General features: G+C 36.9%; 8 protein-coding genes across 12 annotated transcripts; 7 read left to right on the top strand and 1 right to left on the bottom strand.

The window, feature by feature from the left end:
• Positions 1–644: 644 nt before the first annotated feature.
• Positions 645–10,336, top strand: LOC122012748 (protein PHYLLO, chloroplastic-like). 2 transcript variants are annotated; one of them, XM_042569389.1, is made up of 14 exons: positions 645–774; positions 1,614–1,772; positions 1,876–2,001; positions 2,126–2,242; positions 2,361–2,478; positions 2,738–2,890; positions 2,985–3,248; positions 4,633–4,800; positions 6,171–6,314; positions 6,391–6,852; positions 7,929–8,228; positions 8,296–8,453; positions 8,849–8,956; positions 9,865–10,336. In XM_042569389.1, the coding sequence occupies exons 3-14, from the start codon at positions 1,901–1,903 to the stop codon at positions 10,118–10,120; spliced, it is 2,349 nt and encodes a 782-aa protein (XP_042425323.1). In that variant the 5' UTR covers positions 645–774; positions 1,614–1,772; positions 1,876–1,900; the 3' UTR covers positions 10,121–10,336. The 2 variants fall into 2 exon arrangements, with proteins under 2 accessions (XP_042425323.1, XP_042425324.1); XM_042569390.1 differs by having other exon boundaries at positions 1,860–2,001.
• Positions 10,337–14,405: 4,069 nt separating this feature from the next.
• On the top strand, positions 14,406–20,140 carry LOC122010555. Its single transcript, XM_042567077.1, has 4 exons — positions 14,406–14,417; positions 17,483–17,718; positions 17,813–17,930; positions 19,843–20,140. Exons 1-4 carry the CDS (start codon positions 14,406–14,408, stop codon positions 20,107–20,109), a joined length of 633 nt encoding a protein of 210 aa, XP_042423011.1. The 3' UTR covers positions 20,110–20,140.
• An 8,764-nt stretch (positions 20,141–28,904) lies between these two features.
• Positions 28,905–30,692, top strand: LOC122012746 (ATP-dependent 6-phosphofructokinase 2-like). The gene is made up of 2 exons (XM_042569387.1): positions 28,905–29,568; positions 29,784–30,692. Exons 1-2 carry the CDS (start codon positions 29,011–29,013, stop codon positions 30,600–30,602), a joined length of 1,377 nt encoding a protein of 458 aa, XP_042425321.1. The 5' UTR covers positions 28,905–29,010; the 3' UTR covers positions 30,603–30,692.
• Positions 30,569–34,585, bottom strand: LOC122012747. The gene is made up of 4 exons (XM_042569388.1): positions 34,161–34,585; positions 33,873–33,953; positions 31,933–32,072; positions 30,569–31,017 (listed from the first exon to the last, which is right to left on the bottom strand). The coding sequence occupies exons 1-4, from the start codon at positions 34,473–34,475 to the stop codon at positions 30,762–30,764; spliced, it is 792 nt and encodes a 263-aa protein (XP_042425322.1). The 5' UTR covers positions 34,476–34,585; the 3' UTR covers positions 30,569–30,761.
• Positions 34,586–52,594: 18,009 nt separating this feature from the next.
• LOC122012743 (protein FAR1-RELATED SEQUENCE 5-like) lies at positions 52,595–57,020 on the top strand. 4 transcript variants are annotated; one of them, XM_042569383.1, is made up of 6 exons: positions 52,595–52,997; positions 53,620–53,722; positions 54,252–56,117; positions 56,188–56,247; positions 56,395–56,484; positions 56,718–57,020. In XM_042569383.1, exons 1-5 carry the CDS (start codon positions 52,924–52,926, stop codon positions 56,440–56,442), a joined length of 2,151 nt encoding a protein of 716 aa, XP_042425317.1. In that variant the 5' UTR covers positions 52,595–52,923; the 3' UTR covers positions 56,443–56,484; positions 56,718–57,020. The 4 variants fall into 4 exon arrangements, with proteins under 4 accessions (XP_042425317.1, XP_042425316.1, XP_042425318.1 ...); XM_042569382.1 differs by having other exon boundaries at positions 56,344–56,484; XM_042569384.1 differs by lacking the exon at positions 56,718–57,020 and having other exon boundaries at positions 56,181–56,247; positions 56,395–56,700.
• An 8,427-nt stretch (positions 57,021–65,447) lies between these two features.
• Positions 65,448–66,234, top strand: LOC122010554. Its single transcript, XM_042567076.1, has 2 exons — positions 65,448–66,027; positions 66,155–66,234. The coding sequence occupies exons 1-2, from the start codon at positions 65,448–65,450 to the stop codon at positions 66,232–66,234; spliced, it is 660 nt and encodes a 219-aa protein (XP_042423010.1).
• A 3,033-nt stretch (positions 66,235–69,267) lies between these two features.
• LOC122012740 (cytochrome c oxidase copper chaperone 2) lies at positions 69,268–69,710 on the top strand. Its single transcript, XM_042569380.1, has one exon. The coding sequence runs from the start codon at positions 69,286–69,288 to the stop codon at positions 69,505–69,507; it is 222 nt and encodes a 73-aa protein (XP_042425314.1). The 5' UTR covers positions 69,268–69,285; the 3' UTR covers positions 69,508–69,710.
• Positions 69,711–70,020: 310 nt separating this feature from the next.
• On the top strand, positions 70,021–70,488 carry LOC122010553. Its single transcript, XM_042567075.1, has one exon. The coding sequence runs from the start codon at positions 70,021–70,023 to the stop codon at positions 70,486–70,488; it is 468 nt and encodes a 155-aa protein (XP_042423009.1).
• The last annotated feature ends 308 nt before the right edge of the window (positions 70,489–70,796 follow it).

Raw genomic sequence — 70,796 nt, 5'->3', positions numbered from 1 at the left:
ATTGTCTCCCCTAATAACTTCCCTCAATGAACTGGTTTGTATTTATGCTCATCATAGGAAGAACTAATTATGATTTCCAATTTACTCACTTTGACTTGAATTCCTTTTGGCATGGGAAAATGGTGCAAATAAAAACAAACCAATTTAAAATAAACTGATCCCATAATACATGCTGATTTAAGATATTTGTTTTCATCCTATTTTATTTCTACTTGGTTTAAAATATTATTTTGTTTGTTTCTGTTTTTTTTTTTATTTCAAGCACAGCTAGTTTATTTTTGCCTGAATATTATTAGAGGCACTTCATCTCATTGTTCTATTCATTCGAGTAAAATTACAACTTTTGGTTTGTATCTCTCACAATATCACCCACCAAATGCTTGTAAATTGTATTCCAATGAAATCACTAATTGAAGAACACAAATTTATCCTATCCTATGCCGCAAATACTTAAGATGCAATTGGCCCATCCACTACAATTGATTCTCTGCTTGAGGTGTACTTTTCAATTGTCACAAATCTAAACTTAATAGCTTCTTAGGGATTTAAGCTCAACTTGCTCAAATCCGACCTAGATTTGCTTATTTAATCTAATGGAAGCCCTAGTTGCTTTAATAGATAACTAATGAAGATGCTACCATTAAAAGTTAGTGAAATAAGCAATCTCCTCTTAGATTGATATGCTGTTTATATTGCTCTTGTTCAGGTACTTTGCTTGATTGGTGATGTATCTTTTCTTCATGATACAAATGGCTTGGCAATTCTTAATGAAAGGTGTTGACCTATCTATTCAAGAATAACAACTGATAGGCAATATTGTTTGAATATCATGAAAATCTCATTTAGTTCTGAAACCTTCCATTAAGTAGTTTCTATTCTTTAGGGTGACATGAATCCCATGAAACATGTTCTTTATTCCAAGTAGTAACTTAGACAATGATGCCTAAACAAAAATTATATTGAATGGCTTAGAAGTATTCCACAGATAGTTGGGAGATACATAGCTTGATGATGAAGATATTTAATGGCCTAGGAGTGGCACTGGCAATATGTAGCTTCACCTGCATATCTCCCCACCATAGACTATATATCCAAGGTAGTTACACTGCCATGGGTTGTATTTATCTAGCAGCGTAGTGTGTTGCCATGAAGATCAAATATCTTCAGTGCTATAAAATAAATTAAGGGTAGAGGTGGACGGAGTATGAAAGGCAACCTCGATGAGGTGGGAGAGGTATTATAGGCTGAAATCAACATATGATACCTAAAAATATCTGTATAGTCATTGGACAACATTTATATTTATACCATTGCAATTATCCCGAGGTGGAGATGGAGGCAGTAATGTGGTGGGATCAAACCATCATATAATAACCAGAAATATCTTTATAGTAATTACAAATCCATTATCCATATTTGATTATTTCTAACAATTGGATTTGGGTACCACTTAGTCACCTTTAGTCCTGAAATTGGGCAATCCATGTCTCTCAATCCACAATTGAACCAGCATTTTAAGCTCCGCTTGGAAATTTGATAGAATACTGATTCTCCCTTTTTTTCTTATTAGCCACCCCAATCAAAAATTTTCTTAATTGTATTTCTTCTTATAGGGTGAAGCGGAAACCCTTAACTGTTGTTGTAATAAACAATCATGGTGGTGGAATTTTCAGTCTTTTACCAGTTGCAGAAAGAGCTAATCCTGATGTACTGAACAAGTTCTTCTACACATGTCATAATATCTCAATAAAAAGACTCTGTACTGCCCATAGGTAATGCTTTGTATATTCTTTCTCAAAGTAACATCTAGTCTCTTACTCTGTTTCATCATTTAGTTGCTTACTTGTTCAGCTTATCAGTTGTTTGGTTTTGTAGTGTGAAACATTTTTTAGTGCGGACGATGTCTGAACTTCAAAATGCTTTATCCAAATCTCAGCAGGAGCAGTATGATTGCGTGATTGAAGTCGAGAGTAGTATTGTGGAAAATGCCAATTTTCACAGGTTTTTTCCTGCCAAGATAGTCTCTTTTTTTAAAAAATAATATAATTATTTCCATTTTCAAAGGACTGAGATTTTGTGATTGTTTTCCCTTCAGAATAATAAATTTTTGTTAATGTTGTTGTAGAATAATAAACAAATTTTCTTCTGAAGCTGCAAATAAGACACTGAACTTCTTATTAACAAACATGGAAAATCGCCTCTTTACCCACAAAATCCACAAGGTGGAATACTCATTGTATAGGCAAGTCTGTTATGCATTTTCTTTTGTGCTTGCCCTTTATTATATTGATCTTATATGTCTCTGATCATAGAATTAGATTGAGATCCTATGTTATGAATATTTTTTATGTTTGTGACAGAATCCAACTTTGTGCTCCACTGACTTCAAGTTTATTAAATGGTGAAATGGAGAGTTTCTTCCATGAAGGCTTTATCCTAAGAATATATTTGGACAATAATATTGTAGGATTGGGCGAGGTTTGTTATTAATTCCGAAGTTATTCTTATTTAAATATACTGACTCAAAAAATTAATTTCAATCAAACTATTGTCATGAGATTTTTGGGTGCTTCATACATACTCTCCCTTCACTGATAAACAATATTTTGTCATATCTTTCTACTTTTCATGTATATATGTTAGTCATCTTTCGCAATTAAAAGAAGAAAATAGGTTTTGTAAGGATATTTTTCTTAGACTAATGTTGTAATTATTTTACTTTTAATAATTTCAACAGGTTGCCCCAATTGAAATCCATGCAGAGGATCTTTTAGATGTCGAGGAGCAGTTAAGGTTCTTGGTGCATAAGTTGGTAGGATCAAACATAAGTTTTATTCCATTGCTCAGAGGCTCATTTTCTGAATGGATTTGGAGATCCTTAGCAATACCAGTTGTGTATACAAATATCTATATACCACATTTTTTTAGTACTATCTTGTTCTTGTTTTGTAAATACTCTTGTATTAATAATATTTTTATCCCAGGCCTCATCCATTTTTCCAAGTGTTAAGTGTGGATTGGAGATGGCTATCCTCAATACCCTGGCAATGAATGAAGCATCCAGTTTCTTTGATGTGATCTCTGGTTATGGGAGCTCCTCAGTTGAACCTCTGTTGGATGCAGATGGTAATGATGGTCCAAAACAGATAGAGATTTGTGCTCTCATTGATCATAGTGGTTCACCAAAAGAGATAGCTGATGTTGTGTACCAATTAGTTGACGAGGGTTTCAACACAATAAAACTGAAGGTACTATAAATTGATATCCAAATTTGAATAATAATAGTTGTGATCTTTAGCAAGAGATAATTTTACATTAGCAGTGTTTCCTATTGGTTTGAACAAAGTAATATATGAGACTGTTGTCTCAGCTAGTTGATGAGGTTTCTACCAGGTTTAATATCCTGTGTCATAAGGTAGTTTCAATCTTGACTGGAACAATATAATGTTGATGTTGTGTCATGTCATCACTCGACATGCATTGGCACATCCCTATAATGCCAAGATGAATTCAAATAACTTAAAATATAATTCAAATAACTTCAAATATAAGTCTATACCAATTAACAAAGTCTTTTATAGTAAAATTTCAGAACGAGAAGCTATAAAATATTTTAACTTTTGAAAATAAAACTATTACTAATCACACTATCTCAATTAGAAAATTGTTTTTACTAAAACAATTTTACTTCAATCATCAATGTGTGTCAAAATAAGTTCACATAAAATTTTACTTATATAATTTTTTTCTACTTGTTACTTCGTAACAAAAAAAAGAATATAGTAATTAGATAATCAATTAAATAATTTTGGAGAAACAAGGTTAAAAAAAATAACAAACACATTACTTGATCTTTCTGCATAGAGATGTGTGTCATAGAGTCACTCGGGATGATATGATTGGAAGGTTGACATTGGATTGACCACTCGTGCCGATCAATTAGGGGTTTGGATAATTTACTGAAATAATATATTTTAATTATGTAAGGTAGCATCGTGTTACGTAGCATTGCACAAGATTTCAACCCATGGTTTCTAAAGAAAAAAACTTACTGAAATGGTATGTTTTACCAACTGAGATTTTGCATCAGCATTTTAATTCCTATTGGTCTTAATTTTTAGGTACACAATAGTTTGCTTATTTTATAGTATAAATGTCAAGCTATTCAATTTTGGTTTCCTTGTGAAAGACTGCCAACAGAATTAGCAGCCAGTCTATACTCCAAAATAATCTCAGATCAGGATAGTATGCCAGCACCTACCGTGTTCGAGGATTAATTGGAGAAATTGAACTCACAAAGAACATGGTGTGCCCATATTACATCAGAGCCTCACAAGGTTAGCTCTCAGCTCCTTGTCATCAAGGTTCACAAGAGAGGCCATGTAGAGGGGCGCAATTGCGAATCCAAGTCTATTGGAGTCAGTACATACCTATGTGGCACCATGGAAGAGGCAATTGAAGAGAAAGAACCATATCATTTTTGCATACTTACTAGCTGAAATAGCATAATACTACTTGGCCTGATTGTACCAATAATAGCCTCTCTGCAATATTTACTGATTTGTTTTTCACGCCTAGCAAATTTGAATGTTTTACTATTGTTAGATGTCAAGAATGTGTGAAGTTCTACAGGTAGCACGAAGAAAAAATCCTCTTGAAGATGTAGAAGTCATCAGAGCCATCAGGCAAGTGGTTGGTTACAAAATCAACATCCGTGTTGATGCAAACCGGAAGTGGACATATGAGGAGGCATTGCAATTTGGATCTTGTGTAAAACATTTCCACTTGCAATTCATTGAGGTATGACATTGTCACAAACCCAAATTATAAAAAATGACAAAATTCCTGAGTATCAAAAGTGGTGTTCCTTTTGGAATTTGTTGGAGGTCCGATATAACAGTTTACTTTTACACAAAGGATAGATACCAATTAGGATTGGCCATCTTTTCAATCATCACTGCTCTTAGCAAGAATCAACATGACCAGAATGTGCGATGCTTCCTGTCTTATGTATAACCTAAGTCAAACTATCAGAATGCTGAAAGGGTATTTCTTCAATACTTTGTTAAATGTTGTTGCCTTACCATATGCCTTTTTGAGAGTCCATTATTCAGGAAGGAATTTGTTTTAATTATGGCTGCAATGTGGAAGATTAAGGAATGTTGCATGGGGTATACCATGAAATGTGGAAGATAACAAACATGCAAATCAGATGAATAAGTCATTGATCCATATACTGGATCAACGCCTGTGATTAAAAAATAATGAATTATAAGATTGCTAAAAGAGCGATTAATGTTCTTTATGAAATATCGCTTAATGATACTTCTCATTAGACCTATGAATACAACCCAACAACAGAAAACAAGAAGTATTTCTCATTCTTGATTTATCACAGTATTGCCTCCAAATAATAATTTGAGCATTCTATCTTTGTTCTGTCATTAATGTTGATAGCATGGACATGACCTTATAATTTTCCACCAACGGTGTAGTATATATACAACATGCATCAGCTTTGTTAAGAAGTCGGATCAAGTTTACTTATCTATAAACATAGAAGAAGAAGTAATAAGGTATGCATTGCCTCTGATGACTGCACGTGGTCTTTTACCACTGACAAAGCAAACATTATTTTGGTACAGACATAATAATATGGAAGCAAGCATACCCTATTTTTCTTTTTGAAGATTCTTAGAGAAATATCCAATTGATGCTAATGTAACAGAAATGTGTCTGTCATTCCCAGGCAATTAGATGAATCTTCTGATATGTTTGTCTTTTACCATAGACAAAGCAAACATAGCATTATTTTAGCACAGCATTGCAAAATGAAGGATAACAGAAGCAATAACCCTCTATTTTTTTTTTTTTGGAAATTGTTAGAAATGTTCAACTAATGTAACAGAAAAAGTGTGCCAATCTGCCATTCCCAGACAAGATGTATCTTTCTTCGACTACCATCCATTCTCTGATTTTTTTTATATGCCAATACTACATTTGGGGTGTATCTCTTTCTTCATTTTCTTCAGATAAAAACATACAATGTGGGATTGCAATGGCATTGCAAATTTTTCAATGTGGTTTTTTTTGTTATCAGGGAGGAATATTTGTAACTGTGCTTTGAGTATTCTTTTATATCTTCCAATCAATCACCTTCATTGTTTCAGGAACCTGTTAATAGGGAAATGGATATTCTCAAATTTTGCGATGAAAGCAGTTTGCCAGTAGCACTAGATGAGACAATTGACAATCTTAAGGGAGATCTCTTTCATGGACTTAAAAAGTTCGCTCATCCAGGAATTGTTGCTATTGTGAGTAAAACTTGGGGTAAAATGGAATTGTCTAATTGCATTAGTTGCATTATAATAGTCCATTTTGATTTCTCAGGTTATCAAACCGAGTGTTCTTGGAGGATTTGAAAATGCAGCTACAGTAGCAAAGTGGGCTCAGTTGCATAAGAAGATAGCCATTGTCAGTAGCGCATTTGAAAGCAGTGTGAGTTTGTCGGTGTATATACAGTTTGCATATTATCTGGAGAGGCAGAATGCTGCAGTTTGCAAAATAGAGGGAAGGGAATTAAATGCAGCAATAGCCCATGGCCTTGGAACATATCGTTGGCTGAAGGAAGATGTAACTTCCAGTGGCATAGATATTTGCATGTCATCGGATAGGTACAGACTGGTAGCATCTGTCGAGAAAGCTGAGAATTTTTTAAAGCTTGTGCAAATCAATAAAGCAAATATTCAGAAAAGCTACTCCGAAGAACAAACTAGTGCTTATCAAACTGAAGTTGATGGAGAGTTTTTTAGCTGTTCATTCAAGTTTCTGAAAGTTGGTCAAAACCTAAACGTAAGAATATATGCACTATTATTTTTCAATAGATGAGCTGGTTTTTCATTAGAATAAGTATTTCCCTAATTATAGACAGAAAGAAAAGGTAAAGTGGGTAAAAATGTAGATTGTTTATATATCTAGTACCAAGATTTCTTGCTTCTAGTCATTTGTAACCCCATTTCCATTACTTGCCTCCTAAAGGTGTAATGGTAGTGGACACCTAGTATAATAACTTGCTTCAATGTTTTTTTAGTTATAATTATAATTTTTGTATCTCTTTCCCCTTTTCACTTATATCCCCCTTCCTCATTTCAGTTCTTTGACATGAGAATGTGACGTTTACTATGCTGGTCAAATGGAAAGTGTCTTTGGAATATCAACAAAAATAATCTAATGTACCTACCTTTGTGGAGGGGAACAGTTTGGTACAGGAAACTAGTATAATGTATACAATGAAACCATGCTGCATTTTATAAAATATTGAAAAATGAATACCCCATTTTTTGATGTACTTGGACATGACACGGTATACTAATATGTGCTGCATTTTATAAAATAATGACTACTTCATTTTTTGAAGTACTTGGACATGACACAGTATACCAATATTTGCTGCATTTTATAAAATAATGAATACTTCATTTTTTGAAGTGCTTGGACATGACCCAGTATCCTAGTATGAACAAAATCATACCCCGTCTTATAGCTATAAGCCTAGTACACCATGAATGTCTTAACTTCTTGTCTTTATTAGAGTCGAGGTAAAAGCACACTTCTTCTATTGCCGTTGGTTCATTTAAGTTATTTCACTCCTTAGCGCCTTAAAGTCATGAAAAATTAGGTGAATAATGCTGGCAAGTCAGACTTCTACTCTTTGAGAGTATTTTAGTTGGATCTGCAGCTTCTATGCTTTTACAGTCCCATTTTTCTACTTTCATTCTTGACTTGGCATTGTACTTCATGTTTTCAGTTGGCAAATATTGTTGTTTTGTAATATTTAGTTAACACCACCAGATTTCCAGTTGTGACAATATTAATTGAAGTTCTTCCCCCAACATAATTACAGCTAAATGGTGTGTGCATTGATGCAGAATAGAACGGTTGTCTTTCTTCATGGCTTCTTGGGTACAAGTGAAGAGTGGATCCCAATTATAAGGAGTATATCAGCTAGCGTGCATTGCATTTCCATTGACCTACCTGGCCATGGGGAGTCAAAGTTACAATCACTAGTGGATAAGAGTTCTAAACAAAGATTGGATTTATCTGTTGAATCTGTTGCAAATATATTGCTAAAGTTGATCTCTGGTATCACTAGTGGAAAGGTCATTCTTGTTGGCTATTCAATGGGTGCCAGGATTGCATTAAACATGGCAGTCAAGTACAAAGAAAAGGTATTCTAAGTATTTATTCTTCTTTCCGTTCCAAGCCTTGAGGACTGAAGTTAATGAAATCGTGAAGGTCATTGGAGCTGTCATAATCTCGGGAAGCCCAGGATTAAGAAATGAAACAACCAAAAGAATCCGTGTTGCCCAAGATGAAGCAAAGGCAAACTTTCTAGTGGAACATGGTTTGGAGTGCTTTCTGGATTTATGGTACTCTGGCATCCTATGGAGAAGGTTATTTCTTAGTAATGTATCACAGTAGAACAGTTAGATGATCACTTTATTTTGTCAGTATTTTAGTTTTGCTATTTCATGCTTCAGGTCAGTGTATAAAAAATGTGTATTATTCATACAGATCTGATCATACTATCAAAATTTATATAATCATTATAAAATTTTCTTTCCTCTCTTTCAAATATTTTAAATTTTTTGTTCGGACAGCAAAATGCATCATTCTATTGTGGCCAAATCTGAAATTTGTAGCAGCCATATTATTGTGCCCATTGCTCATTGAAAATGTATCATTATTGTTACATTTATAATGGATTTTGTTGAAATATGAGGAAAGACTTGTATGCTTATCTTAATTTTGTAAGCATATAATTAACAAATATTTCCTTCATTTTCAGCTTAAGGGGCCATCCTAACTTCAGCCATATTAAGAGCTCTCGCAGCAGGCATAAAGACATACAGGGTCTTGCAAATGTTCTATCGAGCTTAAGCGTTGGGAAGCAATTGTAAGCTTATCTTTTTCTAACTACCTAGAATTTTTTTCTAGTAAATATGATCCTACTTATTAACACTTAAATCTATGATGAAGAAATTAAATTAGATTTCTTATTTAACTCTATATATATCTCTACTCTCTTTAATGTATAAACTTAGTGAAGCATTGTACTGAAATTTACCCTTGTTGATTGGAGAATTGTCAAAAGAATGCCCCATGTCTTTTATAACCGATCATACCCATATATCTGATTTGGGTAGGGTTTAATGCAAAAAAAAAAAAAAAGACACATCAGAGTCTGGTGTGGTTGGTTTAGGGTTTTTGGCTCAAAGCTCACAGTAGTGCAAATCCATAAAAATCCTGCTGTAATCTTTGCAAAACAGTCATTCTATGCCAATTCTCATAGCATAATGTCAATCAGCTTGCACTCTTAAATTTTCTTTTTTATTTCTATACCATTCTGAGCGCCATTGTCAAATGACTTGCTGTAAGATTACCCATAGACCTTTCATGTTTTCATTAATGTTCTGTTTTGTCTCCAAATCCTATTGTAAGCCAATATGTAAATCGACCTGCAGTAAGATTTTCATAAATTTACACCATTAGTAACTTTGAAATACCCCACCCAAGCCTACCATAGTAAGCTTCAACGTGTCCAAAAATTATTATTTTTAGCCTTGAATACTTCTGCAAGCTGATTTACAAACAAACTTTCAATCATGCAATAACAAATTTAAGGTTATTATGGAGATAAAAAAAAAAAAAAAAAAAAAACTGGGATACTTTGTGCTAAAAAATCATTAATTATGGTTTGGTCATTTCCAATTACAAGGGTGTTCTCTGGTTAATTATGGTTTGGCCACGGATTAATTGCTAGCTTGGAAATGATATCAGCTACAATTTGCTAATTCTTGATAGGTCTTTGTGGGATGACTTAAAACACTTGCAAACGCCACTGCTCTTCATCGTGGGAGAAAAGGATACAAAGTTCCGGGAGATTGCACAGCAGATGTGCAGTGAAATCGAGAGAGGTTCCATAGCTGACCAACACCGGCAACGAAAGCTATTTGACACAATTGTCGTACCAGATTGTGGTCATGCTGTACATCTAGAGAATCCTCTTTGTGTGATCAATGCAGTGAGCAAATTTGTGGAAAGATGGGGGCAGAAATGATGCAGTTATGGGCTTATGGCACATTTATCGGCTATTTTTTCCCGTTCTCGGATCTCATTATTCCGATAATAATCACAAAGATCAGTGTGACCCATTTATGGCTAAAGAAATCGTGTAAGATAAGACATTAATTAATATGTTAGGGAGGGGAAAAAAAATGTACTGTGTATTTTTGTGAATGAAGCCGAAGTATAATGCTTTTGCTTTTCAGAGCCCTTTGTTAAAAATTCAAAATTTGTCCTAAACAAATTCATTTTTGAATTGCTTACGACGCGCGAATTCAACCAAGAGCCCGTTTGTATTGAATGTGCATCTCAGGTGAATTGTACTCTGGACTTTTGGGCGAAACCACATTTAACTTGGTTGAACTCAATTAGCCCATTCTACATGGATCCAATTTAATCTTGTCAGTACTTAAGGAACTCGGACCTAATTCCTGTTCAAATTAACATAATCTGTAGACTTGGACATGTTCATTAACTTTAAAAAAACTTGTAATAAAATTTAAAGAAAAATTATGTGAACAATTTTATATTAAAAATTATTAATATAATATATTAAAATAATTAAGAATAATGACGAGTAAAGATTTGAACCGGTACCTACGAGGGCAAGTCCACGTAGCGGCACGTATTAACTTTAAACTTATATGTTTTTTTGGTTGATGAAACAACCTAAAGAAGTAAATCGGCAGCTGTACTATTACTAGTTCCTTTACAACCAAGTGGAATTGTTTCAAGCCTCCCGGCTTATGGTGCAGGGCAATGGTGTTTCATTTTTAAATATTTACCATTTGATACTTAATTACGACTTCTTTAATGGGGTAAGGGGAAGGGAGGTAAAGAGAGGGAATATAAAATTTATATTCTGGTATATGGGAGAGGGATGAATGATTAACGTAATATTATTTAAATATATAAAGTTATGAAAATACTTTTACTTTTAAAATTAGATATTGATTTAATTTTTAAACCAAGATAAAGATTAAAATAAAAAATATTTTAAGTTTCCTTTAAGTGTGAGAAAATCTTTCGTCAATTCATAGTGTTTATAGAAGATTTTTCGTTAGTAATATTGTCAATATTAAGATGTACGATTAAAAAGAATAATGACAATATATATTTTTATATAAAATAATTAAAAAATATTAATATACCTTAAATTTATTTTTTTGAAAAAAAAATATTAATATAATTTAATTTTATTAAAGATTGATATTCTTCATTACATAGTAAAATAAATTTTGTGAATGTTCACATTCCCTTATTTATCCTTTCCTTCCTAAGAATAGGTAAGCTTTCTTTTCCTCCCAATTGGAGTATAAAGAAATGAAAAATAATATGTTTAAAGAAAGAATCTTAAAAAAAAAATTAAGATAAACACGTTTATCAGTCAAATAAATAAAATGATGAACTATAAATTTATATGTCTATCTTTAAATATTTTTAATTGGATTTATCATTGCTTGGAAATGAAGGATAAAAAATGTCACCCCTTTTGGCCTCCTTCCAAAATTTACTTTCTATTAACTTTGGCTTTTTACTGAACCCAATAGGTAACTATGGGAAATAACGAATGTAGGTAAGTTGAAAAATGAAAAAATCATGTATATTGTACTAATTTTACCCATGTTTCTGTTTTTAGTAAAATTGATTCTTTTATCAGTTTCATCAACCGATTTCGATTAAAATCGGTTGATCAGCTGATTTCGGAAATTTGAGATCTCAGAATTATATGAAATCAGCTGATTTCGTCTAGTTCTTATGATTATATTCATGCCCTCAAACATCAATTTGACCAAATATATTGAGAGCAATGATTTTTTTAATATGAAAAATTAATTCATGTTCAAAAAATTATTGCTCTCAATATATTTTATCAAATTGATGTTTGGGCGCATAAATATAATCATAAGAACTAGACAAATATATAGAAAATAATTTCATATCAATCATAGATCATTTGTCCATCAAACGATTTTTTCCAAAATAGGGTTTTTTAAAAATCCATCATAAATAGTATTATTTTGAAAAAAGAATTAATTCGTGTTCAAATGAATGTTGTGCTTAATATATGTAACGACCACCCTTCTTACTACTACTCTCTAAGGGCGACCGTTACCTAACTCCTACTCTACTTACTAGTTTCACTTATGCTATTCTTAGCGACACTTAGATTTATCACGGTTCAGAGAAATTCCTACCAAAAATTTCGGCAGAGTCTCCCCTGTACCGGTGACCAAATCCATAATACATAAGATATATACGCAGCCACAGGCGGCTGGAACACATTTTATTCACAACCACGCAGTAATAAATCAACAGGAAGAAAGAAACTACTCTAGCAATAGCAACAACTATACTACTCCAACTCATAATAAAAGAAAACTAATTACCAATGCGGAATAAACTTATTTACAGTCTCAACCCATAATAACACTTAAAAGAGAACTAAAAGAACTAAACAGAAAAGTCTTGGCAATTTGCCAGCTCATTCTGGATCTCTCCATAGTCCAGCCACCACACACATCCATCATCACCACCACCCTATCGCCTCCCTTCATATCTTAGCTTTTCCTTTATCTGCAATAGGAGGAAAAAGAGAAGTATCTATAAGCGAAAACGCTTAGTAAGTACTAATCTATCTCACAAAACTCGAAATGCATAAATGAAATGCATAAGTGCTGAAACTGAAATAATAATAAAGCTATCTGCATGTGCTCATGGTATACAGAAAATGAACAGAATACAAATCATACTCAGTATTAGCGGGATAACAAGAAACTAACAATTTAACCTTAGAACCAAAAAAACTACCATTCTTATTTATTCTAAGCTTGGAACTTATTTCATTTCTTGTATCCTTGTGTTAGAAATTAATCTTTTAATTTCTATCCTTTACTTTCTTCTTCTTTCTTTCTTTCTTCTTACTTAACTTTTCTTTTCTTTCTTCCTTCTTTACTTAACTTTTCTTTTCTTGGGTTTTCTTTTCTTGGGTTTTCTTTTCTTGGGCCCAGGCCTAGTACCAACTCATGCGCGTTCCCTAATAGGTTGGGGTTGCGAGCCACCAATCCTAAAAGAGCAGACCTCGGTCTACCAGGGCCAAGACCTCGGAAATGGTCACCTGGATTTGTTTAACAACAAGCTCTTGGATGTCGGGTACTAGCCTCTTACTTTAATTTACTTGTTATCTCTTTTTAATTAGACCTTGGTCTTTTTCTTTACTCATACTTCTCATAATCCTTTATTAGAGCTTATTAGAATCCTTTAGATATATTTCTAACAAGTATAGGATTACAATTAACTAAGCATGCTATATAAAACAATACAAGGGAAACAAATCTAAACTCTCTCTAAGCATGTTATAAAACAAAGCAACAGAAAGGCAAATCTGAACTTTCTAAACATGCTGTAAAACAAAGGAAAAGAAGCAAATCTGAACTTACTAATCATGCTATAAAATAGAGCAAAAGAAAGCAACTTTAAGCTTACTAATCATGCTATAATATAGAGCAAAGAAAGCAACTTTAAGCTTACTAATCATGCTGTAAAATAGAGCAAAAGAAAGTAACTTTAAGCTTACTAATCATGCTGTAAAATAGAGCAAAGAATGCTACTTAGTGCTTTCAATCAGGCTGTAAAAACATGGCATAAATGCTACTTTAGGGATTCTAATCATGTTATAAAACATAGACAAAGAACACTACTTTAGGGCTTCTTAAGCATACTGTAAAATAGACAAAGGATGCTACTTTAATACTTCTAAACATGCTGTAAAAACATGGCATAGAATGCTAACCTGGACTTACTAAACATGTTGTAAGATAGAGCAAAGGAAAGCAAATCTGAACACTGAAAGTATATCTATCAGGTAGGGAGTTGAATTGCAACTAACTGAGCATGCTGAGAAAAATAAGTCTGCATACTAACTAATCAAGCTTTTGTTTACTAATCATGAAAGGTTTCAAGCTTGGTATCGTAACAATGCTTTAACAGATCTACACCGCAGTGTTGAAATCAATCCAACCTACAGTGCTTAAACAATTTTAAAACTAAAATGTTGGAATAAAATCCAAAACCAAGCCGTAACTAACTAAGAAAACATGACCACAGAAATTCTACCCTAAAAGTTAACAATTGAAGCAAGCATATATATATATATATATATATATATATATATATAGGTGATCCATGCTAAATCTGATTCCTAAGTCAAGAATCACGATGTAACAGAAAATCACAAGTATGGAAAACTGCCATGGCAAATCATAAATCCCAATGAGTTCATGACACCCAAGGTAATACTATACTTCCCACAACAGAACCACAATTTTGTACATCACAATCCGAAACAAAGGAAGAATTAAAACTCCAACTTGAGCTTAACATCTGTTCATACTCGGAACATTAATTAGGGCATCCAAAACTACACCTAATAATTCATATTCTTCCCTTATGACTCACGGCAGAGAGCCCAATAGGACCAAAAATCTCTACAACATGCTTTGTATTCAAAAAGAACAAAGAACACTATTTCTTGACCTTAACTTGCTATGCTCATGAAAAGGAAAGGTCAAACTTGCCGTGCAGTGAAACATTAAGATTCTAGGGTTCATGCTAGACCTCGGAAGCAAGGAAGAATCAAAGAAAAAAATAAAGAAATCCGAAACAACTCCTACCGCAGGTGAGTAGTACTTACCCTTGATTGCTTGGACTTACAACCGAGAAGAGGAAGGTCTAGGGTTCCAAAGCTTGAAACTTTTGACTTCTTCTTGTGCCCGCACGCTCTCCTTGCCGAGAGAAGTTCGGCTTCGTGAAGAATCCGTGGAGGAGAGAGCTCGCCGGCCGCCGGAATCGCCTAGGTTTGAGCTGCGGTCTTCGCGAGGGAGGAGAGAAAATGTTTAGGTTTTTTAAAATCCCAAAACTTATTTCCTTTTATAAGTAATCGGATATAACTCAACTATACTATAACCTTAATTAACTCTATTTGAGATTAACATCAATCCCTTATCCCAGCTGGTCAAGCCGGTTTGGCTTGGTTTGGTCCGACCCGAGGTCGCGGGTTCGAACCTCTTCTCCAACCTTTTTTTTGCTTAAACTTCTTTGGCTTTGTAAAAATACTAAACGACCTCCAAAAATTACGTAAAAATACTCTAAAAATTCCTAAAAATCTCTAGAATATTTTAACAGTATTTTCAAACATTTTTATGGACATTTGAAACTCAGAATAGGGAAAATTGGGTCGTTACAATATATTATGTGAAATTGATGTTTGAAGGCATTTATTTAGTCAGGAGAACTAGACGAATATATAGAGATCTAGTTTCATATTATTCTGATGTCTCTATGTCCATCAGTCGGTTTCGGTCAATTTCGATCAAAAACGGTTGATGGACCTAAACACTTTGGAATGACATGAAATCAATTCTTATATGTTTGTCTAGTTCTCCTGATTATAAAAATATCCTCAAGTATTAATTTGATCCAATAAATTGAGAGCAATAATTTTTTGAACATGAAAATATGTTCGAAAAATTAATTCGTGTTTAAAAAATCATTGCTCTCAATATATCAAGTCAAATTGATGTTTGAGGGTATTTTTATAATCAGGGGAACTAAACGAACACATAAAAATTGATTTCATATCATTCCGAGATCTCTAGGTCCATCAGCCCGTTCATCAACTAGTTTTGATCGAAATCGGCTGATGGATGAATTTTTCGAAAATTGATTATACTGATTTTTTTTCCAATCAAATCAATTTTTGAAAAATCCATCCATCATTTTGGTCAAAATCGATTGATGGACCCAGAGACCTCAGAATGACATGAAATCAATTCCTATGTATTCATCTAGCTCTCCTGATTATAAAAATATCCTCAAATATCAATTTGATCTGATATATTGAAAGCAATGATTTTTAAACTATAGAGTGCTCGCAATGAAGTGAAACCATGTCAAATTGATGGACATAGAATGCTCAGAATGAAGTGAAACCATATCCTATGAGTTCTTCTTATTCTCCTGATTATATCCATGCTCTCTAATATCAATTTGACATAATATATTGAGAGGAATGATTTTTTGAATATGAATTAGTTTTCGAACACATTTTCAGGTTTAAAAAATCATTGCTTTCAATATATCATGTCAAATTGATGTTTGAGGGCATTTTTATAATCAAGAGAACTAGACGAACACATAAGAATTGATTTCATATCATTCCGAGATCTCTAGGTCCATCAGCCGATTTTGATCAAAATTAGCTGATGGATGGATTTTTTTGAAAATCGATTCGATTGGAAAAAAATAAGTCGAATCAATTTCCAAACTATTTGAAAAATCCATCAGAAATCGATTCAACTGATTGTTTTCCAATTGAATCGATTTTCGAAAAATCCATCCATCAGTCGATTTCGGTGAAAACTGGTTGATGGACGGGCTGATGGACCTAGAGATTTCAGAATAACATGAAAGTAATTCCTATGTGTTCCTCTAGTTCTTCTGATTATAAAAATACCCTCAAACATTAATTTGACTGAGAGCAATGATTTTTGAAATACGAAATAGTTTTTTGAACATATTTTCATGTTCAAAAAATCATTGCTCTCAATATATCAAGTCAAATTAATATTTGAGGGTATTTTTATAATCAGAAGAACTAGAATAATACATAAGATGATAAGAATTAATTTCATGTCATTCCGAGTGTTGGTGCAATATTCCCTAGGTCAAGGTTGACCTGTTTGACTGGGCTTGAAGTGAGTCAAGCTCGAGTCTTGATGATTTGGTTTCGATGTTTGACAATACTTGTAGATAACACATGAACATTGCAGGTGCAATTGTTCATATGGGGAGATTGTGAAGAAGAGTCAAGTAGGTCAAGGTTGACTGGATACTTGACTGAAAATCCTAGTGAGTGAAGCTAGGTGAAAGTCCTGGTGAGTGAAGTCAGGCAGAAGGAAATCCTAATGAGTGAAGCTAGGTGAAAGTCCTGGTGAGTGAACACTACAACAAATATGACTTTCCGCAGTGTATTATCAACGGCGTGTGGTTAGAGCACGCTGTTAATAATAATTTTTACGGCGCGCTCAATTATGTGTGCTGCGGATAGTATAATATTTATACAAATAACGGCGTGCAAAAAAAAGTACGCTGTTAATAAACTTTTCTACGGCGTGCAGAGTGCACTGTTAAAACTTAATATTAACGGCGTGTAGAGCGCGCTATTAAATTTATTATACTTATATCAAAGATGACGTGCAAAAAATATACGTCGTTAATAAATATTATTTATGACATTATTAACATGAAATATTAATCATTTTAGTTTCTTTTTTATTTTTAAATCCTAAAATTCTAGCCGAATTCTTCGGCCAAATCCCTAAAGCCACCTACGACTCCCTCTTCGCCCAAACTTCTCCGCCGCAAGTCTAACTCCCTCTCCGCCAAAACCCTTCCTCTCTGTCGAAACCTTCCGCGCTCTGCCTCCGCGCTCTGCATCCATGCTCCACCTTCATCTCTGTCGTACTCCGCCTTCCTTCAACTTGACGCCCAAGATCGGTCCACCATTTACCATCTCTGGCCAACTCTCTACAGGTTAGAAGAGGGAGAACCGGAGTTTCATTTTCTTATTCCTCTCTTTGGGTTAGAAGAGCTGAAGCTCTTCCTCCACTTCCTTCATCCGGACTAGATCTGGACAGAACAAGCTTCGATTTCTGATCAGATCCGCATTCATCAATGCAACTACCCGGTCAACAGATTCGATATTCTTTGCGCATCCAACAGCAACTTCTTCGTCACCAAGATTGGTATATTTCTTTGATTGTTGATTGCTTCTTTAGTTTTTTATGTTTTGAATGAGTTCCTGATGATTGATTGTAATCGAATTTAAGCTTCCATGTTCTAAATTCTCTACATTAGGCTTAAGATGAATGTTGCTCACAAGTTGTTTGATGTAATTCCCCAACACCTTTGACAATTTTATTAATACATTTTAGTTCCTTAATTTCTTTCAATGTCTGTTTGGTTAACCGTTAGTAATAATTTCTCTTTGATTTAATGCAATCTGATTAGATTAAGCATAGACTTCATTAAATGCTTTCCTTCCTTTATATGAGTGCTCGTAGGTTAGGTGCAATAGATTTGGTTAGCTTAAGATATTTTCTTTATGTTGTCTTTAATTTCCTTGAAATTATAGTTTAAATTAGATTAGATTTTCATACTTGCATTGCTCTTCATTTGTTAGGTTTAGCACTAAAATCCAAACCCCTATTTTCATATAAAAAACCCCTATGCAATAACATACGATCCTAAGTTTATCACTTACCATTACATTAGTTGGGAGATGACCTGAGTCATCTCTATACTACCTTAGTGTAGAGGGGTTTGGTAAGTTTAATTTAATTTGATAAGCTCCCGTAGTATGGCTCTACTGCATATTTCTTGTATATGCCTTTGACTTGAGAGAAAAAATGCATACTTTGTCATGTATGGAACTATGTCTCCTCCTTATTGAAATATATTATTTTACAAATATAATGTATATACATTTTACTTTTAAGTCTCAACTCTTTTGAAATTAGTTGCATGTGTGGTGCTTTTTATTGTAGATCTTTGGAATTGACATGACCACATAAGATACTTTGCCATCAATCTTGTTGTTTTTTGACAGACAAAGGTTCATCTTCAATTCTGCGGAGGCATGATAATCCTAAATGTAATACTTAAATCTGTTTGTGCTTCTAGTCCTTAAGTTAATAATAATTTGGGAGATCTTACAACAAGTGATAATGATAACAATTAAAAAAGGATACTTTTACTTAGAAGGTAAAAGGAATTTTATAACTAAAAACTTGCTCATATAATCACTATGTTGTTGTATTTCTAATTAGTCTACTTCTACATAGTAGGTAAAAGGAATTTTGTAGTTCTACTTAGTCTTGTTATATTTCTAATTTCTGTGATTCTATACTTGTGTATTATGGAATAGCAACGCTATGTTGTTGCTTTATTTCCATTTCCTACCATGCTACAAATAGAGGTAAGCAAATTTAGGAGAGGGAAAATTCAAAGAATAAACACATATAGTTTTAACTTTTTAACATATCTGAACTTTGGAAGTATTCAAGAAAGTGATTAAGAGAAAATGTTGATTATCAAATGAGATTAAGAAAGTTGTTTGTGCTTAGGAGTTAGAAAGAGTATGGAACCAAAATCCATGGTTTTTGATGCTCTATTAGAAAGATTATGTTGGCTTTCTTTTGAAGATATCATGTATCTGTCTAAAATATCTACTACAAAAATTTCAAGCTAATTGGCAAATTCATCAAATTTCCTTTTTTTGGATATACCGACTACTTGAATTTGTAAGATGGGATTCAGATGACATTCTAATCTAGGCAGTGAAGTTTCACTTATCCTTTTCATTTATCCCACATAATTGGTTTAGCACATTGAAATTTTCAAACATGCTTGGTTGTAGCATTGCATTGTGCTTCACACACCTGATATAATGTGGCTCTATAATATGTTTCTGTTATGCTCAAAGTTTCCACAAGCACTTGAAGTTGTTGTTGCTACAAAATTCACTTAAAGAATTATTAGAAAATTGGAAAAGAAATAGTAAACATGCAATATTTATTTCTGTTCTATATACCTTGAAATGAGTACCTAGGCAGGAGAATTAGGATCATTTTGAAGCTACTATCTCATCTTCTGAAGGAAATGGATTTGCTACAAAAGAACATTCTGAAGCATTTAGTAGAGCTTGTTGCTCTTCTTGGGTTAACTACGACACTGTTGTGCACCATCTGCACGAAGCTTTGCGCCATATGCAAAAGGAAGCATCACCGCGACGATAGATCCAGATGGTCCAACCATGTAATTTTTGTACTGGGCAATAGACTTAGGGTCTTTCTTTGGTTCATGTCAATATTGATATTGTTATTTAGAGAAATTGATGAGCTTTGTAAAATGATTATTAGATGAATAAAAATTATGTATTCACATTTTGATTTTATTTATAATTTTTATACTATTTTAAGTGGTGTATGAATTGTGATAATATCTAAATTTTAAATTTGTATTATATATTTTATATCAATATTAGTGATAATTATATGGTACTTTAACTGTGGCGTGCAACGCATGCTGCGGATATTATTTTCTGCGGCATGCAATGCATGCTGTGGATATTATTTTTCGTGGCGTGCATTGCGCGCTGCAGATAATAATATTCGTAACATGCAAGGCACTTTTCGCAGTGTGCAATGCATGCTGCGGATATTATTTTCCGCGGCGTGCGTTGCACGTTGCGGATAATAATATCCGCGGCATGCATGGCACGCTGCCAATAACCTAGAACTTTCAACAGCTTTCAATTGTGCAGCTTGCAATGTGCGCTGCAGAAAGTAAATTTGCACGCTGCGAAAAGCTATTTTTATTGTAGTGGAAGTCAGGCAGAGGAGAAATCCTAGTGAGTGAAGCTAGGTGAAAGTCCTGGTGAGTGAAGCCAGGCAGAAGAGAAATCCTAGTGAATGAAGCTAGGCAGAAGGCAAGTCCTGGTGAGTGAAGCCAGGCACGGGGAAATCCAGATGGGTCAAGGTTGACCAGACATCTGGTGAAGTCCAAGTAGGTCAAAGGGATTGACCGGATACTTGGCAAGAGAAGAAAAGTCCAAGTGGGTCAAAGGGATTGACCAGACACTTGGTGAGAGAGTCCTAGCTAGTCAAGGGTGACCGGATGCTAGGTTTTATGTACCAACAAGTCATGGTTGACTGGATGTTGGTTTAGGGGGTTTTGGACTTGCTTTTGGGCAAAAACCAAGATCTGAATTGATCAATCGATTGATCCAGCAGATCTGGATCGATCAGCCGATCGATTGGATCATGCCCAATCGATCAGTTGATCGATCGGGTGAGTCCCCACGAACAGAACCCCTTTGGATCGATCCGTGGATCGATCCAGAGGTCTCAATCGATCAGTGGATCGATTGGGAGCTGCTGTTTGTGCGCGATAAGCCCTGGATCGATCAGTCGATCGATCCAGGCTATTCCAGAGAGCACAAAGGCACTCTGGATCAATCGGTTGATCGATCCAAAGCCTCCCCGATCGATTGGGAGCAATCCAATCGATCGGGATCGGACCGTTGGCATCGTATTTAGCTGCAGGCGAGCGTTTCCTTCAGTAGTGCTTACACGATTTGTCTCCAATCTTCACCAGCGATTCCACAACTCTCTCTCAAGTTCAGATCGCCAGTTCTTGAAGATTCTTAGAGGTTCTTCCAAGTCAAGAAGCGGATCAAAATCAAGAAGAGAAGTTAGGGTTAGGGTTTATTGTAAGTTTTTGCTTGTATTTCATATCCTTTCCTTTCTTCTTGTATTGAGAGTTTGTAAAGGCTTCTCCGCCTTCGGTAGCTACCGTAGAGGAGTGTGTTTCATAGTGGAGGGTGCGTGAGTGTGTGGATCATTGGATTAGTCACCTCTTGTGAGGTGGATACCAAGTAAAATCCATTTGTTAGCGTTGTATTTTGTTTCTTGTACATTTCCGCTGCACATATCTTTGAAGAAACAAGCAACGCCAACCACGAAGCACGCGACAAGCTATTCCCCCCCCCCCCCCCCTTCTAGCTACTTTTCGGTCCCAACAAGTGGTATCAGAGCAAGGTCGCTCTTCACCGGAATCATCGCAGGAAGGGGCAAATAAAACAAGCAAAGTTAGAGGGTGAAGAAGTTGGAGCAAATTCATCAAAGTTAAAGAATTCAAGAAGCTCAACTTCAAGATGTAATTCCAAGATGGACTTGGATTTGACACAAGGGTGGCTCCACCGTACACATCTACTAGCTTCGATCTTTGGAAATCAAGGATCGAAAACTTCTTAATGGTGGAGATAGAGCAATGGTTTGCTCTAATGGAAGGCTTCGAGGCTCCAAGAAATTCAAAGGGCAAAGTCCTCAAGAAAAGCAATTGGAGCCAAGAGCAAATCCAAAGATGTGAGGCCAATGATAAAGTGACCAAGCTTTTGGTCAATCTATTGCCTAGCCACATTCTTGGAAAAATTGGAGAGTTCAAGGATGTCAAGGAGCTTTGGAGCAAATTGACATCAATCCATGAGATCCCCTCCACTGTACCGAATCTAGAGGAATCCAAAGAGGGCGACTTATTGGATCAAGACCAAGAGGAGGACTCCGAAGTTGAGAGATGCTCAACTTCCGAAGAAGAAGTCCAAGAAGAAGCTTCATCTTCAAAGGGATGCAATGAAGAGGGCAAGGAGGGAGCATACTCCTTGTTCCATGTACAAGATGAAGATGAAGAAATCTCTATCTCTAGGATTGAGGGGGAGCAACTTTTGGTGACACCGGATCAAGTAGAAGGAGAAGTCTCCACATCCGGGCCAAGAAGAGAAGAGGATGAAGAAGGTTCCACCTCCACAAATCAAGACATATCTATTGGAGGAGAATCATCATCGGATCAAGAGGAAGTCTCTGCATCCGGATCCAAAGGAGAAGAAGCCACCCCTACACAAGAAGGTATAAATAGTTCATTTAATAATAAAAATTATATCATATGTTTTGAATGTAGGGAACATGGGCATTACAAGAGCAAATGCCCTAAATTGGTCAAGAAGAAGGGTCAAGTGACACAAAAGGGTAAGGAGAAGCCTAAGGAGACCACTCCCAGAACAAAGAAGAACAAGGAGCACATTGTGTGCTTCTCTTGCAATCAAAAGGGGCAGTACCGAAGTCAATGCCCTAAGGGGAAGAAGGTGGTCAAGGCTCAAAGAGGAAGCACAATTCAAGAGGGAGCCTCCAAGGTAAAAAGGAAGGTATCGTTCATTGAACCTACCCCCTTTAATAATGGTAAAAAGTATGATAGTTCTAATCTATATCATTTTAATGCTATTTACCATGAAAATAGAAGGCATGATAAGATTAAGGAAAATCATGTAGCTTATCATGCTAAAACCTCTCAACCTAGGCCTAGAAAGGTAGATAGGAATTTAGGCAAGAACCCTAAGGATACTAGGTATTTGCCTAAGAAGAAGAAAAATCAAGGTTTTAGTGAAAAACCTAAGGGTGAAGAATTATGGAAGGAAAATCAAGTCTTGAGGTCAAGACTTGACAAATTAGAGAGGACTCTTCGAAAAATAACAAATATGACACAAGGGCCCAAGAGTCAAAATCTAAGTTTAGGACAACAAGGGTCATAGAGGTTTGTGATACAAACCTAAAACCAAAAAGGATGTACCTACTTATCATAGAGTTCCATATAGTTATGGAACAAACTCTAGGTCTAGTGGTCAAGTAAAGAATACTAGGGAGGTCATCCCTAAGAGTATTTTTGCAACAAATGTGACTAAGACTTCTAAGAAGTCCAAGAAAGTCATAAAGAAGGTCACAAGGGAAGCAATTCCTAGGGCTGACCTAGAAAATGTGACAAAGGCTTCTAAGAAGCCAACAAGGTCACTAGGAAGGTATCTAGGGAGGTTATCCCTAGTGAGTATCTAGAACATCCAAGGAGCACCAATAAGTTTTGGGTTCCTAGGAGCATCTTCTCTACCCCATAGATGGGTTAGAGAGTGTCAACTCTAAGTGAAAGGATAGTTAACCTAATCATGTTGAAGTTGACACTCAAGGAGCATTTTCAAGGTTATTATTAACCTTTGAAAATGAAATAGATATATCATTTACTTCTTGGAAGAGTAAAATATGCCAAATTTTGGAAATGGTGATTTTAATCTTAATTGGCACAATTTAGGAAAATCATAAGAACTACCAAGTTGGGAATTTGGTATGTTCTTAAGAGATTAAAGGCAATCCGGGCCTTAATTTAAAGTGCTACTCTTGTGGGAAAATGAAATATGCCAACACTTGAGGAATATGATTAATTTTAATTAGCATAAATTAATCAAGAGAATTAGAAATGTCAATTTAGACTTTGGCATTGTCTTGAAGCACTTTGGGCAATCTAGGTTAGATTTAAAATTAGCTATGGGGTTAAGAATACTTAGATAGATATGCATGATCCCTAGATTAGGGCAAAACCAAACTTTACATCTCACAAAGACCCATAAGGTGACTTGTATGTGGTTTAGTGCACATTAGATACAAGTGAGATGTTAGGATGATGAACAAAACTCAAGATGTTGATTTAGTGCATTCTTTTGAGTTCTAAGTTCATCAAAACACATAGGTATGTGTTTTCCCATCATTGGAAAAGCTAATGTACAAGTCATGTGCATTAAGCCCAAGGAACATGGTGGGATATTGGTTTTGAAAATCATTTTAAAATGCTTTTGGCAAACCTTGATGAAGATTATCTTTTGATAGTAATCATCATTAAATAGTTGAGCACAAACTAGAAGAAAACACTAAAGTTTTTGCAAGTTCTCTAGTTTGTGTCAATCTTGAAAAATATAAAGTATTTTCTTATAAAATTATTTTTCCATGATAATATATGCCCTAAATAATGTCTACACAAATTTTCACAATTTTTGGATTTTTGTAGGTTTTTCTAGGGGTTTCTGAAGTTGACTGAAATGGAATTTCAGCAACTATCAGAACTCCAATCGATCACCCGATCGATTAAGTGTCTCAATCGATCGGTCGATCGATTGAGAAGACTATTCTCGTGAGCAGAAGTTCGCTGGATCGATCGGTCGATCGATCTAGACTCGCTAAATCGATCGGTGGATCGATTCAAAGCAATTCAATCGATTGGGACTCAACTCCAATCGATTGAGGAAGCTGATTTTGGCTGGGAAAGCATGATTTCAGCATTCCAAACCAGGTTTAGTCGAGGTAATCATTCCAAACCCATCAAAATATATTTTTATACTTAAAAAGGGTGTTTTCATGTTGAAAACAAAGATGGATTGGTTAGGGAAGATTAAATTGAAGTTTAGGTTGAGGTTTGGTTTCAATATTGAATGTTTGAACCTCAAAACTTCTAAATTTGGATTTCCTAAAAGTTTAGGGATTCCAAGTCATTGTTGGTGCAATGACAGAAGGTACGACCATGTCTTTAGGGGGAGTTACTCTTTAAGGACATGAAAATTATTTTTTTCATACACCTTGGGAGGTGGTTAACCTTCTTTTAGAGAAAATGCTCAAGGTTGGGCATTGAAATTAATGGGGAGTGGATATCCTCATTGTTTAAGTGGAGTTTGCTCATGGATGAGCATTTGATAAAAATGAAGGGTATGGGACCTTCATTTGGGTTATTCAAGTGGTTAATGTTCAAGGGTGAGTATTAATGATAATGAAGGGTATGAGATCTTTATTATCGTGTTGATCACAATGAGTGAAGTTGTGAACAACGATAAGCAACTCTTCAGGGGGGAGAGGTTGTGGTTGATGTGTGCCCAAAGATGGGGGCATGTTTATGATGTGTGCCAATAGGGGAGAATGCATGGTTAAGTTAGGCCTTCAGTACCTAAAGGGGGAGTTTGCCCTCTAGAAAAGGAGAAGAATGGAGGGAACCATCATTCAGATATTGGCATGAAGGGAGTTGAGACTATGGGATTAGCCTAATTTCCTAACTTAACATGTGGTATTGTAAAACATCAAAAAAAGGGAGATTGTTGGTGTAATATTCCCTATGTCAAGGTTGACCTATTTGACTGGGCTTGAAGTGAGTCAAGCTCGAGTCTTGATGATTTGGTTTCGATATTTGACAATACTTGTAGACAACACATGAACATTGCAGGTGCAATTGTTCATGTGAGGAGATTGTGAAGGAGAGTCAAGTAGGTCAAGGTTGACTGAATACTTGACTGAAAATCCTAGTGAGTGAAGCTAGGTGAAAGTCCTGGTGAGTGAAGCCAAGCAGAAGGAAATCCTAGTGAGTGAAGCTAGGTGAAAGTCCTAGTGAGTGAAGTCAGACAGAAGAGAAATCCTAGTGAGTGAAGCTAGGTGAAAGTCCTGGTGAGTGAAGCCAGGCAGAAGAGAAATCCTAGTGAATGAAACTAGGCAGAAGGGAAGTCCTGGTGAGTGAAGCCAGGCACGGGGAAATCCAGATGGGTCAAGGTTGACCAGACATCTGGTGAAGTCCAAGTAGGTCAAAGGGATTGACCGGATACTTGGCAAGAGGAGAAAAGTCCAAGTGGGTCAAAGGGATTGACCAGACACTTAGTGAGAGAGTCCTAGCTGGTCAAGGGTGACCGGATGCTAGGTTTTATGTACCAACAAGTCATGGTTGACTGGATGTTAGTTTAGGGGGCTTTGGACTTGCTTTTGGGCAAAAACCAAGATCTGGATTGATCCAGCAGATCTGGATCGATCAGCCGATCTATTGGATCATGCCCAATCGATCAACTGATCGATCGGGTGAGTCCCCACGAACAGAACCCCTTTGGATCTATCCGTGGATCGATCCAGACGTCCCAATCGATCAGTGGATCGATTGGGAGCTGCTGTTTGTGCGCGATAAGCCCTGGATCGATCAGTCGATCGATCCAGGCTATTCCAGAGAGCACAAAGGCACTCTGGATCGATCGGTTGATCGATCCAAAGCCTCCCCGATCGATTGGGAGCAATCCAATCGATCGGGATCGGACCGTTGGCGTCGTATTTAGCTGCAGGCGAGCGTTTCCTTCAGTAGTGCTTACACGATTCGTCTCCAATCTTCACCAGCGATTCCACAACTCTCTCTCAAGTTCAGATCGCCAGTTCTTGAAAATTCTTGGAGGTTCTTCCAAGTCAAGAGGCGGATCAAAATCAAGAAGAGAAGTTAGGGTTAGGGTTTATTGTAAGCTTTTGCTTGTATTTCATATCCTTTCCTTTCTTCTTGTATTGAGAGTTTGTAAAGGCTTCTCCGCCTTCGGTAGTTACCGTAGAGGAGTGTGTTTCATAGTGGAGGGTGTGTGAGTATGTGGATCCTTGGATTAGTCACCTCTTGTGAGGTGGATACCAAGTAAAATCCATTTGTTAGCGTTGTATTTTGTTTCTTGTACATTTCCGCTGCACATATCTTTGAAGAAACAAGCAACGCCAACCATGAAGCACGCGACGAGCTATTCACCCCCCCTTCTAGTTAATTTTCGGTCCCAACACCGAGGTCTCTAGGTCCATCAGCCAATTTCGGTCAAACCTAGAGACCTCGGAATAATATGAAACTAAGTCTCTATGTGTTCGTCTAGTTCTTCTGACTATATAAATGTCCTCAAATATCAATTTGACATAATGTATTGAGTGTAGTGTTCATTTGAGTATGAATTAATTTTTTTAAAAAATAATACTATTCATGATGGATTTTAAAAAATCTATTTTGGAAAAAATCGTTTGATGGATAAACGATCTCTGATTGACATGAAATTAGTTTCTATATTCATCTCGTTCTTACGATTATATTCATGCCTCAACCATCAATTTGATCTAATATATTAAGAGCAATGATTTTTTAAACATAAATTAGTTTTTCTCTTCAAAAAAAAATATTGCTCTCAATATATTGGGTCAAATTGATGTTTGAGTGCATGAATATAATCATAAGAACCAGAGGAACATATAAAAATTGGTTCCGTATAATTTTGAGATCTCTAGGTTTCGAAATCGACTAATCAACTAATTTTGATCGAAATCGATTTATGAAAAAAATAATTCAACTGATAAAAGAATGATTCGATTAGAAACAGTAACAAAAGTAAGAGATGTTTGGTTCTTTCTTAGGAATGAGAATCGGAATAGGAATCATAGTATTGTGGAATAAGAATGAGTATGAACATAGATATCACTTTTAAAAGCAATATTTAGTTAGTTGAATATTTTTTATCGGAATAAATTAAAATTTTTTTTTACCCTAAAGGAAAATAAGAGAAAAAATTAGATGTGAGAGAAAAATATGATGAGAGAGAAAGTATGATGAGAGAGAAGTGTGATGGGAAAGAATGAAGAGAGAGAAAGTGCGATGAGAGAAAATGAGGGAAGAGAGATGTGATGGGAGAGAGCATGATGATAGAAGATGAGAGAAAAAAATATGATGAGAGAGGATGAAGAGAGAGAAAGTATAATAAGAAAAAATGAGAAGAGAGAGTGTGATGGGAGAGATTGAGGAGAGAGGAAGTATGATGAGAGAGGAAGTATGATGAGAGAGAAAGCATATGAGAAAAAATAGGAAAACGAATGTGATGGGAGAGATTGAGAAGAGAGAAAGTATGATAGAGAAAAAGCGTGATGAGAGAGAAAGTGTGTTGAGAAAAAAAAAGAGTGTGATGGAAGAGATTGAGAAGAGAGAAAGTGTGATGAGATAGAAAGCATGATGAGAGAGAAAGTGTGATGAGAAGAAAGAGAAAAGAGAGTGCGATGTGAGAGATTGAGGAGAGAGAAAGTATGATGAGAGAGAAAGTGTGATGAGAAAAAAAAATTGTGATGAGAGAGATTAAGAAGAGAGAAAATGGGTGATAAAATGAGGAGAGAGAAAATATGATGAGAGAGAACAAGGAGAGAGAAAGTGATATGAAAATAATAAATAAATATATTTATTAAAGGGAAAATTTTTAGTTTTGAACCAAGAGTATTTTTGAAATAAGAGAATATTTTAATTGTTAAAAATAGAATAATGACTCATTAAATTGAAAAGACATAAAAATGAGTTATTATCCAATTATAGAGATTCATTTCTTATTTATATTTTTATTCATATAATCCAAATATCAATAATGACAATCAAATAATCCTTATTCCCTAGTCTTATTCCCCTAAACCTCTCAACATCAGTACAACATACATAATTCCATCATTTTTCAACTTACTTGATTTGGTTATTTTCCAAAATTACCAGTACCACTGGGTTCAGTAACACGCAGTATTAACTTACCCTTCACCTCCTCCCAAGCAGACAACTACTTGTAGCGCTCTGGCGGTGGTTTCTGACCTCACGACGCTAATCAACATGGATCTCGACTCCAGCACCACCGCCACCGAGTTCCCGCTCCCTCCATTCACCCTCGCCCCTCTCCCCCACCTCTCTGACTACCTCCCCTCCCTCCCCTCCCTCCCCAACCCCATCGATTGCATCCCCTTCTACCACCAGTCCGCCGGCTTCTACATCGCCTCCTCCGACGTCATCCTCCGCCACATCGTCTTTGACCTATCCTCCTCCGCTCCCCCTTCCCCTCTCATCGCCTACCACCGCGCCGGACCGCGGCGGACGGTGCGCTTCGACCCGTCCGCCGTCCGCGCCGCCATCGTCACCTGCGGCGGCCTCTGCCCGGGTATCAACACGGTCATCAGAGAGCTGGTGGTGGGTCTGTGGGAGATCTACGGCGTGCGCCAGGTCTTCGGCGTGCCCTCGGGGTACCCCGGGTTTTACTCCGCTGATCCCGTGCCACTCGACCCGAAAATGGTGGACAGCTGGCACAAGATGGGCGGCACCGCCTTAACCACCTCCAGGGGCGGCTTCGATCTGGGGAAGATCGTCGACGCTATCGAAAGGCACGGTTTTAATCAGGTTGGGGCATAATCATACGTGCGATTTGCTTAATTATATGCATTCGATCTAGTCAATTTCTTCATTAAATCGTTTGTAGATATTACCTTGCAGCATAGCTAAACCATTCTTCTACTTGTAGACTTGGTTACAATAATAAGGAACCAGTGATTAGACAATATGTTTGATTTTCGTTTGATATTTATCTTTTGTCTAATTCTTTCGAGATGCATCAGGTTTATTGCATTGGTGGCGACGGGACGATGAGAGGTGCTGCAAAACTATATGAAGAGATTCGGCGCCGCAGATTGTACGTATCCCTTATGGGGATCCCCAAGACAGTCGACAACGACATCGGCATCATAGACAGATCCTTCGGTTTCCAAACCGCCGTGGAGATGGCGCAGCACGCGATCAACGCCGCTCACGTGGAGGCGGAGAGCGCCGTGAATGGCATCGGGCTGGTGAAACTCATGGGCAGAAGCGCTGGCCACATCGCTCTTCACGCCACGCTCAGCAGCCGCGATGTCGACTGCTGTCTCATCCCCGAGAACGACTTCTACTTGGAAGGAAAAGGGGGGCTGCTCGAGTTCCTCGACCAGAGGCTGAAGAAGAACGGGCATGCGGTGCTCGTGGTGGCGGAAGGCGCAGGGCAGGACATGATACCGAGAACAGAGGCTCAGAAGGAGATGGATGAGTCTGGGAATCCAGTCTTTTTAGACGTGGGTGCGTGGCTGAAGACCGAGCTGAAGGGGTGGTGGGAAAGGGAGCATCCTGACGAGCTGTTCACGGTGAAGTACATAGATCCAACCTACATGATAAGAGCAGTCCCAGCAAATGCCACAGACAACTTGTATTGCACCTTGTTGGCTCATTCAGCCATCCATGGAGTGATGGCTGGGTACACGGGGTTCGTGTCAGGGCCGATCAATGGCATCTATGGCTACATACCTCTGGAAGAGGTGGCGGTGGCCAAGAACTTGGTGGACGTAAAGGATCACAAATGGGCGTGGGTTCGGTCGGTGACTAATCAACCGGATTTTGTGATCACATAAGTAGGAAAATAAAATGTCACTTGTCGAAAATGTACTCAATAAATCTCGAGAACTCTGAATATCTCCTCTATACTGCCAACGCCTTGTCGACATGAAATATCAATTCTCATGTGCAATTCTGATGATTTTTGCTACGGTGATTGATGATCCGTGCAGCAGTCAGAAAGGCAATTGATCTGCTGTCTCAGGGTGATCTCTCTGGTTCATCGACAGCAAGCAAAGGCAATGTGGCAGAAAGAAGTAGAGAGACATAAATATGACGACTCCAAGATCTGCCTCTTCCCCTATAGCGGGTTGCGGAGGATTTCGCCAGTATATTTGACTGGCACACCATATACAGTAGAGGGCAGCGATAAACAATATAAGTCGCAAGGACTGATCTGACCTCTTGATGATCGATTCCCCAGTTTTCAACCTGGAAGCAAAAAGCATAACATCACTGTGGCATCCAGAGTTGATCATGATCGTACATTAGTGACAAGTAACACCAATAATGAGAACAACGAGATAAAAATTGAACAAAAGAGTATTCCACTCTTTTAGTTGTTTAGCCTCTTATTTATAACTATGCCCTTCACGATTGATACACAGGCCAACTCTTTCGCTTGATACTGAGCAAATATAAAATGCCAGCATTTTGTTTCCATGACATGTCAGTGCAAGCATAAACTCAAAGCCTACTCAATCTTTTGGCTTTCAGAAATGAAATATATATATATATATTTCATTTCTGAAAGCCAAAAGATTGAGTAGGCTTTGAGTTTATGCTTGCACTGACATGTCATGGAAACAAAATGCTGGCATTTTATATTTGCTCAGTATCAAGCGAAAGAGTTTTATATATATATATATATATATAGTAGTCAGATATCAAGAAATTAACATATTAATTCTCATTCATCCAAGACATGCTATTTTTTTTTAATGGCTGCTCAAGTTAGAATTTATCATTAACTTCCTTTGCAAGAACTGAAAAGGAATATTATCGTCTGCATCTTTATTCCCTAACAAGCATTGAAATAAAATGGGGGTGCAAGCAGAGAAGATAATTTATTGGCTGCAATGAAGTTTGGAATAGCTATACTTACAGTTCTAACTCGCATGCAGATGAACTAGTTACTACGATGTACTAAAAGACTAAGACAAAACCTAGTTAGCCAAGCTTCCAAGTGCTACAGTAAAGTCAAGCTATATATCTCATGCACAATCAGAGTCATGGGTTGGTAGCAACTATTGTCTCGAAACTTGAATTAGCAATCAAAACCACCAGATGCAAATACGTGTCTGCACAAGTGGTCATTATACTCGGTGTGATCTTGGTGCAAGGTACCTGTTGATGTAAACAAAGCCGGCAAATAAACAAGTGCATAAGACTCCAACAACAATAACAGCATCTGGATTGACAGGAGCTCTGCTCTTCCACCAACCTGTGCTCAGGATCCAAGTATACATTGTTGAATGGCCATTCTCCTGTTATGTTGATAAAACGTGCCATAAATAAAATCAATTTAAATTTTAAACATCCAATAGATTTTTCAGGAGAGGGAAAACAGAACTTTTAAGAAAGGACTATGCTAATTTTAGATTCAATGCAACAAATACAAATTCCTTTTGGTCTCGAAGTCTACCTAAACACGAAAAAAGTAATCTCTAGAGAAATCCAGGTAAGCGAATGTAGGTGTTCGAACTTGATTGATACTTCTTTCAATTGCTTACCTAGCTTCAGACAAATCATCCTTAGAAAGGTTAAAGTTTATGGCACAATGTCATTCACACTCAAGAAGAACACAGTGAAGAGATCTGTTTAGTAGATGATATTCAATTCCATGAGTGGTTGAAATTGCTAAAGATCAACATTACCTTTCATAGCACCACTCTGCATTCCATTTTTTTTTCTTGAATTACAAATTATATTTGACTAACGCAGTTCCTTAAGCATACGCCTCCTCCTGTCTGTCTTCTCTGAAGACTGATGATTTGGAATGGTTAGCTGACAATTATGAGTGCCATAGTCAGATAAGGTTAGCTGGAATTCCATCAAGTTGGATTTGACCAAGGTCTTGAACAAAATGATGCCTAAAGCTATACAAATGCCAATTTTAGTTCCCACTATGGAACGAGCAGAGAAACAACTTTGATGCTTTGAACCTGAACTAATAAAGAACCCTAGAAAGAGTGCTAGGAACATCATTGCTTCAACAACCCACCTACCAAGATAGGGATCAAACATGCCTTGTGCTCGAGCTTCTTTGGAGCAAGGACTTGCTCTCTTCACTTTCAGGCTTCCCAACAGTCAAGTAAAGACCTTACCCAGCCTTCCCCCCTTCTTGTCCTAAACCCTTCCTAAGCAGGAAAGAAATTCCTATTCCATTCATGGGATATATACATATAAGATTGCATCTAGGTATAAAAAGAAGATAAACCATTTTATTCTAGTTTTTTAGCTGTAAATTGTACAAAATAAATGATGACTCCCAATTTTGCCCTCGTTTTGAGATGGACGTGAATATGCACTTACTGATGCAAGAATGACACCAGGCTCACCTCAATGCCAAAAGCACAAGTAACAGGTAGTTGAAACACTCTTGGTATTGTGGACAGGAGCAAAGAAAAGAGAAGAAAGCTCAATCTCAACTCAAGGGAGAAAACATGACATAAGATCTTGAATGAAGGTTGGACCTTTGAATTAGTAAATATTATTTCTTTCTTTTGTTTTGCGTTTCTCTGCATGAGCTCAAATTCAAGTTGCAATTCCACATTTTTGTTTTGTTAATTAGTTTCTTATGATTTGACATCAAATAAACTGAATCATGCTCTGTAGGATTTGAGCCTACTACATTGGGTTTTCGAGACCCATTTTCTACCGAATTGAACTAAGAGAGCTTTCTTCCAATAAGATACAATTGTAAAAAGGGAACATTTTTCTACCGCATGTTCCTAAGAAATATATATATATATATATATATATATATATATAAAACTCAATCATAGATCAGAGATCAGAGGCAGAGTCCGGAGTGCCAAAGATCCGACATTCCTCACTTAAAAAAAGAAGAAGAAGAATCATTCTGCTAAAAACACAAGAACTAAATTACGCATCACAAGCTCCACTTAGTGCAATCTTATTCATTTTTAAGAAAACAAAAGACCCAAATTATGTATCACGAGTTCCACTATGGCATGATGTTAGGCATTTCTTTAGCTTTTGTCAATAACTAAACATATATATGCTGGAAATTGAGCTATACGGTAAAAAAGAAACAGGCTCACCTCAAACAAGTGATCCAAGAAAAAGTGCGACAGGGATCCAGCGGATAACAATATGAAGCATTGCATCTTGTTCAGTGGAACCTATTTTACAATCAAATCCACACTAATTCAATAAAATTTCGCAAGAAGGTAAAATTGGCATCAAACCGACGAACAAAAATGAATTGAACGAGAATCCGAGCAATAAGAAAGGAGCGAGCATTATCAATAGTTCAGCGCCATAAATTCGGAAAGGTTCAGAAAATCCAGTTCTTTCGTGTCATATTAACCTGACATGAGTTTACTAACATTGGAGGCGGGGTCGAGGATGCCATGGCGGAGGAGGGCGGCGGAAAGTCGGGCGTAGAAGAAGGAGAGTGGAAGGCCGAGTAGCAAGGGATAGTAAAAGGGGTGGTGGACGAGGTCCATGGACAAGGATCCGAGAGAGGCAGAAGATGAGGCGAAGGAACCGAGCCATTCAGCAAAGGAGCCAAGGTCGGGGCCGAGGAAAGCGTTGGCGGCATAGAAGAGGCAGTGGTGAGGGCCAAAGCGGCCGCGGGAGAGGCGCATCAACCCTACCCCCACCCCCAGCGCGTACATCGTGTGCGCGCCTGGTCCCGGCATCGCCTCTGTTGACCTCCTCCTGCTCGGCGGCGGTGGCCGGTGCAGGACGAAATCGACTGACTTGGTTAGGAAAAATCCGGCGTTTTACCAAAAGTCGCACACAGTCTTGAATTCCCAACCACCCACGTAATTTCATTTTTAAAAGCGCACTTAATTCCAAAAATACCCTTCTTCTCGCATTTCATTATAAATTAAAATAAATAATTATTTTTTATTTAAATAAAACCAAATTGGATCTAATCAAATTAAAAAAATAAAAATTTAATTATCTTATTAAAAATTTCATTAAAAATTATTAATAATTTACATAACTTAATTTTTTTTAAAAATAAATCATTAAACTCTCTTATAAATTTATCCAGATTTTCTAAAAAATAAATTTTAATAAACTTTTTTAAAAATAAAAAATAAAAAATAAAGAAAAATAATAAAAGTAATAAATCAAAATTATTCTTTTTATTTTTTAATAATTAATTAGAAGAGAAAAAAATAAAAAATTACTTCAATACTATTTTATTTAAAAATCAAAAAAATATTTAAAGTGATAATACTTTAACTAAAACAAATTTTTTATTTTTAATTTAGTTTAATTTTTTTATTATGTAATTAATTATTAAAAATATAAAAAAAATAATTTTTATTTTTTACTTTCATTAAAATTATTTTAATTTTATAAGTATTTTAAATATATATAGGAATCCTCATATATTTTTATATAGAATTGTTTGATAAAATAATTTTTTGTAATTTTTTTATTTGATTTACTTTGGTTTCATTTAAATAAATAATAATAATTTTTTAGTATATATTACCCAAAATGCATAGCACATTTTCGAATGGACTAAATCACGTATCTCTTCTATTCTCTTTCACATATACCCCTCTTCCTTTTCATTGTTCATCCGAACAAAAAAACTCCCAAGCACTTTATTTTTCTAACTTAATTTCCCAACCCTCTTCATATTAGTCTCAATAAATTTCCTCCATAATCCCCTTCACCTCCTTCCAGTGGCACGAAGATATACGATAAGCGGGAACAATTTGAGATCAAGGCTAGAGTTTTGGATCAATTTGTGATTGACTCTGAGAATAAGTGGTGTATCTTATCAAGATTTAAAAGAAAGTGAAGGGCATGGAAATCATGGTGAGCTACATCGAGGATGCTGAGTCGTGGCTTGGTTTGCTAAGCTTTGATGCGTTAGAGAAGCTGATAACGAGGATCGAAAAAATGAGCGCTTTCAAAGAATGAGACTAATTTCGTTGATTCTTCGTAAAGGTCGACTCTAGTCGCAGGAGTGTCAGTGCATCCCTAGTTGCGAAATAAATTTTTGATTTCTGATTAAAGATGTGAACTTTGTGTGTTTATGGTGGTTTGATTTTTTTTTATCGATAGTTATTTGATAAAATGTCAAGACACAATTGAAGACGGAGACAGAGGCAAATGTCATCGGGTTGTTTGTGAAGGTAAACATGGATGAGAGTTCTTACTTGCGGAATATTGATCTCAAGGTTTATAAAGAGTACAAGGAGCTTAGGGAGACCATCGAAAATCCTGATTAGTGAACTCAGATGACAAGCCCTAGTAAGTGAAGTTAGGTAGAAAGAAATTCTAGTGAGTGAAGTCAGGTGAAAGTCCTAGTGAGTGAAGTCAGGCAGTGGAAATCTAGGTGGGTCAAGATTGATTGGACACCCGGTGATTGGAAGTCCAAGTAGGTTAAAGAATTGAACGGATACTTGACACAAGGAGAAAAGTCCAAATAGGTTAAAGAATTGACCAAACACTTGGTAAAGAAGTCCTAACAGGTCAAGATTGACTAGAAGCTAAGTACTGTAGAGTCTCAACGGGTCAAGGTTGACTGGATGTTGTGTAAAGAATCCTAGACTTCGGTTTAGAAAGTTAGGGTTTGGTAATCGGCTAAGGTAGTTGATTTTCATAGCTTAAGCGACTAAGGTAATCGCTAAAGCTTCGAATCGCGAGAAAGGTCCTTTAATCGATTGGTGTAATCGATTAGGACACCGTAAACGATTAGGGTAATCGCTTACAGTGACTTTTGCTTTGAACAGAATGGTTTTGTTCAAAACTTAAGAGATCGGGTTGATCGTTTAAGCTATTTCTCACGATTGAATAGAATGTTGTTGAATCAATCTGGCTAATCGATTCAATAATGTCTAATTGACTAGAGTAGTCGATTAAGGTTTAAAATATAGCCGTTTATACAGGTTGCTGACGTGGTAATCGATTAAGGGGATTCTTAATCGATTAATGTGCTAACAGTAAACCTAGAAAAGGATTTTTCGAGCTCGGTTCTTAGAGCGCTCACACGTTTCTCTTCTCCACTCTCATCATCAAGCTCACCAATACTTGAAGCTTCTTGGAGTAAAATGTTGCTGCACTTCCAAGGTCAAGAGGTGTTCCCAACCAAGAAGAAGAAGATAACTAGGGTTTCGTCTGTGTAAATCTTGTAAGATTTTCTTTGTATTTGCTTCTTTCTTCCTCTTGTTGTATTGAGAGTCGTGTACGAGGTTTCTCCACCTCCGAAGCATTCCCGAGAAGGAGTGTATTCTTAGTGGATGTGTGAGTGAGGATCGGATCCTTGGATTAGTCACCTCTTCTTGAGGTGAATATCAAGTAAATCCTCTTGTTAGCATTGAGAAGCTTTTGCGTCGAGTTTTATCTACTGCAACATCATCATCGACAAAATGCGAGAAGCTATTCAACCCCCCTAGCTCCGAATAGTCCCAACAATTACAAGTGGAACAACTTCAGAATTCTCCATCATATCTATAATCGAATCCTCTTCTGGATTTTCCTTGAGCATTTCTGGGTCCTCTTCGGACTCTTCAGGATCCTCTTCAGTCATATGATGAAGTAGTTCCTCATATAATTCTGAATATGTGACACGTCCTTAATGACGCTCTTAAACTTAGTCTGCTATCACCTTATAATACTTTGGCAATGAATGCATCAAAGCCCAGATCCTATAACTGTCCAGGACTGGAAACTCTTTTTTGTTCAAGTTTCCAAAATAGTTCATCAAGTCGTCCAACGTGTCCGTCAACTCCATGAATAGAGTTATACTCTATCTCCTGAATTTCCTCCCTCAGTTGGTTCCACCACACTTCGCGATGAGCCAATGTGGTAATCGTTCGTGCCATCTGAAAAATTGAAATTAAATAAATTCGTACAAAACTGACTAACCAGTACAAAATTTGCTTAATTCAATTTATACAAATAGAACCAACATTATAAATCAAGAAAAATAAATCTTCTCAATTTTCAGGAGTTTAAGTCGACTAACCCATTGGACCGGTCGATTGGGAATTTAGATCCTAAGCTTGGTCCATTGTTCTCGATAGAACTAATCTAATTGGATAAGGATCTACTGTACCTATGTTCTGTTATTGTTTAATCTAAGTTCATTTCAACCAATCTCAGACTTATTAATCAAACTCTGGTCTATTTGATCAAACTAATGTCCATTGGTTTAAGTCTGACCTATTAAAATAAATATAAATAATATAATCAAATTTGACCTAATTGAATGAATCTGATCATTGGATCATATCTAGTCCAAACCCAATTAATCAATTTCAAATCAAATCGGTTTGATTAAATCAACCTAGTTCATCTAGATCTATAAACTAGGTAATGATCCACATGCATTAATTAATTGAGACAAAACACATAAAATTTAATTTCAATTAAGTAAACTATGAAATTAAACATACCATGTTTCTTCCTAACGGTTTACTGTGACACATGACCAGTTTGGGTTCGTGATCGCACCCCCATTCCTCTCCTCTGTAGCTTGGGACCTCAGCCTTCCATCGCCCAGCAATGGTAGAGGATCGTGACACACAATTATGATCTCGCTTGGAGACGACAACCTCTGTCGGCAATTTTTCTCTGCCGCAAACAAGAGCAAAAAATCATAACAATTTCATAGAATGATTTGTCAACATAGAGGTAATTTTTAGGGAATTTTGTTTTTCATGCATTTAGAACTACACGGGCTCTGATACCATTGTTGCAATCTAAATGCATGAATTAAAATATAAACTGTAAATACTTACAGCGATCTCCCGCAAATCTACAATCGACGATAGCAGAATATGATCTTCGGATTTGCTATCAGAAGAGCAATTAAAAAAATTGAAAAGCTCTCCGCAATTTCACAAACCAAATCTTGCATCTTCTGATGTTCTCCTTCCTCTCGTTCTTTCACACATTCCCTCGATGAAAGACTGGACGACTTATATAATGGGAATACCAAGGGGTATATTAGTAAATTACCTTGTGGAAATGTGGATAACGTGGATATCATGGGTAACTCACACTCCCATATTCCCGTTACCAACCGTGTTTGCATTTTTTCAATAATTATTGTTGCATTTTATTGATTCTCACATCTCTCTGGCAAGAGAAGTTTCAAGAAAAGAAGATTGCAATGGATGTGAATATGTCACTACTTACAAAGACAAAGATGATGGCTTGATGTTAGTTGGAGATGTTCATTTGAAGAGAGTGTCATGTACTAACTTGTATGTGTATGAGAAATAATTTCTTTTTTTTTGTAAATTAACATGAATCTCTTCAATTTCTATTTGTAGAATATTTATATATTCTTATGAAAGACTAAAGATAATGAAAGGATATAAAGTAAGAGACCTGCATTCAAGACAACAAGGAGTCAATTAGTCGTACAAAGATACAAATGAAACTTAAGTGTTTACTTCATGGAACTAGTTGTTTTATCTCAGGCTGTTAAATCTTAAAGTTTGAGAAGTTATAACTTTTAACTCAGGTTAAATCACGAAATACACAATATATGAAATCGAAGCTCGTTTATATATCTACAACTTATAATAGGGTGAAACCTATAATAGCCAAGTTTCAAGCTAAAAAATGATCATTTAAAACATTTTCAGAGGCTAAAACATAAATGTGATACACTATATTGAGAGCATTGATTTTTTTTTTAATTCGATTCAAACATAATAAATGATATCAAAAGTGCATTATAAGAGTCACAATAATCATATTTACTGACCGACACCACAAATGAATTCCTCGGACGTTCATTTTTTCTAAGATATCAAATTTTTTATTTTTTAACGACTTTTTACTAAACCCAATAGATAACTTTGGGAAATGATGAAATCACGTAGGTACGTTGAAAAATGATGAAATCACGTATGCTATACCGAATTTATCCCTATTAGTATTCCCAGTCGAATCATTTTTTTTCATCATCCAATTTCGATCAATATCGGTTGATCAACCGATTTTGGGACTTAGAGATCTCAGAATGATATGAAACTAGTTTCTATGTGTTCGTCTAGTTCTTATAATTATATCCATATCCTCAAATATCAATTTGACTCAAAATATTAAGAGCAATGATTTTTTAAATATGAAAAAATAATTTATATTTAAAAAAATATTGCTCTCAATATATTGGGTCAAATTGATGTTTGAGGGCATGAATATAATCATAAGAACTAGAGGAACACATAGGAGCTGATTTCATGTCAATAAAAGATCATTTGTCCATCAAACGATTTTTTCCAAAATAGATTTTTTAAAAATCTATCATGAACAATATTATTTTTAAAAATATTAATTCGTGTTCAAACGAATACTGCGCTCAATATATTATGTCAAATTGATGATTGAGAGCATTTGTTTAGTCAAGAGAATTAGATTAACATATAGAGACCTAGTTTTATATTATTTTGAGGTCTCTAGGTCAATTAGAGAGTGTTTGGCTGAACTTATAAGCTCTCTAAAATAGCTTATAAGCTATTTTGGAGCTTATAAGCTCTTCAAATTTGTTTGGTAAATTTATTTTCAAACAGATTATAAGCTGTCAAAATAAGTTGTTTTGGAGCTTATAAGCTGTTTTTAAAAAAGTATGGAATACCCTACTTTTTTAAAAAAAATCTTATTTTAATAATTTTTTTCTCTAAAATATCCTTATATAATTTCATAAATCCTCATCTTATCCTCCATAAATTTTTATAAGCCTAATATCTTTTTATCTCCACCGACTTTTCTTCCAACGCTGTGTCATCTTCTTGGCCAATGCCACTTTCCAATTTTCCCTCCCCCGGTTCAAAAATTCACCCAAAACCCTCTATTAATAAAAATCTCAAAATCTTCTATTAATAGTATTATACCCTTTTTGGTAATTTTATTCATAAAAAGATCTTATAATACCAAACACATCAATACCTTTAAGTTGGTTGTAATAAGTTCACTCAAACACTTTAACAACTTATTTTTAAAATAAGATCTAACAACTTATAAGCTCCTAAAATAACTTATAAGTTGTACGAGCTTATAAGCTATTTTTAATAAGTTTAGCCAAATCGATTTCGGCTAATTTTGGCTAAAAATAGCTGATGGGCCTAAAGAACTCAGAATGACATAAAATCAATTTCTATGTATTTATCTAGTTCTCCTGATTATAAAAATAGCTCCAAATATCAATTTGACCTTATATATTGAGAGCAATAATTTTTTGAACAAGAAAATATGTTTAAAAAAATTAATTTGTAGTTAAAAAAATATTGCTCTCAATATATCGGGTCAAATTAATATTTGAGAGTATTTTTATAATCAAGAGAACTAGACGAATACATAGGAATTGATTTCATGTCATTCCGAGATCTCTAAGTTCATCAGCCGATTTTGACCGAAATCGGCTGATAGATGGATTTTTTGAAAATCGATTCGACTGGAAAAAATTAGTCGAATCGATTTCTGATGAATTTTTCAAACAGTTTGGAAATTGATTCGACTGATTTTTTTCTAGTCGAATAGATTTTCAAAAAATTCATCCACTAGTCAATTTCGGTCAAAACTGGCTGATAGACCTAGAGACCTTGGAATGACATGAAATCAATTCCTATGTGCTTGTCTAGTTCTCCTAATTATAAAAATATTCTCAAATATCAATTTGACCCAATATATTGAAAGCAATAATTTTTTAAACCTGAAATATGTTCAAAAACTAATTCGTATTCAAAAAAAATCATGCTCTCAATATATTATGTCAAATTGATATTTAAGGACATGGATATAATCAAGAGAACCAGAAGAACTCATAGGATATGGTTTCACATCATTTCGAGCATTCTATGTCCATCAATTTGACATGGTTTCATTTCATTCCGAACACTCTATGGTTTAAAAATCATTACTCTCAATATATTGGGTCAAATTGATGTTTGAGGGCATTTTTATAATCAGGAAAACTATACGAACACATAGAAATTGATTTCATGTCATTCTAAGGTCTCTAAGTCCATCATCTGATTTTGGTCGAAATCGACTGATGGATAAATTTTTTGAAAATTGATTCAACTAGAAAAAAATCAGTCAAATCAATTTCTAAACTATTTGAAAAATCCATCGAAAATCGATTTAACTAATTTTTTTCAGTCGAATCGATTTTTGAAAATTCGTCCATCAGTCGATTTCGGTTAAAATCGGCTGATGGACCTAGAGATCTCGGAATAACATGAAATCAATTCCTATGTCTTCGTCTAATTCTCCTGATTATAAAAAATGTCCTCAAACATCAATTTGACCTGATATATTGAAAGCAATGATTTTTTTGAATACGAATTAATTTTTTAAACATATCTTCATGTTTAAAAAATCATTGCTCTCATTATATCGGGTCAAATTGATATTTGAGGACATTTTTATAATCAGGAGAACTAGACGAGCACATAGGAATTGATTTCATATCATTCCGAGGTCTCTAGGTCCATCAACCGTTTTTGGCTCTGATTATATAAACGCCCTCAAACATCAATTTGACACAATATATTAAGCTTAGTATTCGTTTGATAACGAACTAATTTTTTTAAAAATAATATTGTTCATGATGAATTTTAAAAAAATCAATTTTGAAAAAAATTATTTGATGGACAAACGATCTCTGATTGACTTGAAGTTAGCTTTTATGTGATCGTCTAGTTCTTATGATTATATCTATACCCTCAAACATCAATTTGACCCAATATATTGAGATCAATGATTTTTTGAACATAAATTAATTTTTCATATTCAAAAAATCATTGCTCTCAATATATTGGGTCAAATTGATATTTGAGAGCATGAATATAATCATAAAAACTAGACAAACATATAGGAACTGATTTATATAATTCAGAGCTCTCTAGGTCCCGAAATCAGTTGATGAAAAAAATAATTCGATCGGTAACAGAATCGATTTGACTTGGAACAGTAACAGGGGTAAAATCGATAAAGCATATGTGATTTCATCATTTTTCAACTTATCTACGTGATTTCGTCATTTCCCAAAGTTGCCTAATGGGTTCAGTAAAAAGTCAATTTTTTCAATGGCGAAGGGTCTATCAACTAGTTTCGTCTAAAAACACTACAAAAATTACCATTATTACCGACGGAATATTCCGTCGGTATTCCGTCGGTATATGAGATTACCGACGGAATGCCGACGGAATTTCTGATGTCGGAAGTATTTTGGTCGGCAATAACTTTACCGACGGAAAAATACATCCGTCGGTAATTACCGACTGAATATATATTTCCGTCGGTATATTACCGACTGAGATTCTTACCCGTCGGTAAAAAAACAAATGGCGGTGAACGGAGACTACCGACGGAAACCCTAATTCCGTCGGTATAATTCCGACGGAATCAGTTTTTCCGTCGGCAAGCACCGACGGAAGAGCCTTTTCCGTCGGAGAACACCGACGGAATTAGGGTTTCCGTCGGTGTTTGCCGACGGAATTAGGGTTTCCGTCGGTGTTTACCGACGGAATCAGTTATTCCGTCGGTAAAAATCTGGAAAAATTTTGAAATCCAGCCCCTGTTTTGCTAGTTTCCCATATACAAATTTAATACAAATACAAACCATCACAATAGATGGTATCACAAACACAATCCACACAATATATTAACAATATCACAATATAAATCAATCCACAATCTCCAAAATACAACATACAACAAATATATAAACATAACTGAACGACAAATAGAAAATCTCCAAACTATAATAAAATCTAAGTATCAAGTTCTCACAATCAAAAGTATCTAAAATTATACAAGTGAACGACAAATACAAAATATCCAAAATACATACCATGATACATCACTTATACATATATCCGAATATAATCCTGTAAAAGTCAAATACAATAGATTATGATTAGAATAACTCGATGCAAATGTAATATAACTCAAACATTGTTATATATGACTAATTTTACTTGTAAAAAAAAAATACCTGGATTATATTTTGGATAACCAATAATAGTGGTGATGGTGAATGTATCAGTATGAACTCCTGAAAAATGTAAAACATTTTAAGATAAGTATTTAATAATATACAATAAATATATTTGACTTAATGAATATCTAAAAAAATATAAAAAAAATCAAGTTATAGATAAACATACCTCAACAAAATCTAATCATCAGCGGGGTCTGGGTCTGATGGGTCTGGGGTCTCCTCTGACTGGGGCTGCTGTGATGGGTCCCATCGTGCAATGATTGCTTGCATCTGGGCCAATGTCTGCTCCTGTGCAGCCCACTTCTTCTCCCACTTCTGATCCATGGTAGTCATCTGAGTCTTCAAGTCTTGGTTTTCTTTTCTTAATGACTCCACCTCAGAAGAAGAAGAAGAGGAACTCGCACGACCCCTAGGAGTCCTCAAGCGATCAAATACCACCTTCGCCTGGGAACCAAGGCCGTAGAGGGAGGAGTTCTTTGTCCTTCCACCCACAACATCATAATAAATTTCATTTATATCCTGGGTGGATAGATCCTGTGACTCCCCTCCCTCTATTGGTGGCTGAGATGCCTGAGCAACCCTGCTTGTCATTTCCTCCTGTGTAGAAAAAATATACAATTTATATATTATACACAATTAGTAAAGCTAATTAATCATTATTAAAGATTAAATATAAATTAATTCAAACCCCAATGTTCTTTGATCGATCATCAATATATGTGACATCCTTTCTCTTGTGAGTTTTGAGAAAGATCTCCAAGCAAGTGAGTTGTCTTTCTAAAGAACGCTCCTGCATGCATAAACAAATTTGACTAAAATTATACAAGTTCATTAATAAATAAAAATTTAATTTATATAACTTTAAATTAAAATCACCAGATCCATAGCGTGCTCAACAATGGAACGAGATCCTGATGTATGTCGAGCAGATCCAGTACTAGGACCACCTGACTCTGTATTCCTATTCGCTCGAGCTTTTAGAGCATTTGTTTGCCATCTTTCTGCAGACCAAGTGGTCGTCCATGCACTCCAAATCTCCTCGGATACATAAGCAGGCCGTGTGCCATCCTTTCTCACATAGTATAATAGGTCTTTGTACAACTTGGCACAATAAATATTCCAAGTTTTTGCAAATTCTACCTCGTATCCCTCCTCCCATGTATATTTTTTCTGTAATTTAAAAATAAAATTTTAGAATATTAAAGGATAAATATAATGTACATATTCAATTTACTTACCACAAATTCTTAATAATAGAAATCCTTAGTTCCAGCATCTACATGTCTCCATGTAGTCCCAGATATGCAGACTCTTTCCTTAAATTTCCGTGTGATATAGGTGGATACTCGATGGCCGTCGGGAGTAAACCTACATATAAGCAATATTAAGACATAAGATATATGTTATAAATAAAGAACTTGAATTACTAATAATAAAAAAAATACTTACGACTCTCCAACAACCCTAAGTACGGTGGATCCACGGAGTGGTGCTGGAAGATCTGTGATGATACCTTATATCTACAAAAACCATATTAGCACACATCATAATAAATCTTTAATAACATGATAAATAAGCAACAAAACATGATTAAAGCATAACTTACTAGATGAATAATAATGCTAAAATTTAATCAATGCTAGACTCTGGAAGCATTTCTACTCAACATTAACAGTTTGTAGGTCGTTGTCGCTAGACTCTGTTAGTTCAACAAAATCCTCACTGCTGGATTTCTCTCCATCATCTATCTCCTCGTCAGTGGCATTACCATCTACAAGTAATTGTGATGTAGATTGGATTTGTGAATCAACCGAATGTCTCTCTACTTCGTCATTCTGAAATGCATCATGGTTTTGAGCAGTAATAGTGTTCGGCATTTCTATGGTTGAACGAGACTTCAATTGACAAACAGACAACCATTCACTAGCTCTTCTTCTCTTCGTAGGATATTCAAGATAAACCACCTGACCCGCTTGTATTGCAAAAATGAAAGGTTCAAACTTATTGAACCTTCTGTTTGCATTAACCTCTACTAAATTATAATTTGGATGTATTCTGGTACCTGTTCTTGGGGTTGGATCATACCATGAACATTTGAACAACACACACCTTTTTATCGGTAATGCAGGATACTCAACCTCTATAATTTCCTCAAGTCTACCATAGTAATCAAACTCAGTGTTATTGGTGTCGATAGATCCTTTAACGCAGACACTAGAATTAAAAGTTAATCTCTGAATCTCGTTGTCTCACATGGAATTTGAGACCATTAACATAGTAACCCGAATAGACCATTATTTGGCGTAGGGGTCCAGATGCAAGATTCAATATTCTATCATCTTGTACATTAGATATTCTTCGGTCTTTCACCTATCAAAATAGTAATACGAAAAATTAGGACCAAATTTTTATAAATAAATAATTATGAAAATTTCTTTAACTCACATATATTTGAAACCATAATGCAAATTCAGTCTCTAACTTTTCAGCAACCTCACTTGCAGTTATTGATGGATTTTGAAGATGTAATTGTTGCTCATACAAGCTTTGAAAAAAGATAATTATAAGAAAATTAGGATATCAAGCAATTAACTACAACGAAATAAAAGCTTGATTAGAGAAGTTAACTTACTTTATGTAGGGTTTGACCTCATCACAGTTTAAGAGTATGTATGTTCTTGCAGCATGGTATTCTTGTTGAGTTAACCATCTAGAAACAGATGCACCCATTGGTTTACCAGAAAATTTGAAAATAGAAAGCATCGATGGATCTATATTCTGAGTATCATCGGAATTTCTAGGACATTTGCGGTGTCTGATTTTAACATTATCAGCAAAATAATAAGAGCAGAACGAAGATGCTTCCTCCACTAGATAAGCATTACATATTGACCCTTCAACTCTTGCTTTATTACGAACATTATTTTTTAATTTTCTTAAAAACCTTTCAAATGGGTACATCCATCTGTACTGCACAGGACCAGCTATTCGTGCCTCATATGGTAAATGTACCGGTAGATGTTCCATTGAATCAAAAAAACTTGGTGGAAATATACGCTCCAACTTACAAAGTATGAGAGGAATGTCAGTCTCTAGCTGAATCATATCAACCGTCATAATACACCTCGCTGTCAAATATCTGAAAAAAAGACTCAACTCTGTAAGTGCTTGCCAAACATTATTGGGAAGTAAATCATGAAAAGCTATTGGAATAAGTCTTTGCATGAACACATGACAGTCATGACTCTTCATTCCAAACATCTTTAATTTGTTCATGTCAACGCATCGAGCCATATTCGAAGCATATCCATCTGGAAATTTAATTTCTTTTAACCAACTATATAAAGCTTGTTTACCATCTTTGTCCAATGTATAACAAGCTTTTGGAAACTTATTGGTTGTTTCATTCTGATGCAATTCTGGTCTGTTGACTAGTTCTTTTAATTCTTCACGTGATTTTGCAATGTCCTTAGTTCTTCCAGGTACATCCATCACAGTGTTGAAGATATTATCAAAGAAATTTTTCTCGACATGCATCACATCTATATTGTGTCGAATGAGTAGATACTTCCAATAAGGCAACTCCCAGAATATGCTCCTTTTCTTCCAACCACACTTGCTCATCCTCACAAGATACTTATTTATCTCATCAGAATTAGGCTGAGATACTGGGAGGAATCCATAACTATCTATTTGTTCAATGATTTCTTCACCTGAAGCATGGACTGCTGGGGGAGGTTTTCTGACTACAACATTCTTTAGAAAATTTTTCTTATTTCGCCTAAAAGGGTGATCCAGTGGTAGAAATTTACGATGATTATCAAACCAAGATATCTTCCTACTGCAAGGTAATGAAAATACATCGGACTCTGTCATGCAATGTGGGCATGCTAATTTACCAGCCGTGCTCCATCCCGACAACATTGAGTATGCTGGAAAATCACTGATCGTCCATAATAAGGCCGCATGCAATGTAAAATTAGTTTTACTTGCAATATCATAAGTAACCGAGCCTACATTCCATAATTCATTAAGCTCGGCAATTAGAGGTTGCAAGAAAACATCTATCTTATCTTTTGGATTGGCTGGACCAGGAATAAGCACGGTAAGAAACATAAATTCATCTTTCATGCACATCCATGGTGGTAAATTGTACGGTGTTAATATAACTGGCCAAGATGAATATTGTTGTCCCGACTGACCAAATGGTTGAAATCCATCTGCAGAAAGTCCCAATCTCACATTTCGTGGTTCCATTGCAAAGGAGGGAAACACATTATCAAGATGTTTCCATGCAGGAGAATCACAAGGATGACACATTATACCTTCTTCATGCTCATGATGCCACACCATGTGGTTAGCTGTAGCAGCAGATGCATACAAGCGTTGAAGTCTAGTAGTTAACGGAAAATAATACATTACTTTCCAAGCAATATTTTTCTTCTTCTTCCCTGGTATGCGATTACGATGCTTAAAACGAGGGTGAGTACAGATTTTACATTCATTCAAATCACTGTCTTCATTCCAAAATATCATGCAGTTGTTTATACAACAATCAATTTTCTCTACAGGCAAACCTAAACCTCTGATCAATTTCTTTGTTTCATAGAAGCTATCAGTCATTATGTTATCAGTAGGGAGCAACTCTGAAATCAATTGACAAATGTCATCATAACATCTTTCTGAGAAATGATGTTCTGCTTTCATATTCAATAACCTTGCTGTAGCTGATAGTTGTGAATGACCAGAAGGAATGCCTTCCCACACTTCTCTTTCACTAGCCTTTAACATTTCATATAGTTGCTGATATTCAGGGGTTGGTATTTCATCTATATTCGAATAATCAACTGCATTCATTGCATCTTGAACCATTGATTGCATTGAAATATCAATATTATTTGATGCTTCAGGAGCTGTAACAGTAGTCCCAGAATACGAACCACCAGATGACCCAATTGGTTCATATATATAAGGCTCTCCGTGGCAATACCAATTGTAGTAATTTGGCACAAATCCATTTCTACATATGTGCATTTTTACGGTATCCTCATCACGAAATGCTCTATTTTGACATTTTTTATGATTACACGGACACCGTAACTCAGAACCATTCATACATTCTGGATGACTTTTAGCAAAAATCACAAACTGTTCAACTTCAGCAATAAAATCATCTCTGATAAAATCATTGTCTAATCGATTGTATATCCAAGTTTTGTTCATATACATTGGTATAACCTAAAGAGAATATAAATTGAAACATTATTAAACTTGTTGTATCACTTGAAATAAGTTTAAATAAAGAATTATGTGCACAATTTCATCTCACAATCATCATATCATATTACCATAAATCACCTCTACACTAGAACAATTAAATGAAACTATTATAAACATGTTGTTCCTTATAGCATTATCAAATGAAATAATCATACATATATGAGAAGCATCGATCAAACTACATTTTATGCAAGTACAATAGCGAAATTGATCAAAATATGTCACAACACTTAAATTTTCTAGGGTTTACATTGTGCTCAGCTACGAACAGTAACAAAGCACCGCTACAATTGCGAGCAGGTTGCTGGCCGCGAGTAGCGAGCCGTGAGCAGGCCGCCGGCCTAGAGCACCCCATTGGCCGCCGGCCTAGAGCACCACAGGAACCCCCAAGCAGGCCGGCGGCCGCGAGCAGCCCGCCGGCCGCAGGGCCCCTGCCGGCCTCGAGCAGGCCGCCGACCGCAAGCAATCTGCGGGCCGTGAACAGGCCGCCGGCAGCGATCAGCGAGCAGGGCGCGGCTGCCGGCGTGTGAAAACGCAAACGAGAGAGGAGAATAGAAGACCAAACCTGAGAGATCGCCGGAACGGTGTGCACGGGAGGAAAGGGCGCCGCCGAGATCGCTCGAAGAGCCGCCAGAAAATCGCCGCCGCCGCTGAGGGAAAGATCGCGCGAAGAGGAAAGGGAATTCTGTGCCCTAAATCGAGATTTACCGACGGAAATATACTTCCGTCGGTAATTACTGACGGAAATATACTTCCGTCGGTAATCACCGACGGAATGCTTATTTCCGTCGGTGATTTCGGCTAGTTAGGTTTAGCGAACGCAGAGGAAACGGGTACGGGGAAATTTACCGACGGAATCATATATCCGTCGGTATAATATAACCCTAAACCCGTTAATTACCGACGGAATATCATTCCGTCGGTATTCTTTAAACCCGGACCCGCCTATTTACCGACGGAATAATAAGTCCGTCGGAAATAACCAAAAATTCTAACGGCGATATTATGCTACTCGCCAACGGAATGGTGATTCCGTCGGTAACCACCGACGGAATTAAGAATTCCGTCGGTAACCACCGACGGAATTAATAATTCCGTCGGTGAGTACCGACGGACCTAAACCCCGTCGGTACGTACCGACAGAATTATATTCAGTCGGTACGTACCGACAGAATTATATTCAGTCGGTATATGCCGACAGAGTTAAGATTCCGTCGGTACTCCCGTCGTTAAACTCATGTATTTTTGTAGTGAAATGACTAATGGACCTAGATATCTTGAAATGACTTCAAACAAAGAACAACATAGATTAAGATTAAATATTTCTCACTTAAAAAAACAAAAAAGAAGAAGAAGATTATTTTATAGCATATCAAATATAAATTTACAATACACAACCTCTAAGTTGATAATTTTCTTTTCTTTCACATAACAATAAAAAGAAGCAAATCTTCACCAACATATAACATAATTTTATTATATCATAAAAGGTTGACATATCTTATATACAACATGTATGATATTCTTGGTTAAATGCATATTTGAACAACATTTAACATCTTTATCTTACAAATTTTCTTTTCTTATTTTTAGCTTCTTGTTTGAATAGAAACAATAAGGTAATCTAAATTCCACTTCCAATATTTCTCTTCTTTATTCAGCATCTATGAATTTGGAGAGTAAACACTCAAGTTTCATTTGTATCTCCTTGTACAACTCATTAACTTTTTGATGTCATAATTTCAAGTCTCTTGCTTTAAATCTTTTCATTATCTTTAGCCTTTTTAAAAAAATATAAATATTCTACAAATATAAATTAAAAAGATTCATGTTAATTCACAAGAAAAAGGAATATTCCTTGAACACACGCAAATTAGTACATGACAATCGCACGAAAGGAACATCTCCAACTAACATCAAGTCATCATCTTTCTCTTTGTAAATGATAACATATTCACATCCATTACAACTTTGTTTTTTTTTTTTTTTGACACTTCTCCAACAACAAAATGTAAGAATCAATAATTTATAATAATAGTTATTGAGAAATATAAACACATATCAGTTTGTGATGATAGCAACAATTAAGTCATGTTTATTTACCCAAGGAAAATCCTTTGAGCATGCTATTCAAGGCCTCCCTAAGCTCCTTGTACTCTTTGTAAACCTTGAAGTCCATCTTCCTCAAGTAAGAAGCCTCACCCATGCTAACCTTCACAAACAACCAAGCATTATTTGCCTCTGTCTCGCCTTCAGTTGCACGTTGGTATTTTATCAAATAACTACCAATAAAAAAATAGAATTATCCTAAAACACACAAAGCTCACATCTTTGATCCGAAATCAAAAACTTATTTCGCCCCCAAAGATGCACCGGCACTTCTACGATCAAAGTCGTCCACTGTCAAAGAATCGATAAAGTCAATCTCATACTCTAGAATCGCTCATTTTGCATATCTCATGACCGACTTCTCCGACGCATCGGAGCCTGACTACCAAGCCACGACTTGGTGTTTTTGACATAGCTCGCCACTCCTTCCATGTCATTCACTTTCTTCCAAATCTCGATGAGAAACATCACTTATTGCCAGAGCCCACATGAATCAATTCAAAGCTCTGGCTTTTATCTCAAACTGTCATGTCTCTTTGTGGGTGAAGACGAAGGGGATGATTAAGGAAAATCTTCGAGATGGAGATGAAGGAGGAGGGTAAGAGATTAATTTTTTTTAGCGGAAAAAAATAAAGCGCTTCGAGATTTTTTTTTTTTGGAATAGGAGTATTATGGAAAGAGAATTGGAATTACGGAAAGAGAATTGAAATACAATCAATAGATACAGATTTGATCAATTCGAATATGGACTACGTGTTTTAGGTAATATGGAAATTTACATACACGGTTCGGTTTTAAAATGCTTATAATTTTTTATTTAATTTAGAATTGGAATATGAAAAGAAAAGAGGATATTTTCGGATTAGATGTGCCTTTGGAAAATAAAATAAAATAAAATAAAATTATAATACTATTTTTAAGAATTCTATTCACCCTTTGGTTAATTGTCAGGAGACCACCTCTCTTGATTCACTCCTGGATCAAAATAGACAGATAGATGAAATTGGTGGGGACCATTAGCTATCATGACATGTATTCTGACTCTCATCTATAATGATCAATTCATCTCAGGATCAACAAAAAGAAATAAATCATGGATAATTACTAATCTTAAAATAATAAATAACACATAAAAAAAATTTATCTCGATTTTATTGAAATTTAAATTTCAAATCTCGTGATAATAATATTTCGTGGGCACCACTAGACTCATGAGAAGACAACATTCTGACTCTCATCACGTCGCATACCGCATACGTGTGCGTCCAACTCTTTTGATCAATAAAAGGGTTTGGGTAAACGATAGCATTGATTAAGGTGTTTTGTACTGTATACTGCAGTGTTTTTCGAAAAAAATAGTTTGACTATTTTTTAAATAAAATGGAAAATAAGGCATTTTGACGCTTTTAGAAACCTAGAGAGCATTTTGGACAAGAGATTGGAAGGGAATTGGCGAGGGGACGCGTGGTGGATGCAGACATCACTTCCTCATTTTCTCTTAAACAACGCCTTGTAGCTGATCTTTATCGCCGTTTCACTCCCCCGTCCTTCCTCGCCCCTGAACGAGGTAAACCCTAGCTCGTTGGGAAACCCTAATTCGACAGGTTCTTCCGCGATCTTGAGTATCGCAATCAATCTGACTGATCGAGGCTTGCGTAAGGACCAGCTGGTTCCATAGGTCGAAGGGGAAAAAAAATTTCATTTTGTTTCCCTCTTGTTCTAGCTATGAAATAAGGCAGAGATTTCACCGGATTCTGAAGCAAAAGATGCCTCTCGAGCAGGATAAAGACCAGGAGGCCCACCCTAGCAATGGCGAGGATATGACGGAGGGGCCCGTCAGGTAAAAACCGGACCTCCATTTCCTCTCTCCATGTCCTTTAAGCTTGGGAGAATTCAGAAGCATAATTTTCATAGTTTTTTTCTTCTCTTTGGTGATCGCATATTGTGGGAATTAACTGATGCTCTAAAGAGAAAGAAGAGATTTTTAAAAATAAAAAATGTTGTTGTATTCAATATTTTGAAATTTAGTATGCGTAGTTCAGCTAAGATTATCATGAATTCTAATCATCTTGTCAACTAAACAGTAGCACATGGTGACATTTTATCAAGATAAATTGAGAATGGACCCCCTATAACATTGTATCGATTTGTTATCAGGAGAAGATAATTAGACTTTCAAGGCAATTCTAATGAAAAATATATATATAAAGCAAGTTCAGGAGTTTTATCAGATGTAATTTGGATAGAGATGATGATCTATATAGGATGCTTAGAATATATAGAACTCGTTCCACTGAACAACACTAGCAAATCTTAACACTGCAGTTTAATGCCATTTTGACATTACATTGTGATTGTCACCTTGTCTATTGTTTTTCTCTTTTTCATTGAATTTTTCCATTTGGAAGAGAAAGATCTTATTATACTTAACATTACCTGATCGGTCTTGAACTTTTATGCAGATGCCTTAATTGTGGAATCAGTGCAAAGCTCACATGCCATATGCGTAGCGGACCAGAAGGACGGAGAACCTTATGCAATGCATGTGGAATAGCATGGAGAAAGGTATAGGTCCAAACTTCCTCTAAATTTACAATGTTGAATCAATGATACACTTGCTGCAGTGGCTTTATATGTTGGGAATCAATGAGAATTTAGTTTACTGATTCTCAATTGTTAAGTTATTTCTGGATCCTAAGGATTCATTCGCTATCTATTTACAATTAATAGATCATGTTATTTTGTCCACGTGTGGTATTCATGATTAAGTGCAACAGACTTGAGATCTTACAGATATTTACATACAAGTCCATCGTATCAGGAACAGTCAATAATAATTTCTTGGATTGAAATGGATTTTTAGATTAAGTTGATTGAAAAGAGCTTCTTTGCCTCTAGTAAACGATGGAGGCTTATACAGATATTTAGTGCCAATACATTCTCCGGAATCTAGTTATGTGCTTTTTTACACTATGCCATTGATCATCCCTTTGTTAATGCTTCTAACAAATTATATTATGGCTTTCTCTGTATCTACCTTCAATTGTCTTGGATTTGTTGCTAGTCTTAACAAGTGCAGAAGTTGATAATACAGGGAAAACAGAGGAAGGTTATTGATTACGAATTTCCAATGACAAACTTAGCAAATTCCAAAATGGTGCCTGAAGTTGATATGGAATTTGAAGACGAAGATAAAGCATATGAATTCTACAATAGATACGCTGGAATGGTAGGATTTAGTGTACGAAAAGGTTGGATAGACAAATCTTCAGATAAAATTATTAGATCAAGAACTCTTGTTTGCTCGAGGGAAGGATTCCGTAAAGACAAGAAGGGGGCCAAGGAAGTGAAGAAACCTCGACCAGAAACAAGAATTGGTTGCCCCGCACGTTTGACCATTAAACTTACACCTAATGGTTCATATCGGATTACTGAATTTGTGCCAGATCATAACCATCAACCTGCACCCCCTTCAGCCATTCATATGTTAAGGTCTCAGAGGATATTGACTGAAGTTCAATCTGGGGAAGCAGATTTATCTGATGATTCTGGGACTACTCCAAAATCAGCTCACCACCTAATGGGCAGACAAGCTTCAGGGTCCCAAAGTGGTGTTAGATATTTTCCTGCAGATTATCGAATGAGTCTACGCTCAAAACGTATGAAGAGCATGCAGATGGGAGATGCAGAAGCTGTATTGAAGTACCTCCAGAGCATGCAGCTTAGTGACCCATGTTTTTTTCATGCCATACAAATTGATGAGGATGATAAGCTGACCAATTTTTTCTGGGCAGATGCAAAGTCAATATCAGACTTCAACTATTTTGGTGATGTAGTTTGTCTAGATACAACTTACAGGGTTAATGGATATAGTAGGCCATTTGCACCTTTTCTTGGTGTGAATCATCATAAGCAAATTGTGATATTTGGTGCAGCACTATTGTATGATGAAACTATAGAATCATTCAAGTGGTTGTTTGACACGTTCAAGATTGCAATGCATGGAAAACAGCCAAAGACCATCCTGACTGACCAGTCTATGTCAGAATACAATGCTATAAGAGCAGCTTGGCCAGGTACCAGCCACCGCCATTGTATCTGGCAACTTTATCAAAATGCCATTAAGCATCTTAATAATGTGTTCCAAGGTTCAAAAACATTTGCCAAGGACTTTGCAAGGTGTGTATATGACTATGAGGATGAAGAAGACTTCTTGTCAGCATGGAGGACAATGATAGATAAATATGAACTAAGAAATGATGAGTGGTTGGCAAACCTGTTTGAAGATAGAGAGAAATGGGCCTTGGCATATGGTCGAGAAACTCTCTGTGTTGATATGAAAAACACACTGCAAAATGAAAATTTTAGTTCACTGAAGAAGTACTTGACTCCACAGCTTGACTTCTTCTCATTTTTTAAGCATTATAAGAGGGTGGTGGACGACCATAGATATGCTGAATTGCAAGCTGATTTTCATGCAAGCCAAAGTATTCCAAGAATACCTCCTTCAAAAATGTTAAGACAAGCTGCTGCTCTTTATACTCCTACCGTGTTTGAAATGTTCCGCAAGGAGTTTGAAGTATTCATGGATTGCATGCTGTACTTCCATGGTCAGGATGGGACTATATCAGAGTATAGAATCACAGTTGGTGAAAATTCTAAGGAATATATTGTTAGACTTGATTCAATTGATTGTTCAGTTTCATGCACTTGTAAAAAATTTGAGTTTGTTGGTGTTCAATGTGGTCATGTATTAAAAGTACTAGATGTTAGAAATATTAAAGAACTACCACAACGCTATTTCTTGAAGAGATGGAGAAGAGATGCTAAGACTGAAATGGAATTGGACTCCGGAGGAATTGCAGTTGATGGAGACCCAAAGTCTCCTGTACCAACTTTAATGCATATACCTTTCGTTGCTCAACACCAAGGATCGCATGTAGCAACTCAGTTAAGTGAGGTAACACTGCTGCACTCCCTTTCCTATTTATTGTTTATCAGGACTATTATAACATTCCAATAGGATACAGGAATACCCTACTTCTGATCTGCATCAACAACCTTTTCATGGCATCGCTCAGTTAAGTCAGGTATACGTGTTGCTGTGGGTATATTTGTAAATTTTTCTCTTGCGCTCACATTTGAAATAAAAAATTTCTTTGATTGCTAATCCATGTTTCTCACAGATGAAAGATCAAACTATCACGTTATCTGATCATATAGCTGAATATTTGCAGAGTCGTGCAGCACCACCGAGTTACAGCAGTTCTCAGTTGAATGGCTAGAACAACCTAAACTGTGCATACTCTCAAAATTAGAGTAATATTGTATGTTCCTCTATGCTTTGTGTTTTTTTTTCATTGTACCGGCAACTGACAAAGGTTTCCTTAACCACCTTATTCAATGGCTAACAAGAAATTTATATTGACTTCTCCAAGATATATATATTTTTTTCTGTTCCTTGTATATGTTCTTAGAAATCCATGAACTGCGATCTTCTCAAGGCTAATTGTACTTTTGAAGTGTGCAATAAATTATGAGGTATGCATGTCCATTCCAGGTATAGCTCCACTCATCAGTGCTATGGTATCATAGCTTAATATACAGCATCCTAGGAGAGCTGATGTTAGCCATCCTTTTGTGGATTTGGTTGGGCGACGGTGCTGAGGGCTCCATTTTTGATGGGGGATCTTAGAGAACTGAGAATTCATTATCCAATACTTTGGCTAATGCTTACAAGAGCATTGTATAGTCCGGTGATAATAGAGTGAATCGAGTTTCTGTCTCAAGCCTGTACTCCATTGTCTGTGATCTCTAATGTAAAAACATGTTAATTTGATGTCAATTTAAGTTTCATTTCGAACTAGCTACATTGCAATGTAAAATAAAAACATGAATTATCATTGTTTTATCTACACTTCTTTCAAGCCATTCAAACCATCAGCTGATTGACTAGTCAACTACGAAGTAATCTTAGTTGATTGATTAGTTTACTAATTATTATTTGATACAAATTTGTGGGTTCTTGGTCTTCATTTGCTTTTGGCAAACAGCAAAAACTATTCGAGGATAATTGAGAGTGGGGGTAAAAATCTAGAAAAAAACTTGCGTGAACAAACTTTGAAAAATCTCATGAATGCAATAATGTTGAATTCACAATCAGCTAAAACATCTAGACAAAGTATTTGATAAGCATATAGGTTGACGGAGGCACTAGGGGCGAGTGTATTCATCTTTTTATCATCATGATAAATATATAGGTGTCCTATCGGAGTGGTGTAATGATTAAGATATAGGATATTGTTATATGAAATCTTAGGGTTAAAATTTAATATGTAGCACGAGTCAATCGTCTTTTTTATCATATGATAAGCATATAGGTTTTAAAATATAAACAAACTTAGATGAACAGCAAGATTACAATAATGTCAATTAAGTACAAATCGAAGACTTATATCAAATACTTTTGAAAGAAACGTGCTTGACAATAATTAATCAATTGACATCATAGTTTAAGCAATAATGGATCGCTGAAATGATGAGTTAGTAGAGGGGGTGTGCCTTTTTATATATTTGGAAATACCTTTAAAAATTTTAGAAATTTAAGGTGCGTGCTCTGCTATAACGCATGTAAAAATAAAAGAATACATTGGAATAATAATTTTAAAATAATGACATAACGATTAAGGCTTCCGTATATATCGTCTTTTGAAAAGGTATAAGATTCACGTACCTATTATATACTTATACCGATTAATTTTGGAGGGACGGTCTGACATTTTGACTATCAAGTAAATCTAAAAAAAACAACGATGCCTTTTGAAATGGTCCATGCCTAATATATTTATACTTTTTTATTAACACACACTCATATTCATGTTAATCATAACACTTATTATTTATCAGTCTTACTTACTTATTTATTTTGTATTTTATATTAAATAAATATATTTTTAATTTTATTTTTCATTCATTCAAATAATTGAACACTGACATGTGTTTAAATATTATAAAATTCATCCACATTGATGATAATATTATTTGAATATTACAATACTCACACATTTTAATATTAATGTGGTGCTTTATTGCTAATAAGTATTGGGTGTACACCTGTTACAATCTATGTGATCTTCTCAGAAGTTCTTTTTCACACTTCTGAGTGCGTACCAGAGTCACAAGAACTTACAATCAAGTAGGTTTGAGCAGATAATCTCAAACTGCCGACTCTAGCGAGCCGAGCCACGCGCCGAGTAGATGAGTCGTGGACACCGTGAGTTGTCGAGCGGCGCCACGTTGTGCTAAGAGTTGCTGACAGGATGTCGAGAGCTGCAACACGAACTCAGAGTGGATGCCGAGTCCAGCAGAGCGCTGTCTCCTTAAAACAGATTCGGCCCCTCTGCGGTGCTCAGAGGATTAAGTGGACGTCTGTTTCCCAGGATAAAACGGCAGGATCACGAGCACAACCGAGCACTGATTGTCGTGACGATCTGAACTAGATCCGAAAACTATCACTATTTCTGTTGAGCAAAAGAAGTGCACAACAGAAAGAAAAGAAACATGGGGATTTCAGAAGGAATGAAAGAGCACACAAAATTCACTTGAACTTCTCTCTCACAAAGCTCACTGAGCTATTTATTCTGCTCTGCTCTCTTCACTTGTGCTCTGCTCTCTTCATTCCACTTAAGGTCTTTTTATAGACCTTGCCTGTGCAAGGCTTGAAAGACTTGCAAGCACAGCAAGCCACAACGTGGCTTGCTGTTGGCTTCAACGTGCCAGCAAGCCACAACGTGGCTTGCTGTTGGCTTCAAGCAAGCCACGTTGTGGCTTGCATGCTTGCCAAGTGGTTTGTAAGCTCTTGCACAATTGCCACGTGGCCTACCACATGGCGTGCAAGTAAGCTGGCGACTTTGATTTTGGCTTGCATACTGGCCAATAAGTTGTCTTACACAGACATACCGTGTCTTGACTAATTTTTACGAGCAATGGGTTGATGTCCTTCGGGCCCTGGATTTCCATCCCCCTTTGTTCCGAATCAGTCGGAAAGCTTTGCTTTCAATCGTTGTGGGACTACAACCCACACGTCGCATTTCCATTCAAGTTTTTCCAACAATCCCCCACATGAATGGAAACAAGGATGTGTGATAGTCTTCGACAGTTGAGCCAAGTATAGGATAGGTAGGTGTTACCCTTTGAACCTTCCCTTGTAAACTCTGTTTGATCACTGGCTGATTAGTAGACGTGATGTCTTTGAACTGTTTGGCCGTTGATGTAAGCAGGACAGATCTTACCCAAGACTCTCCCTGATATAGCTCAGGTCTTATGAGTGTGTTCGTTCTTGGCCATGAACACGCCTGGTTCTGTGAGAAGCTCTCAGAATTGTGCCTCCAATTCTCTTCGAAGCGGCCCCACTTCTTTCTCACATAGGTGATCTCTCAAGAGTTACCATCTACTCTTTTTTTATCATTAAAAGCCCATCGGCTTATCCTGGTCTAGTCACTGTTTCATGGGACTTCTCCTATAGTGTGTCTAGTCAGTGCCGATTAGTTGTCCCTTTGAACCTAGTTCTTGGGATCTCCAGTCAGCATAGGTTGGGTGTCCTCTGCACTAATCGCTGACAACGGCATCAAGCCCATTCCCTGTGATGAGCTTGTAACTAACTCTCGATTTAACCCCTTGGTTAGCGGATCCGCTAGGTTATCTTTTGACTTCACATAGTCAACAGTGATAACTCCAGTTGAGAGTAGTTGTCTAATGGTATTATGTCTACGACGTATATGTCTAGACTTACCATTATATAGATGGCTCTGTGCCCGACCAATTGTTGATTGACTATCGCAATGTATGCAAATCGCCGGCACAGGTTTTAGCCAACGTGGAATATCTTCTAAGAATTGTCGTAGTCATTCAGCCTCTTCACCACATTTGTCAAGAGCTACAAACTCAGATTCCATCGTGGATCTGGTTATTACGGTTTGCTTAGAAGATTTCCAGGAAATGGCTGCACCAGCTAGAGTGAAGACATATCCACTCGTAGACTTAGAGTCTTGTATATCAGATATCCAACTTGCATCGCTGTATCCTTCGATCACAGCAGGATATCTTGTATAGTGCAGTCCATATTCACGAGTGTACCTTAAGTACCTCAGTACTCTTTTATCCCTTTCCAGTGCTCAATACTAGGATTACTCGTGTATCTGCTCAGTCTGCTTATTGCGTAGGCTAAGTCTGGTCGTGTACAACTCATCAAGTACATCATACTTCCAATCACTCGAGAGTATTCTATCTGCGAGATACTTTCACCTCGATTTTTTGATAGATGTTGACTCGTATCTATCAGCGTTCGTGCCAACGCAGTATCACCCTTGATGAATTTCTCAAGAATCTTGTCCACGTAATGGGACTGATTAAGAACAAGTCCTTCTGTCGTTTTAAGAATTTGATTCCTAGAATCACATCAGCTAAGCCCATGTCTTTCATGTCAAATCTTGAGTTCAACATGTCTTTAGTGGATTTGATTATCTTATCATTACTCCCAATGATAAGTATGTCATCTACATAGAGGCACAAGATGACATAGGCATTCTCTGTGGCTCTCATGTAGACACATTTATCACATTCATTGATCTTGAATCCACATTCCTTCATGCAACTGCTTTGGTGCTTGTTTCAAGCCATATAATGACTTCACTAATCTACAGACCTTGTTTTTCTGTCCTGGTACAGAAAATCCTTCAGGTTGGTCCATATAGATTTCCTCTTCTAAATTCCCGTTTAGAAAGGCTGTCTTTACATCCATTTGATGTATTTCGAGATTCCATAGAGCGGCGATAGCTAACAATACTCTAATGAAGTTATTCTCGATACCGAAGAGTATGTATCGAAGTAATCAAGGTCTTTTCGTTGTCGATATCCTTTGATTACCAATCTGGCCTTGTATTTATCGATTGTGCCATCTGATTTCATTTTCTTCTTGAAGATCCACTTGCAACCTAATGGTTTACTTCCTGGAGGAAGATCCACGAGTTCCTAAGTGTGATTTTGCAAGATAGATTCTATCTCAGATGCAATTGCCTCTTTCCAGTGAGGGCCATCAAAAGAGCCTACAGCTTCTGAGTAACTTTGGGGCTCACTTTCCAACATGAATGTGATAAAATCTGATCCATAGGATTTTTCTACCCGAACTCTTTTACTCCGTCTAGGCTCAACCTCCACGGTTTTCTTGTCATCATCATCTTCTTCTTCGCCTGGTGTTTCGATTGCCCATTTTGAGGAGCTAGCATCCTCCCGGGTCTTATATGGAAACACATGCTCGAAGAACGAGGCATTTCTCGATTCGATTATCGAGTTCTTGTGTGTCTCCGGTATGTGTGACTCAACCACACAAAATCTATACGCAGCGCTGTTTTGTGCATATCCAATAAATATGCAATCAACAGTCTTTGGTCCTATCTTAATCCGTTTCGGATCAGGTACCAACACTTTGGCAAGACACCCCCATATTCGTAAATATTTGTAGGACGGTTGTCTTTCATTCCACAACTCATAAGAGCTCTTATCTATTTACTTCCGGGGCACCTTATTTAAAAGGTAATTAGCTGTTAACACAGCTTCCCCCCACATGGACTCTGGCAATCCAGAGCTTAAGAGAAGAGCATTCATCATCTCCTTAAGCGTTCGATTCTTTCGCTCAGCAACTCCGTTTTGCTGAGGAGTATATGGAGCTGTTGTTTCGTGTCTGATCTCATGTTCAGCACACAACTCAGCAAACGGTGACACATATTCACCGCCTCGGTCACTTCGAACCACCTTAATCTTTCTATTACCCTGGTTTTCAACCTCAGTTTTATAGAGAGTGAATTTCTCTATAGCTTCATCCTTACTTTTGAGAAGATACACATAACAGTATTTTGCGTTATCATCTACAAAAGTGATGAAATATTTATTACCACCACGTGTTGGTGTACCTTTTAGGTCGCACACATCAGTGTGGATTAGGTCAAGTGGTTCATTACTTCTTTCAATATGTTGAAAGGATGACCTTGTCATTTTCGCTTCAACACAAATCTCACACTTGTGTTTTGGGTCAAGGTGGAATGTAGGTATGCTTTGCATGTTTATTAATCTACGCAATATATCGTAGTTAACATGTCTTAGTCTACCATGCCACAAACACGAAGACTCAAGCATATAAGTGGAAGAGCTTTCATTTTTATTTATCTTGGGTCTAATGCTCATTACATTGATCTTAAACAGCACATCAGATACATAGCCTCTTCCTATAAACACTCCAGTTTTGGACAATACAACTCTGTCCGACTCAAAAACAATGCGAAAGCCATGCTTGCTCAACAGTGAGCCGGATAATAGATTCTTTCGAATCTCCGGAACATACAGCACATTGTTTAGAGTGAGATCCTTGCCCGAGGTCATTTTCGGCACCATTTTTCCTTGGCCCATGACGTCCGAGGTTGCTGAGTTCCCCATGAAGAGTTTGTCTCCAGTGACTTCTTCGAAGTTGTGGAGCAGCTCCTTGTTGCAGCACACATGTCTGGTGGCTCCAGTATCGATCCACCATTGCCGAGGATTGGAACCTATTAGGTTCACCTCAGAGATCACGACGCATAGATCCATATCATGTTCTCCTGCCAGGTTGGCCTCAGGCTTTTTCTTCTTTGGCCTTTTACAGTCTGAAGCCTTGTGACCCATAAGATCACAATTGTAGCATTTCCCTAAGAACTTTTTTTTTCATGTTTTGTCCTTTGGGTTGCGTCATATGGACGATTTTGGATGCTTCCGTTTTGAACTTTGTCCGTGCTCAACAACATTGGCTTTTACAGTAGCCTGAGAGAACAGTTTTCTTTCTGAATTCTTGTTGTCTTCTTCTATACGAAGGCGAACAACAAGTTCCTCCAGGTTCATTTTCTTCCGCTTGTGCTTCAGATAATTCTTAAAGTCCTTCCAGCCAGTTAGTAGCTTTTCGATGATAGCTGCCACTTGGAAGGTTTCGCTCAGAGTCATACCTTCTGAGTGAATTTCTTGTAAGAGTACTACTTGAAGCTCCTGGACTTGACTGATTACAGACTTCGAGTCACTCATCTTATAGTCTAGGAAACGACCAATAATAAACTTTTTGGCCCCAGCATCCTCCGATTTATATTTCTTGTCCAGAGATTCCCACAGTTCCTTTGCCATTTTTATCTCACAATACACAAGATAAAGTGAGTCGGCAAGATTGTTAAGGATGTAGTTTCGACAGAGGAACTCAGACTCGTTCCATTTGTCGAGTAGAAGGAGGGTGTTCACCTCATCTACACCCTTAACAACCTTGTGAATTTCCTCGGTCAAGATACGTGCCAGACCTAGTGTGGTTAAGTAGAACAACATCTTCTGCTGTCACCGCTTGAAATTCACTCCTGTGAATTTTTATGGCTTTTCCCCGTGATTGATTGGCACATTCCCAATTGGGGCGGAGGAGGCTGGCACATGTTGAGCCTGTTGCATCTCAACATTTTCTGCCGCCATGGTAATAGAACGAATCTGTTTTAAGTTTTGTTGGGTGTAAACCCGTTACAATCTGTGTTATCTTCTCAGAAGCTCTTTTCCACGCTTCTGAGTGCGTACCAGAGTCACAAGAACTTACAATCAAGTAGGTTTGAGTAGATAATCTCAAACTGTCGACTCTAGCGAGCCGAGCCACGCGCCGAGTAGATGAGTCGTGGACACCGTGAGTTGTCGAGCGGCACCACGTTGTGCTAAGAGTTGCTGACAGGATGTCGAGAGCTGCAACACGAACTCAGAGTGGATGCCGAGTCCAGCAGAGCGCTGTCTCCTTAAAACAGATTCGGCCCCTCTGCGGTGCTCAGAGGATTAAGTGGACGTCTGTTTCCCAGGATAAAACGGCAGGATCACGAGTACAACCGTGCACTGGTTGTCGTGACGATCTAAACTAGATCCGAAAACTATCACTATTTCTGTTGAGCAAAAGAAGTGCACAACAGAAAGAAAAGAAACATGGGGATTTCAGAAAGAATGAAAGAGCACACAAAATTCACTTGAACTTCTCTCTCACAAAGCTCACTGAGCTATTTATTCTGCTCTGCTCTCTTCACTTGTGCTCTGCTCTCTTCATTCCACTTAAGGTCTTTTTATAGACCTTGCCTGTGCAAGGCTTGCAAGCACAGCAAGCCACGTTGTGGCTTGCATGCTTGCCAGCAAGCCACAACGTGGCTTGTTGTTGGCTTCAACGTGCCAGCAAGCCACAACGTGGCTTGCTGTTGGCTTCAAGCAAGCCACGTTGTGGCTTGCATGCTTGCCAAGTGGTTTGCAAGCTCTTGCACAATTGTCACGTGGCCTGCCACGTGGCGTGCAAGCAAGCTGACGATTTTGATTTTGGTTTGCATACTGGCCAATATGTTGTCTTATGCAGACATACCGTGTCCTGACTGATTTTTACGAGCAATGGGTTGATGTCCTCCGGGTCTTGGATTTCCAACCCCCTTTGTTCCGAATCAGTCGGAAAACCTTGCTTTCAATCGTTGTGGGACTACAACCCACACGTCGCATTTCCATTCAAAATTTTCCAACAATAAGAACTAAAGCAATAATCAATAATAGGATAAAACCTATCAGCTAATCCATAAAATTAACATTAAATAATAATCACACACCATTAGAATCCAAAAAGTTGTAAATCCAAAAAGTTAGCTAAATACTTCAAAACATTTTCTTAAAAAAGGTTAATATTTTCTTATTTATATTTAATTACCTAATAAACGTTTATCAATAAACACCCCGCTAATAAATCATAATGACAGACATTTTAATCATTCCATGTAACTAATTATACGACAAACATCACAAAAAATTCTGAATATAGCGTAAGTGTAATCTACGCACTAGTTACTAATTAAATTTGTAGATTTCATGATAAAGAAATTGCATCTTTTAGGATTAATGGAAGAGATCGACAGTAGCAGACCGCTAATTTTGGCGGAGCTGTCTAAAATCATCAGAATTCTTCGTAAAAACAGGCGCTGTGAATTAATAGCTGAGGCGGGCGTTGCTCCGCGGCCACCCTTTAAATCGCTCCTGCGCCTCCAACCAATGAAGAGAAGTGATTCGTTGTCGATGAAGGGGAAGTAGAATCAATTTCCCCTTCCCTCCGCCCGCTTCCACCGGCGGCCATCAACCTCGGCCGCGTCGGATGTGACGTCTCCGGCAACGTTCGAAGCAGGCGAGAGGATATATATAGTTTCGCTGGTTTAAAAAAACTAGTTTTTCATTATCGATGAAGGCGGCGCATCGGCTGCTTCAGGGGTCGTCGTCTTCTTCGGAGGGGGAGACGTCAGAAGAGGAGGCGGTGGCGGAGATGGAGCACAGGCCGCCGTCGTGGTTGGATGACAGCTTGCCCGTCGGGAACGGAGGCAATGCGTGCAAAAAGAGGTTGCTTTCGAAGCAACTGTCCATGAGGGAGACGAGGATGGAGGCGAAGTGGGAAAGGCGGCGGAGGCAGATTCTGAAGAGACGGAAAAGCTCCGAAGCGGCGGCGGGGGAGACGGAAACCGCGCCGGCGGAGGAACGGCGGCCGACGAGGAGTTTGACCGACGAGGACATGGACGAGCTGCGGGGGTCGATCGACCTCGGCTTCGGGTTCAGAGAGGAGGACGGCGGACACGACCTCTGTGGAACGCTGCCGGCGCTCAACCTCTACTTCGCCGTGAACCGGCAGCTGTCGGACCCGAAGCTGCCTGGCTCGGGATCGCCGATGGTGGGTTCGGCCTCCTCGAGGCAGGGCGGCCTTCCGAGTCCCCGGAGCCCTGCCAAAGAACAGGGGGCGCCGCCAGACAGTTGGAAGATTTGCGATCCCGGTTCCAACTCGAATCATTCCAAAATCTAAAACTAAAGCATCTGCCATCACAAATCGATCCAAAAAAAAAAAAACAGAATGAAAATTCTGTTGTTTGACAGATATTTGAATGATTGTTTATTTTGCAGGGGATAATCCAGAACATGTTAAAACAAGGCTGAGGCATTGGGCACAAGCAGTGGCGTTCTCTCTTAGACTGAGTTTCTGATTTTGAATCTTATCCGGTTTGAAATTGGAGAAATATGGTGCGCTCAATAGATGATTTGGATGCTGATTGGGAGAAGATTTTGAGCGGAAAGCAGAGCGTGCTGATCGATCTTGTATGTCAAAAAAAAAAAGGGAAAATAGAGAGAGAAAAATGTCGACAATCAGAGGAGAGATCCCGACGCAAAAACTTAGACGCTCAAGTCAAGTAAGTAGCTGAGAAGAAAAATGATGTAGTGAGCCGTAGAAAGAAACAATGAACTCTGAGTATGTAATGTTGCATATTCTTTTAGGAGGAGACTTTTATATAGTATCAATTTTTGTTGTACACAAATATCAATATATTTCTAAAAAAAGGATTGACTATTTTTATATTTTGACACCTTGTTAAAAATAGATTTATCATTTTTTATCTTGTAGGATAAAAGTTTTGGACGCACAATTTACACGGGGAATATTTTCTTGATTCTTTGACAATCATTACATAAAACGTAAAAAAGAAATATTCGATCGTTGAATTGATTGACTCTTAATATATTTTGTTGATAGGCCGATTGAGTTCCCTTTGTCAACCGATCAAACTTCGCTCATGGATAATTGGGTCGGCTAAAGAATGATGACCTTTTTGAGAACTCAGCTTTCACTTGGCCTTTTCCGCTCAACTAAAGAGTTTAGTCTCGACAGTCTAGTACGGTTGGATCATATGTTTATCATGTCCGATCGAATCTATGGTCAATCGACTACATCACTCAGTCGAGAAATATGACCATGTAGCACCGAATGTGAGCTCGAGATCCTATCAATCCAGACATCTGATCTACTAGCCCATCCGACCAAGACATATGACCGTACTAGCCCAGTGTTGACCTCTCATTAATTTTGACTACCATCTCAGTTGACTCTCTTGACTTCAGGATGCCCCATCATATTCGCCGCGTCAAAATTCATCACGACATCGATCAAAAGACAAATTAAGCGACTATAGAACATAGAAGGAACACTTACAAATGCATGTAATTTAATTGAGTCTAGTAGATTTCCATAGCTAGAACCGTAATTAGAGTATCTCCGATGGAAGCTCGGAGCTCCTACCGGTGACATGGCAAGAGGGATTAACCTCCCTCCCATAGAGGGAGGGATCGCCCCTCAAACGACTAGTGGCTCCGCAAGCACGAAGTCGCTCCATCGTCAGTATTTTTTTAATTATTTTTTAAAATATTTTTTATTATATATATAATGAAAAAATATTTTCGAAGTCACGTTTGCAGTGTTAGCCATTTCTGAATTTAAATTTTATAAAAATTTAATAAGGTTAAATATGAAGAAAAGATAAAAAATATATATATAATGAAAAAAAAAAATGGGATCAATGAATAAATTGATGAAAGATTTTTTTAATAGTAAAAATATATATATAAAGATTTTTATTTTTAACATGTTAACATAATATTAAAGGGGCTCTTTGAGAATGTCCACTTACATGCTTCACAAAGAGAGTGGCATTGGGTTGGTCTTCTCTATATTTTGTGTGTTTTTTTTTTTAATTTTTTCCTCTTGGCATCAACAAGCCAAGACCTTGATTTTTCAAATATATTTTGTAGTGATCCACTGTTTTTTTGCTCGATACAATCTGTCTTTCTTTTTCAAAATACTCTCGGTCCTAAAAAAATAAATAAAAATGATTGACAGATTTTTTAAGGGAGCTAGAGTGATAAAGGTATTTGAAAAAACAAAATGAATAATACATTATAAAATAAAGAGTCTTTTAAGAAATTACCTTTAAATATTTAGCTTAAACAAGCAATAGATTAAATATTAATTTTCTGAAAGAAATTGTCTGTAAATTTTGGAAAGTATTAGGTTTTTTATGTAAAGTTATGAAAATAAGAAGAGTGTTGGCTGCGTTAGGTTTACATATAGCACCCGTCGCAAGGCTGGAAACCCTGACGACGATCTCAGCGAAGCCGATTCTAATCTTTTCCTCCTCGCGCGATTCCCTCTCGGTTCTTGCATACTCGATCTTCTTGCAGATCGCAGCTCTTCCTTTTTGTTACCGGAAGAGGAGGCGGCCCTCTCCTCTTTGACACCGACGAGGCCGCGAGAGCCCTAGTTCCTCGCCTTTCCTTTCTCTTTCAGGTTTGGTTTCCGTCCTTGTATAAGAAATGCTTCTCCTTTGGTCATATATTTTTTTTTTCTGCTTTCTCATTTTCAGATAGAAATCGCTAGTCTTGTTTTATTTCTGTTACTTTTTTCATGGGCATAGAGAGCCGATTCATAAAAGAAAAATCATTGCATCATGTGGGTGACAACAAGGTGGGTTTTTTTAGCTAACTGTGTTGTTAATCAAATGCTTGAGTACCTGTGGTATGGGAGCGATTGGGGTGAAATGATAGATACACATATTGTGTAAGAGATGAGCTTAGATTTACATATTTTATTTTGGGTTTCTGATCATAGGTATATATATCTTGTATGTTTAACTTAAATCTGATGGATAATATGATTTTATTGGGCATATAACTAGAGATTGATTTTTAGACTAAACATTTTTTGTTTTGAAAAAATTGAATTAGTTACTTTTAGAGGTTTAAATTTATTATTATTTTTGATATTGGAGGTGTGAAAATATGTTAATTGGGATGAATTCGAATTTAGTCGTACCCGTGGGTAGTGATAGAATGAGTGTGTGTATAGTAGCAAGTATCCATTATGGATATGAGCCGATTATAAATTTGTATTTACCAAACAGATATGAGCAAGTATCCATTATGCATGTTAGAAATTCGCAGCTAATCTATCTATTACCACCTCTAGCTGTCTACTTCTCATCGGGCAATCACTTGATTTTCTGTTTGGTTTGTGAAAACTGTCTCCTTTGAATTTATCAAAAGTGTTTGGTATAAAAAATTCAACAATTTATATGTTTTCCTTCTCAATTTTAGAATTCCATTTTCTAGAAAATAAAAACTGAACATGGAAAAAGTTTGCTATCCAAAGAAAGATCTAATCTTTCCAACTTCATGACTGCACTTCCAGCAACTGTTCTTTGGTCAAAATGGGCAACCAGCATGAAGTACAAGCCTGTGCACTTCCAAGCCAAGGCCCTGCTTCGACACAGTCACCAGACAACTCAAAGCCAAAGAAGAAGATCTGCTGTGCCTGCCCCGAAACTAAGCAGATTCGGGATGAGTGTATCGTGGAGCACGGAGAGGCTGCCTGTGCCAAATGGATTGAAGCGCATTTGCGATGTCTCCGTGCTGAGGGCTTCAAAGTTTGATACTCTGTTGATCGATCTTCAAGTTAAACATGTTTTTCTCCCATACATGGCTGCATAGATACATTGCTATGTTTACAGACTTTTCTTTGATGATTTGCTGACAAAAAAAAACAAGGTCTGGATAAAATGGTATAAACTTTCTCAGATGGCAGTATGAGACTTATATACTTTGAAATAAATTACTGTGTTTTTTTTGTTGTTAATGAGTTTATATATATTAGCTTCCTGTGGAATGCAAAATTACAATGAATTACAAATATATTTTCTTGATATTTTTATTACATTTAATAAATAGTCAATCATCCTTCGTAATTTATTTTACTGTTAATTGCGTGATTTGCATACCTTAGTCAATTATTATGAGCAGATAAGTTGGTAATTCATTCTTGATATATTTTTTTCGGCCCATTTCACTTTAAACTATTTGGACCCAGCCCACGATCCATGTATAAACGAACCCTCGTCAACCCTATCGCCACTCCCATTCTAGATTTCTATCCATTTTCGCCTCCGATGGCGCTGCAACAACCATCCTTTTCCAACGCCGCCCTCCCCTCAAACCCAGTCCCTCCGCTTCCTTCCGCCGCCGTCGATTCCTCCGCAGCCGCCGACGAATCCTCCAATAAGAAGCGCCGCCCACCCCCGGGCCCCGCGGAAGTGCTCGCCCACTACGAGTCGCAGGGCCTCAGCCCCCGCGAGGCCTCCCTCCGGGCTGTCGGCGAGCTCCAGGAACTCCTCTACAAGTACGCGGCGAAGAAGAACCGATTCGCGACCGACTACCCCCGCAAGCTCGACAGCTTCAACACCCGCCTCGCCGTCCTCGAAATGAAGCTCGACGCTAAACCTGGATTTCCTGAATCCTTGGCCATCGGGGTCGCCGCCAGTGCGTTCGCCTCGTCCGTCCCCCACGTACTCAGCGGCCTCCGTAGCATCTGGGACTCGGTTCGCTCCGCCTCTGGAGGCTCCCCTCCCCCTTCTTAGTTATTACTCTGTTGTTTATTTCTACTTTTTAATATTGTGCTACTTTTTGATAATTAGGTCTGAATTTCCCATCTCATCGAATGTTAAATTTGAATTGTCGATCACAAACTAGTGTTAAATTGTCACCAGGGGCATCAGTGCCCTTCCTCTAGTTCTTCTGTCTTTTATAGGCCCTGGGAGTGAGCACCCAACGAACGGTCTTCTGTAATGTATCGTCTTGGCCATTGCTATGTCTAGGTGTTATTTGTTGCTCCAATTTCACCTGAACACGCACCACCACTTGTCTTTTGATGTTGATCCCTCACAGG

The sequence above is a fragment of the Zingiber officinale genome, chromosome 8A, assembly GCF_018446385.1.
Source record: "Zingiber officinale cultivar Zhangliang chromosome 8A, Zo_v1.1, whole genome shotgun sequence".
In the NCBI taxonomy this organism is placed as follows: domain Eukaryota; kingdom Viridiplantae; phylum Streptophyta; class Magnoliopsida; order Zingiberales; family Zingiberaceae; genus Zingiber; species Zingiber officinale.
The sequence above is the reverse complement of the archived record's forward strand: the minus strand, read 5'-3'. Positions and strand labels throughout refer to the sequence as shown.

Bases quoted from the DNA above. Each gene is read 5' to 3' on its own strand.
- LOC122010554 (XM_042567076.1), top strand. From the start codon at position 65,448: ATGAAGGCGGCGCATCGGCTGCTTCAGGGGTCGTCGTCTTCTTCGGAG. The intron at 66,028-66,154 runs GTTCCAACTCGA...TTTATTTTGCAG, and splicing joins TTGGAAGATTTGCGATCCCG to GGGATAATCCAGAACATGTT.
- LOC122010555 (XM_042567077.1), top strand. The intron at 17,719-17,812 runs GTTAGAAGAGGG...CATCCGGACTAG, and splicing joins CTCTGGCCAACTCTCTACAG to ATCTGGACAGAACAAGCTTC. The intron at 17,931-19,842 runs GTATATTTCTTT...CATCTTCTGAAG, and splicing joins CTTCTTCGTCACCAAGATTG to GAAATGGATTTGCTACAAAA.
- LOC122012743 (XM_042569382.1), top strand. From the start codon at position 52,924: ATGCCTCTCGAGCAGGATAAAGACCAGGAGGCCCACCCTAGCAATGGC. The intron at 52,998-53,619 runs GTAAAAACCGGA...ACTTTTATGCAG, and splicing joins ATGACGGAGGGGCCCGTCAG to ATGCCTTAATTGTGGAATCA. The intron at 56,248-56,343 runs GTATACGTGTTG...TGTTTCTCACAG, and splicing joins GCATCGCTCAGTTAAGTCAG to ATGAAAGATCAAACTATCAC.
- LOC122010553 (XM_042567075.1), top strand. From the start codon at position 70,021: ATGGCGCTGCAACAACCATCCTTTTCCAACGCCGCCCTCCCCTCAAAC.
- LOC122012747 (XM_042569388.1), bottom strand. From the start codon at position 34,475: ATGCCGGGACCAGGCGCGCACACGATGTACGCGCTGGGGGTGGGGGTA. The intron at 33,954-34,160 runs GTTAGTAAACTC...ATTGTAAAATAG, and splicing joins TCCTCGACCCCGCCTCCAAT to GTTCCACTGAACAAGATGCA. The intron at 31,018-31,932 runs GTACCTTGCACC...TTTTGCTTCCAG, and splicing joins GGCTTTGTTTACATCAACAG to GTTGAAAACTGGGGAATCGA.
- LOC122012746 (XM_042569387.1), top strand. From the start codon at position 29,011: ATGGATCTCGACTCCAGCACCACCGCCACCGAGTTCCCGCTCCCTCCA. The intron at 29,569-29,783 runs GTTGGGGCATAA...GAGATGCATCAG, and splicing joins AAAGGCACGGTTTTAATCAG to GTTTATTGCATTGGTGGCGA.
- LOC122012740 (XM_042569380.1), top strand. From the start codon at position 69,286: ATGGGCAACCAGCATGAAGTACAAGCCTGTGCACTTCCAAGCCAAGGC.
- LOC122012748 (XM_042569389.1), top strand. From the start codon at position 1,901: ATGTCTGAACTTCAAAATGCTTTATCCAAATCTCAGCAGGAGCAGTAT. The intron at 2,891-2,984 runs GTTGTGTATACA...TTTTTATCCCAG, and splicing joins GGAGATCCTTAGCAATACCA to GCCTCATCCATTTTTCCAAG. The intron at 6,853-7,928 runs GTAAGAATATAT...GCATTGATGCAG, and splicing joins AAGTTGGTCAAAACCTAAAC to AATAGAACGGTTGTCTTTCT.